The 72,089-nt window shown below is 39.2% G+C and overlaps 2 protein-coding genes across 4 annotated transcripts; one reads left to right on the top strand and one right to left on the bottom strand.

Moving 5' to 3' along the window:
- Positions 1–35,606: 35,606 nt before the first annotated feature.
- alg2 (ALG2 alpha-1,3/1,6-mannosyltransferase) lies at positions 35,607–46,869 on the bottom strand. 3 transcript variants are annotated; one of them, XM_028817408.2, is made up of 3 exons: positions 46,826–46,869; positions 37,375–37,738; positions 35,607–36,574 (listed from the first exon to the last, which is right to left on the bottom strand). In XM_028817408.2, the coding sequence occupies exons 1-3, from the start codon at positions 46,855–46,857 to the stop codon at positions 35,675–35,677; spliced, it is 1,296 nt and encodes a 431-aa protein (XP_028673241.2). In that variant the 5' UTR covers positions 46,858–46,869; the 3' UTR covers positions 35,607–35,674. The 3 variants fall into 3 exon arrangements, with proteins under 3 accessions (XP_028673241.2, XP_028673242.2, XP_028673240.2); XM_028817409.2 differs by lacking the exon at positions 46,826–46,869 and adding an exon at positions 46,620–46,817; XM_028817407.2 differs by lacking the exon at positions 46,826–46,869 and adding an exon at positions 46,694–46,817.
- Positions 46,870–47,049: 180 nt separating this feature from the next.
- Positions 47,050–54,183, top strand: sec61b (SEC61 translocon subunit beta). Its single transcript, XM_028817410.2, has 4 exons — positions 47,050–47,207; positions 48,902–48,999; positions 51,714–51,815; positions 53,689–54,183. The coding sequence occupies exons 1-4, from the start codon at positions 47,205–47,207 to the stop codon at positions 53,774–53,776; spliced, it is 291 nt and encodes a 96-aa protein (XP_028673243.1). The 5' UTR covers positions 47,050–47,204; the 3' UTR covers positions 53,777–54,183.
- The last annotated feature ends 17,906 nt before the right edge of the window (positions 54,184–72,089 follow it).

Raw genomic sequence — 72,089 nt, 5'->3', positions numbered from 1 at the left:
CTACGTATTTTAGACAAATAATTGGAACCAAAAATAAAGCCACCAAATGTAGTTATAAAAAAAGTGACAAAACATTCTTTTCATGTATGATCCTATATATATTAAAATATTCAATGACCAATAATATAACATCTGGTTATAATGTGCTTCAAAAGTATATAATATAATAATATATACTTTTGAAGTCCATTATAACCGGACCGATTTTGATAGTATATATAACAAAATTGGTAGAATTATGTTGGCACGCGCAATAACATTGTAACATAAGTTCGGCACGACACTGCTGAAATGTTGACAACCCTTGGTTTAGAATATTAGCAAAACTGCACTACAATGCAATATCCATCATACTATTGCAAAAACAGATTAAATGCCCCTATCACTGCGTGGAAGAACATGAAAACCTACCTCGTCAATACCTCGCCACCACTGCCCTGTCTCTGCCAGTGTCTCCGTGTCATTCACACACAACGTTTATCATTTCTTCCTCCCTCCAGTGAGCCTTTGCCCAACTTTCCGCACAACTCCAAACTTATCATTTCTTTCAGTAGTATATGACTGACTTTTTTATTCATTACAACTGATAATAAAAAGCAGCAGCCACTTTGGATCCTTTATAGAGCAGGCCTTTTCATGCATGGCAGTCATATGTAAATAATGGCCAGATGTGTCTAAAATACACTTTGATTATCTGGACCGTACTTGAATTGAATCATTTTATCCCCCGCCATACCCCCACCCCCTTGAAGCAGAACCTTGAGTGCAAGTGACTAGAAATTAATTTAGTAGTCACTTCTGAGCCTGTTCTGTCAAGGACAGGACTGCCAAGTGGGGTGGCACCAGGCCAAGTGCTGCTAAGGACCGGGTGCCCAACAGGCATGGTATTTTGTGGTACATCATTGTGCTAATTTTGAGGCAGATAACAGAGGAATAGCATTTCTGTTTGTTCTCCCACAGGACCACTTTTTTAATTTTCTTCATTGTTTCATTTTTTTCCATTTACATTGTGAGGTATCGTATTTTGCTGCTGTTACAATACTTTTGGAGTCTTTGTCGCAGTATTCCCCGTGGGCCTTTGGGCTTTGATTTACATTGGCAGGCATACTGTACAATGTACTGTTTTCATTTTTATTTATCTCCATTTTGTCTCTGAAATTACATTATAAAATGAAGCTCAGGGACGCAAGCTGCTGGAGCTAAGCATTTCTACTTGATAAAAAAAACAATTACTATAAGCAGAAATTACCAATATTAGGACAACAACACAAAGATGGGGAGAGCTATCAGACTCCACAGAAAATGGAGCTTGCTTAGGAAATGGAGGTACACACACCGTCCAGCAACAATCACTGCCTGCTTTTCAATTACCTCTCCTCTTTTAGCCTACGTGGTGGAATACTTTTTGACAAAATGGTTATTATTCCTATTGTACCTTCTTCTCAAAACTATGAGCTGACTTAGATATTAACAATGCCATTCAGCCCACTTGTCAGATGAATTACTGACATGGTGGTTATTACTCTTTTCATGTGTTCCTCTCACACACTGGCCGATACTACCAATGTATCTCCTTCTACAACTGCCGAGTGTCAAAGCTGTTATGGATCTTTTTATATTTCCTACAAACAGTTCATTAATACAGCAATTATTATCCTTCTAGCATGAACATCTCAAACTATAAGGGTTGTATCAAAAATAACAGAAAAGGTTGAATGCCAGACAATATTGAAATATTCAGTCTCTTAACTAGCAGCTCTATCTATCATTTCAAAATACGAATTGATGAAAAGTGATGCCATCTGCTGGTGGCTACAGTCTCAGAATGAGTAATATAAGCTCCAGGAATGGCTAGGTCTGGGGAACAAGATTTTGTGAAAGGCAGTGGAAGGTAACTACAGCAGACATGTTGATGGTGAGGACTCTTATTGAGGATCAAACGTCCAGCTTCAGAGAAATTGCATCAGACCTTCCCACAAAGCTTTCCTGACCCTGACATTACTCTATAAGTAAACCCATTCTGGAATATAAAGACACTTTTTCTTACTGGCCATTGTGCTTTGGAGTCAAAGACATGGAGAAAAAGGGATGCCAGGCATCCACAAAGCTGCACAAACAGGCACAGACATTCACAGACCTGTCCTACACCAGGCTGGCAGACCCCAACTAATACCTGTAAGCTTCAGCACACACAGGCCCAAAAGGAGGAACTGGTGTTTATAGTACAGAAAATGTCTAAAATGTATACAAAAATTCTCCACTTGGGAGAAGAACCATAAAACCACTGGCCAGATGAGATAAGTCCAAATCATGAATCTTTAAAAACTATTTTTTTTTTTGTATTTGACAAAAAGGAACAAAAATTGGAAAAATGCCAAAAGGTCTTGCCTATAAAAGCAATCCAAAGTGAAGAAATACAAATAACTTGGTAAACTGAAACAGAAGCAAATAATTAAAAAAATGGAAATCAAAGGGAAAACAATACAATAAATTCTGAACATTTTTTAATGATCATCTGCTGAGTCCCCCTTTCTGACCACCATATAAAGACTGAGGGAGGACCCTGGTAATTTGACACCAGGGTGGTCCTGCCTCCTGGGGTTCCACCCCTCAAAACGCAAGGAATATTTAAAGTCATAGTATAGCCGTGTCATAATGCAATGTAACATAGTTTAATTAGTCCCATTATATTTTATTTTGTTGTGAAGTGTGAACTTCATCAAGACTTTGTAAACTGAAAATAATAATTAAGGGACCAGAAGTGTGGTGTACAAAGTTCCTTCTAATCAGTTTCCGGTGGGGCCGTTATTAATGTGACGCATCATGCATACCTACTGAGCTCTCTCAAAGCACAGTGGATGCTCGAGATGGTAAGATGTGTTTTGTGTTCTCACTAATGTGTGTTAATTTTTTTTCATAAACTCTGCAATATGTATATTTTTATATTTTTTAATTTTTTTTTTTTTTTTTTTGTAAAGAAGAGGAAACTCGTTTGTAACGCTGTAATAGTTGTTCAGACATTAGGTCAATATATTGTTATTTTAACACGAGTCAGAGTTTTAAGAGAGAGAGAGGCTAACTTTCATTCCTGTCGCCACTGCTATGCCCTTCATAGGAACACTGAGCAGCTGGTGTATGTGTTGCACCTTAATGCTGCCCCCCATATTCTACTTTCATGTAAAGGTATGATTTGTTATGCATTACCTTTGGAGTTATTTAAGATTGTTTTAATTGATATTAAAGTGTTTTTGAAGGTTTTGTTATTCTTGGGAAGTCCTATAGTTCTATATGGAATTTAAATGTAGTGCTTATTGAATTTTTATGTTATTTATAGTAAAACCTGTATATTATGTGGTATTTTATGGATGAAAATAGTTTGCAATATTTCCTTTTTTTAATTCATATTCTTAAAACTGATATCTTGCTTTTTTGTTCTGTTTGTTTGTTTGGTTCCACTATGTTATCATTGTATACAATGGAAGCAACAGTAACTAATGTAAAAAAGGGAGTAAAAATAAGGAGTAAGTAATAAATAATAAGCTGATTTATTGTGTAATAATATAATATGTATAATATAATTGTATAATGGTATAATGAATAATATAATTATTGTAATAATATAATGTATAGTATGGAAAAAAGCATAGTGGATGCTCGAGTTGGAACAGAGAGCAGTTGGTGACGTGTTGTGCATTACTACTGCCACATTCCACTTTTGTATAAAGGAATAAACAGGTTACTGTTCATGATTCTGGATGTCCATGGCTCTTCATTCCACAGGATTTTGATAACTGCCAAATGAGGTTGGCTATAATAGTACACTGACAAAAAAACAAAATGTAAACCAAACATAAATTACATAAAGACATCTCTCTATTATAATAAAAAAATCCTGGGACGAGATGAGACTTTTTAGCCTACGATGAGACGTGACTTTTTTCAGAGAGATGCTTTCATGTCCCACGAGACGAGACTTTGTGCAAAGAGATTTAACCACGCCCGGAAATAAAAGACAAAGAGTAGATGACAAAGTAGAACGTCGTAAAGAATTCAAAACCATTGCCGCGATACACATGCAGAGCAGGTTAGAGATATTGAAAGTACTAAAATTCAAAAGTCTCAAAAAAATGATAGTAAAGATCGCATTAGCGTGGGTCCATCCCATGTTGTGCCATTTTGTGGGGCTGCTGCAATTGAAGGAGAAATACAGATCTAAATGAGACACATTGTCATTTAATAAACAGAAAATGGGCAGCAAATGATCCACACAAATAAACCAAATTCTGTGGCACTACTACAACATAAATTGCTTTTATAAGTAGCTTTTTGCTAGTATACATAATTTGTTCATATTTTATTAAATTGCATAGTGTCAGGTCAGATTTGGTAGCAGCCCTTCTAGTTAGTTTCGCTGTATATTTTCAGACTACAATTATTAAGTGTTTTTGTGGTGTCACCAGAGTTTTATCCATGTCTGTAGTTTCTTTTCTCTTTGTTTATTTAATGTGTTGTCCTTGGCATATTTTGTTTTAATTTATTTTTGCTATGATTGGTGTTTTTCATTATTTTTATGGGATTTACTGTTGTATTTTGGACAAAACATACAGTACATCTATTGAGGTTTGTTCTTTTTTTACCCAAGGAATTGAGTTCTGCCATTTGTTTTTTGGTATAAAGTGTCCTATAAGAATTGTAATATTTTTGTGTTGCACTGCAATGCCATTTTGTTTTTATTTTGAGTGCTGCCATTTTCAGAGGTTCACATTGGTAGTTACAGTAGTCATTTTACTCAGAAAATTATCCCTTGTTACGCAATGCATGACATCATTTGTGCGACTTTTTCAAGGTCAGCACATGTTCTTCTGTATCATCCAAGATTAGAATAATTCTGTGTAATAGCAAATTAATATTTATTGTTTTTTCTGGTGAAAATGATTTCTTTTTCTAACATTTTGAATTCAATTCTTGATTAGTGCATTGGATTTATAGAAAGATTTTTGATAATGAACTTCACTCACAATCTGATTACACCTCTTCTCTTGGTCCTTTCAGGTTAAAATAATTCTCTTTTGAGTAAGTGCAGTTTTATTGAATATATTTTTGTCTTCTCCTTTTCTATATTTTGTTGCTTTCTAATGAGTATTTTGGATGTCCAATTTTTATACATTATTTAAATGGTACTAGTCAGTTTATTCTTTTTACCTTGTATGTCCTCTTTAAGTGGAACCTAAGGGGGTTGGTCCCCCAGGTGCTACAGCAGGGGAAGGCTTCAACTGCCACAGTGGTAGTTTTGTTAAAAACTCCTGTTTGGCTTAATTCTTGGATCATCAACTTTATTTTAATAATGTTGTTCTCTCTTTGCCTTTCTTTTGGTCAATAATTTAGACTGGCTTTGATTGTTTTTGTAGTTTGCGTGTTAGGCATTTCTTATGATATATCATCACATGCATGTGTTTTGGGTAAGCTAAAGGGCTCTGGTGATTGTAATTCACCTCCGGACTAGGGGTTGATACAGTTGCTTCTTCTATTCCCTCTGTAGAACAGACACCCGTACAACCTGTGATGTTACTTCCGTCATATGCACTCCTGGACCTCAGTCTTGTCATGGACTCTAGTCTGAAAAGACCTACATATATCACCTGCTTTCTTTATTTTTGCACCCTAAAATATAAGGGGATCATGTGTGTGCCTCAACCTGTCTGTGTTATTCTTACTATATATATTACCTACACACATTTTTTTTTTTTTTTTTTAATGTGATAGGAACTTGAATTTATGTATCCTCTATCCAATGTTGTAAAAATTGTGCTTCTTTGTGGCCTGTATATGTTTTAAAGCCTGCTTCTTGATATTGAGGACTACAAGTAGGAGAAATTAATGAGAATGGTCAAAATTGTACAAGCAAACAGATGGGCTACCACCTGGCAAATCACTTCAGAACTCAACATTGGTTTGCAGAAAGTCTTTCAGGAATTGGCCTCAAATGGTCTACTACAGCCGAAGATGAAATCAGGCAGCAGATGTCCCTGAAAAACAAGAATGGATCGTTTAATTTAAAACCAGCTTCATATTTTCTTCTGATCGAAAGCTCCATCGTAGATAAGGGATGCTCATACGATAAAGGTGTATGAGGGTGAGAGATACAAAAAACACAAATCAGTGCAAACATTGCTTCGGAATACTTTGAGTATTACCGTGTGATGCACAAGAGAGAAAGAGAGAGAGAGAGGTTAGGAGCACGTACTGATACAGCGCATTGCCGCACCCACATAGAAAAAAAAGGCCGTGTGCTCCATGATTACACTCTCAGGTGGGCATAAGCATATCATAATCTCTTGGACCAATAGCGTGAGTTTTCCGCATTTGACTTATACGACTGACATTATAAAATACCAGAAATTATACTGTAAAATCATGTCCCAACTTATCCACGGGAGAACATATTTGCAAGTATATATGGTATTGTCTTAGTATTATTTAAAGATTCCAAAATAGTTAAACAGATTAAAAGTCTGTGGCAAGTATCTGGTACATTGAATAAGACTTTATGTAAATTATTTATAAAGAACAAAACAATAAGTATTAATCTCATTATTCCCTTTGTAACGATTACCCTAGACTCCAAAGAGGGCCATACTACATTACCAATAACGTTGTCGAGCTCTTATTGAAACATTGGACCTGGCTGTTCTGTCACTTCTCCCCTCCCAGCTTAATAATAAGCAAAGAAAAAACAAAAAGAAACATTTGTGGAACAACAAAAGAAAATTTTTTAGATATATTTAAACTAAACAATTACACACTTTTACTCCCTACCACACCAAAACAAAATAAAGTCCCCTTTAACCGTCCCTCAATCAAATGCCCATGCCATAACATAAACACTCCCCTCAAACACCCCGAATCCCCACTTTTCGTTATAAAGGATGGCAGGCCCCAACCAACCCCACATATTTATATACATAAATATACACAAACACATTCAATGTGACCTGAAGAAACAAAAAGGCACCCCTGAGCAGGAGAGGCAAATATATACACATAAATATAAACAAAACATAAAAGACATATATATACAGTATATATATATTGTGAGATATGGCCGGCCATTCATCCTGGCCAACACCCCCAGGCCGCCAGATGGAGCCCTCCTTGCAGCATGGAGATGCCCCGAATGCCAGCAGGGAATTATGGACAGTGGACTTTTAATGCACAGCCCTGCTGGATACCATGGGGGCCGCCAGGAGTCGCTGCAGGGAGGCCCAGGGACTATTTTCCTTACACCCCGGAAGTACGTCTCAGTCACATGGACAGAAGAAATGACGTGCTTCCGGGATGAAGAAAAGGAGAAGTTTTACCTGACCCGGAAGTGATGGAAAGTCACATGGACAGAGAGACAAACACTTCCGGGTCAAGGACTATAAAGGACTCTGGGAAATCCCAGACGGACGAGCTGAGTTGGGAGGCAGGGTGACTAAGCGTCTGGGAGTGGAGGATTATTGTGATTTGTTTATTGTGTATGGTTTATTGGAGATTTGTGAAGTGGTGGTGCTTTGTGCACAGTATTTTTATAATAAATATCATATTTGGACTTTTATCCGGTGTCTGGCGTATTGTCCGAGGGTTCAAGGGAGCAAGAGAGCGCCCCTATCTGTCACATTATATAAATATATACATATTTCATGAATTCAGTACAAAGGGTTATTGTCCATTGAAAGGAGAACAGGGCAACGAGGGCAGTCTGATTGTGAAGGATCAAGGAAAGATGGATGACAGCGTTATCCCGAACCTTTCCCCTGTTTTCGAGGCGAGACGTTTCTACTTTTTTTTTCCTTGACGTTGATAGCATCCATCCTATCTCCCTTGCTATGTAAAGTGACTTTTCCTTTCTCGATCACTTCCTTCTTGCCGATTTTAATTTCAGCACTTCCGCCCATGGAGGCAACGCCATCAATCACTGCCTCGCAGTTCCCGATCCTGAACTGCGAAAGGCTCCACCACCTGAATCTGAGTGGAAGCCCCTGGCAGTGACAAAAAGCACAGAAAAGACAAACAAGACACAATACAACACACACAGGTAAAACTCCTTATGTGGCAGCGCTACACCTTGGTAACTGTTCTGTGTACAAATGATACAGAATGTCTTATTTACAGGAAGTCATAGTTAGAGGCACTTTACAAATTATACAGATAGTTTTATATACAATCTTAAAAATAAAGGTGCCAGAGGCGTTCTTAAAAGACCCATCCACCTGAAGGTTCCAGAAAGTACCATTTATTTATTTAGATCAGTAACAGGGTCTACACAGTAAATACCCATGAACAGATGGTAACAGATTTGTGAAATACCAATGGGCCATAATTTTGAAAGGACTCTTGCTGCATACGTCTCGTAAGGCAGGCTTTCCTAACCTGTTAGTGTCCTGCAACTTACCATACATTAAAGATTTTATTTTTTTTCTACATAAACAGGAGACAGAACTGGAGGTGGCAGAGTTAAAGATGGATGTAACGAGGATGGGCAGGATTAGAAATGAGTACATTAGAGGGTCAACTCAGGTTGGATGGTTTGGAGACAAAATCAGAGAGGCGAGATTGCATTGGTTTGGACATGTGCAGAGGACAGATGCTGAGTATATTGGGAGAAGGATGCTAAGGATAGAGCTGCCAGGGAAGAGGAAAAGAGGAAGGCCTAAGAGGAGGTTTATGGATGTGGTGAGAGAAGACATGCAGGTGGTCGGTATTACAGAGCAAGATGATGAAGACAGGAAGGTATGGAACAAGATGATCCGCTGTGGCAACCCGCGAGCAGCCAAAAGAAGAAGAAGAATATTACTAAGTTTTTCAAAGCACAAAGAACCAACTTCATATGCAAAGAACCCACCCCAGAATGAAATGGTGCTTTATCAGAGCAATAGTTCTATGAGGAACCACACGACCCAGTAAAGGGCCACTAAAGAGCCAGTATTATTAAGAGTGCACTGGGCATACTGAAAAGACAGTTAACACTTGGACCACAGTCTGTTTTTCCACTGTTTGCTGGCCCAGCAGTGATAACTCCTGTTGTCCCTGATTTTTTACTCCGTGCCATAGTAGTATTGTTATACTCCCATCACGAATTATGACATTGCAAGCAGAGGCTCCATCCTGAGGCTTGAAAGGAGCTCAATTATTGCATTAGCACTGCTCGCTATTAGACCCTTTCACAATTACCTGGGAAGCATTGTCCCATTGCTTTGCTTTCTAAAACAAGCCAATCCAACCTAGAAACCCTAATTACAACTAATTTATCCAGCAGGACAAAACAGCTGTTCACAATTGTGTTCGTGATTTCAAGCTACCTTCGACTCCCACTATGTGCTAATGGTAACCACCCCCCCACTGTCTGTGTTTTATTATCCCCAGGGGCTTTTGTTCGTTTTTGTTTGTCATGTCTGCTTCTCATTCAACTTTTTGTATGTTCATTGTAATTTTGATATTTACTCAGTGTGTCACATTAATTTTGAAATGTAATTCTTTGACCTTTCAACTTGGAACTAATAGGGGTCAAGTTCAATATACTATGACATTGTTATTTGTGCCAGGTGGGGTGCTGATTTGAAGAGCACGAGTGATTTAGCTTTGAATGAAAGCAGGAAAAAAACTCAAAGCAGTCCAAAACTTTATAGAACAGAAGTTATTACCGCTGTCAATGCAATTCTGAAAAAATATCGAGGGAATTAGGAAATCGATGACAATACCTTGAGTAATCTCGGCCTGTTTGGGCAGGGCAGATGTTTGCTCTGTTTAAACACTTGTGGCAGCTGTCAGTAATCATTAAAAATGCACAAAGTCCACACAGCTTTGTGGTTTCACATCTGGTTGATCATTACTCACTTATAGTACAATAAAAAAAGAAAAAAAAAACTAGGAATGAATGGCATACACATAAAAAACAACTAAATCAGCCCCACAACAGAGTGCTTAGTGTTTATTGAGAACTGCACCGTGTGCATAGCAGCCATAATTACGTCAATCAAATTTCTGCCTTGGTGGAAAGTGACAAACTGCTATTTAGTTTTATCTTCTGTCAGGGGTTTTTAAAAGCAGTTAGCTTAAGCCGCCTCAGTAAAAGGTATCAGGAGATTTAATGCCATAACTGTGGTTTTGTAAGTAGTAAGTGTTATCCCCGAGGGGTGGTGTGATTCCTATTTTAATAATGAGACCTTGCAAAACGCTTTTATTTTCCCAGATGTGCAGTTCCCAGAAGACAAATTAATAAGGTGTCTTAGAGAAGTGCCACTGCCACCTGCAAGGCCAGGTCCCTGCTGCTGCTGCTAGGACATCACAAAGGTTCACTTACTCACCAGCAGCCAAAAACAAGATTTAGACTTACTGCAAATGTTTTGAAGAATATGCAGAGAAGAAAAGTCCAACCCAGATATGAATCAAGCACTTCCAACTCAACATTACAAGCGATAAGCATTTTCAGTACTGCATAATGTGACATCAGGGCTGGCATCCCAGCATCCTTGGAAGGACACTCTAATTGGGCTTGGGTACCTGGAACGTCGGGAAAGTGGGTGACTGGCTACTGTGGGCAGAACATTCCCCCATATACTGGGTGGCAGCATCCCGTTTGGCGAGTCCCAGTATGGATGCTCGCAGGGCAGCATAGGGGTTGTGGTTCCAGGGGCCTGGTCTGCAGGGTTCTGTGGGGGAGTTGTTGGATAATGATGGCACAAGGACTGTTGGGGTCTTGCCTGACCTGAAAGTGCTTTCTGGGGGCAACAGATTAAGCACCAGAAATACCAAACCCAGGAGTTAAAAGCGAGCCATTCACTCGAATCAGGAGGAGTTGGAGTTGGGTGTGGAGGAGGAAGTTAAGCTGTAGAAAAAGAAAAGAGTTGTTCTGCAGGTACTGTTTAAATTAAAATCACTTTAATTGTGCTGGGACTGTTGTGGTAAAATTGTGTTTGGGGGTTTGAGGTGCTAGCATTCCCCCTAGTGGCCACAGCTACTGGTTCCTAGGGAGTGTGGTTACAAAAGTGGCAGTGTCTGATGTCATAGACACAATGCTATAAATATCAGCATAGCAGGTCATTTATCATTTGTGATTAAGAATAAATACAAAGAGCTCTGTGAACTTTTCTTTTTGAATTCTGCTTATCGAACATATTTGCATTCCACTTTGACTATGTACTTCAGTTCTTGTTTTTGCTTCAGCGACAGATTTAGTGTCTTTTTCTTTCTGACCCATTTATGACTATTGACTAAGATTCATCTCCTGGTCCACTGTATTCATTTTTTTATCTTCTCAGCCTTCAGTCAGAACAAACACATTTTGACAGCCAATCAATACGGAGCACACCGGAATAAAAATGACACATCAGATAGACATTTGTGCTGGCTCCAAAGTTCCATGAACCTGTCCTGTGTTTAAACAGTCCAGCACTGTCATTTTTGCTTTGATTCTTTAGGCTGCCATTACCCTTCGCTGTTCTTCATTTCCTTGTAGATTTAAATTATGCTCTTTTCTGTTTGTGCTTCACAGATGTTGCATAGGAGACAGTTTAAGGGCTTTGGTGATGGTAATTCTCCACCAGCCCAGGGGTTGGTGCTGTATGTTAATATTCTCTCCTTTCCTGCCTCTGCAGATCAGAAGATTGACAGCTCTCCTTCACCAACATCACTTCCAGTGTCCGTCCACCTGGATCTGCCCCTTCCTGCCTGATTGCCATATGACCACAAGAGCCACCATCTTAGACAGTCTGCCAAATGAGACTTTTTGCGCTTTACATGTATAACATCTAATTATATGGGGTTTGCTGAAGGGTACCCCAACACTTTGATGGTTTCTGTCTTGTTTATTACAGTGGGTATTGTATGCATTGTACTTCCTGCTAAGTGCTGATTGGTTGTCAGTTCTCACATACACAGTAGCCCCGCCCCTACAACTTGTGAGCTGTTTGACAAAATTAAACCTCCTCATTGAACTAATTCTGTGACTTCGAACGCCAATGGGCTGCACCAGTGATGATTTAAGGGTGACATATTAAGTAGGTGAATACTTATACAAACAATTATTTTGTCTTTTATACAGTATTTGCAATTAATATAGATCACTTTGCAGAGCTCTGTTTTCATTTTGACATTAAAAAGTCTTCTTTTGTTGATCAGTGTTAATACTTTTTATCAGAACTGTGCACAGTATATCATGATTACATAATAAATAAAGGAAGAAGAAAGAGAACAAGGGTTGGGGTTCCAGGTGAGACCCCATGTAATGTCCAGAATGAAGAAAAAAAAAGAAGAATTACATATAACGTCTAGAAAACAGAGGGCTTGTGCCGTTCTTTGCTGGCAGAACAGCTCCAGTTCACAGATGATGTCCCCTCTCCTGAAGTTGGTCTGGAAACAAATGCTGACTTCTGGTGTGGATTGAGTTTAAATAGGAGCTTGAAGCAGATGAGGTGGGGTTAACAAGAGAAGTAGCAGACATTACGTCAGTTGTCTTCCATTGAGTTCTCCTCCATTCTAAAGGCAACAGAGACTAGGTTAGTGGCTGTATCACAGACATCTTTCCCCCTATTTTTTTCTCATATCATCACTTATCATCACATTGATTTAACAAACTGAAGCAGCACTTCATAGCTCAGGAGAAAAGAAAACAAAAAACACAGGCACGGACTGTAATGTCACCTACACTCAGAGCACTTTGAGTAGCGAGAAAATAGCTATATAAATGTAAAGAATCATTATTATTAGTAGTAGCAGAAGTATAACCATAAATTTATTGGTTGGTAGGCATATATGAAACTAGGTGGGCAAATAAAAATTTACTCGGATAAGACAGTTTATAGAACTTGACCATCAGCAGCTGAAAAATGGGGAATCCTCTAACAAAACCCTGCAAATTCAAAGACCCAGCTGTTAAAAATAAAAATATTTCCTTCTTGGCTATTATAAGAAGAAAACTAAAAATATGGCCTTATGATGATGCATAAAACAAAGCAAAAAAAGAAATACAATTGGCATTAGGTGCACCCAAACTATAGACACCAATAATAGCCTACAGTGAACAACATTGTCAAGTGAATGTTTTTCTCTCTCAAGCTCTTGCTCAGTTCAACTTTCTTAACCTGTATGACCTTAACAAACAGTAAGCCTATTACTAAAGCATGATGTATAAAAATAAAAGACTGAATCTTTGCATGGTTTATAATTATACAGGGTGGTGTTTAGTACTATAGTACACTATGAATTATGTAAACATGTACAGTTACTAAATCATCAGATCGGCTATAAATATATTAATGTCAGTATTGTGGAATACTGTAAATAATTCTCAGAGGATTTCAGAAATTCCATTTATTGTTAAAACTATGACAAGCAAAACACAATATTTTGCACATGTCTGTAACATTGCTCAAGACCATTGTTATCATTATTGTTCCTTCTTAACATTCAACCAGTTGCTAAGGCACACAAGTTTGTTCACATTTTCAGATGCCAGATCTATTTTTGTGCATATTATGAAAAGAAAGGCAGTTGTACAATGCAGCATGGAACAAGAGCATCAAAGACTGATTTTGAAATGCTTGCAAGAAAAACAAACCACCTGAATCACAAAATCCCAAGTCTATTGTCAGGTTGAGTGTAAGTAATTTTGCTTGTTTGTATTTATTAATAGTTAGTGTCTATTTTATGGAATAAAATACATTACTTAGCACAGCTTTGAATTGTTTCTATGATTACTCAACATGGTTATTTTGAATGCTTATAGTTGCAGGAGCTGTAGAATGCCTAGTAATAGAAGGCCCTTTGCTATCAAGGCAACTGTTGTTACAATACAGGTTTATGCACCACAGCATTCTCAACTTTTTTAATGCACAGTTTAGAGAAGTGATCACTTACATAAAACAACCCTAAAAGTAGCATTAAAACTCAGGAATTAAAAAATCCCAGGAACTGATCTCCTTGCAAATAATGCACACACCAAGACCTGCCCTTTCTGTAGTCATAATTTGCTTAATAACATAACACTTTATCATCATTTCAGTAATTACAAAAAACTGCAACGCTATATTCCATAAGCAGATGTTTGGACGCTCATAACTCACCTGCATGGTTCCAGTTGTTTCTCCCACCAGGTTAATCTATCAAACTCTGCAGATGTTAGCATGGCCAGCTCTTCACTGCGGTATGTGCATACCACTTTGTTTTTACACAGAGAGTTGTCTGAAATATTTGTTTTAAAATGAAAGTTTCCACTGAGAAGTGTCACAGGTGTCTCTACCATTGCTACATTACTTAATCTGGCACGATTGATGCTACACCCAGTTAGCCAACTCCATTTGTCATAACAAAAGCTGGAAAAAGTCAGTATGTAAGCTCATTGTAAATCACTTACCTGCTGATGAATTCTTAATTCACGTTGTTCCGATCCAAGGTCCTTATCTTGTTTTTTCTTCAAGTGAACAATTTATGAAGGGTTGTTCTATTAAAGAAATAACCTAATTTTCTTTGATTTCTGAAGTTTTGCTTGAAGTTGCCATCTTCTTAAAGTCGCGCTTCATCATCTGTAGTAAAGTGTGAACCATTGACATGGACATGAAATTGTGCGTCGATGATTGTCCAATCTCATTAGATTCAAAAAATCTAAAACAATACCAATTCACTGCCAATAAATGTGAATGTGTCCAGAGTGCAGAGAGCTGCGTCCCTGGAAAAATCTGGGAGCAACCAATTAAAGGACAGCCTCAGGTCACCTGCTTAACAAAAGATCAAGGACTTACATCACTCTTATTTGGCCAACATCCTTCACTCAGGAAATATAAGTATTTACACAGAATTTTTTTATTCACACAGAAATTAAACAAATACCAGTCTGAACCAATTTTTAATGGATGTTGACGTGTGCTGACACCAGGCACGTTGTGCAAATACGCTAATTTATTTAATGACTATTTCACATTATCTAATTAATTTAAGTAAAGTTTTAAAAATATCTGGGGGAAGGGTGGTGACCCAGAGCACCATATTGCAGACCGCCACCACATTGAAATGAAAAATGAGATGACAGCTATTGGGTGCAAGGACTCTCATGGTTGACTGTTACAAAGGTTGCATAATGTGAAGTGTTTCTCTGCTCTGATTTAAAACGTCGCCATGTATGTATCTATTTAGTCTGTACTGTAATGGCAATTAGACTGTTAATTTCTGTGATATCTCATCTGCCATTCCATTAACAAATAATTTGCTTTGGAGGAATCTACAATGCTCCCAAGAGTGTCACACGTACAGAAAAACTCTTCATCTAGCAATCACCACTGTACCGCCAGAGAAAAATATAATATTGTAGAATATAATAATATTGTAGAATATAGACTTTTGGTGTAGTAAAAACTGCAATCTCTAACAAACATATTCCCAGGGAGAGTGTTCCCCCTGCTGGAGACACAGATGTAGATTTGCGGCAGTTTCTCATTCTTGAATAAGATGGTGCATACTGACAGTGGCGTCACAGCAATCAAACAACAAAACTGTGACAATGAAAAAGAATGACATCATTAAAAATTTCCTGAAAACAATAAAAGACATAAACATATCAAAAGAAGACAACAAAGTTGAAGAAAATAAGAAGAAACGCAGCATGATGATCTAAAGCAAGAGTAAAATTTCACAGTATTAAATTGCCTTTTTCATATGAATGTGTAAAGTGTGAATGATTACTCATTCTGTAGTGATAGACAAGAAATGATTGTGTGAATGATTACTCATTTTGTAGGGACATACGAGAAATAGTTGTAAATGCTGAGGAAGTAGGACATGAACACAAGAAGATATGATATCCTATAGCTACTGTATGAGAAATGACCTGAGTGTACATTTTAGTGTTTTGTACACATGTGAAGTACAGAGATTACATTTTTTTTTAAGTGTGGGAAGGAAAAGTATTGTATAGTTTTCATACAGTGCATGAAATTAAGGCACACTTACCTACTTATTTCTCAGAACCATTTAATATAGTTCGGTACTGAGCACAAGGTGATATCATATTGTCTGACATCACCTCCAACCACATCTTGATGGGCCCTATGGGTGTCATCCTCTCCACCCCTTCACAGTGCGCCTTGTCACCCAATCATCTTCCAGCTTTCACTCCACCTTGGTTTCTCCTCAGTACAGCACACATCATCCCCACACCAAGTGTGTCTCTTTTAACTTAAGATGGATGTCTACCTTCTTCTTTTTCTTTTCGGCTGCTCCTGTTAGGGGTTGCCACAGCGGATCATCTTTTTCCATATCTTTCTGTCCTCTGCATCTTGCTCTGTTACACCCATCACCTGCATGTCCTCTTTCACCACATCCATAAACCTTCTCTTAGGCCTTCCTCTTTTAAACTTCCCTGGCAGCTCTATCCTTAGCATCCTTCTCCCAATATACTCAGCATCTGTCCTCTGCACATGTCCAAACCAATGCAATCTCGCCTCTCTGATTTTGTCTCCAAACCATCCAACTTGAGCTGACCCTCTAATGTACTCATTTGTAATCCTATCCATCCTCGTCACCTCCAGCTCTGTCTCCTGCTTTCTGGTCAGTGCCACCGTCTCCAACCCATATAACATAGCTGGTCTCACTACCGTCCTGTAGACCTTCCCTTTCACTCTTGCTGATACCCGTCTGTCACAAATTACTCCTGACACTCTTCTCCACCCATTCCACCTTGCCTGCACATTCTTTTTCACCTCTCTTTCACAATCCCCATTACTCTGTACTGTTGATCCCAAGTATTTAAAATCCACCTTCGCCAACTCTACTCCCTGCATCCTCACCATTCCACTGACCTCCCTCTCATTTACACACATGTATTCTGTCTTGTTCCTACTGACCTTCATTCCTCTCCTCTCTAGAGCATATCTCCACCTCTCCAGGGTCTCCTCAACCTGCTCCCTACTCTCGCTACAGATCACAATGTCATCAGCAAACATCATAGTTCACGGGGACTCCTGTCTAATCTCGTCTGTCAACCTGTCTATCACCATTGCAAATAAGAAAGGGCTCAGAGCCGATCCCTGATGTAATTCTACCTCCACGTTGAATGCATCCATCACTCCTACCGCAAACCCCACCACTGTCACACTTCCCTCGTACATGTCCTGTACAACTCTTACGTACTTCTCTGCCACTCCTGACTTCCTCATACAATACCACAACTCCTCTTGAGGCACCCTGTCATATGCTTTCTCCAGGTCCACAAAGATGAAATGCAGCTCCTTCTGGCCTTCTCTAAACTTCTCCATCAACATCCTCAGAGCAAACATTGCATCTGTGGTGCTCTTTCTTGGCATGAAACCATACTGCTGCTCACTAATCATCACCTCACTTCTTAACCTAGCTTCCACTACTCTTTCCCATAACTTCCTGTTGTGGCTCATCAATTTTATTCCCCTGTAGTTACTGCAGTCCTGCACATCCCTCTTATTCTTAAATATTGGCACCAGTACACTTCTTCTCCACTCCTCAGGCATCCTCTCACTTTCCAAGATTCCATTAAACAATCTGGTTAAAAACTCCACTGCCATCTCCCCTAAACACCTCCATGCTTCCATAGGTATGTCATCTGGACCAACGGCCTTTTCATTTTTCATCCTCTTCATAGTTGTCCTTACTTCCTCCTTGCTAATCCGTTGTACTTCCTGATTCACTATCTCCACATCATCCAACCTCTTCTCTCTCTCGTTCTCTTCATTCATCAGCCTCTCAAAGTACTCTTTCCATCTGCTCAACACACTCTCCTTGCTTGTGAGTACGTTTCCATCTTTATCGTTTATCACCTGTGATAAAAAGTCACAAAATAACTATAAAGAGTTGGGGATTGGCCCCGTATATTGCTGTGGTGGCTAGCAAATTGGTCAAAATGTAGAAAAAATTCAAACAGTTGACAAAATACAGAGGATTGAGGGTTGCTTTTCTACAAGAACATGGCTGCTGTTAATGATCAAAAGGGAAGTGGCATCATCATTGGAAGCCGGACGTGACGTCATCAATGGAGGACCGGAAGTGACGTCATCAATGGGGGACCGGGAGTGATGTCATCAAGAAAAGCCAGATGTGACGGGGAAGATGAAGTAGTGGATGGACAGCCATTTTCTGGAATGTGAACTGTTGTTGGTGAGTGATTGTTTGTCTTCTTTGGTTCTGGAAATTTAGAGAGAGAGGCATCAATACCATCAAACAACAATCTGTTATAACTTCACTCACCTCTGGGCTTGTTGACAGTCTCCTAAGTGCTCGTGTGTGACACACCCTAACCTGCTGCACATCTTTCCCAGCTCGGTCCCTCTGTTTAGCCAATCTGTACAGGTCCTTTTCTCCCTTCTTAGTGTCCAACCTCTCATACAACTCATCATACACTTTTTCTTTAGCCTTCGCCACCTCTCTCTTCACCTTGTGCCTTATCTACTTGTACTCTTGTCTACTTTCTGCATCTCTCTGACTATCCCACTTCTTCTTTGCCATCCTCTTCCTCTGTATACTCTCCTGTACTTCCTCATTCCACCACCAGGTTTCCTTTTCCTTCTTCCTCTTTCCAGATGTCACGCCAAGCACTCTTCTTGCTGTCACCCTTACTACATCTGGTGTAGTTTCCCAGCTGTCTGGTAACTCTTCACTGCCACCCAGTGCCTGTCTCTCCTCCTCCCTAAACTCAGCCTTGCAGTCTTCCTTTTTCAACTTCCACCATTTGATCCTTGGCTCTGCCCTCACTCTCTTCCTCTTCTTGATCTCCAACGTCATCCTACAGACCACCATCCTATGCTGCTTAACTACACTTTCCCCTGCCACCACTTTGCAGTCCTCAATCTCCTTCAGATCAACTCTTTTAATCTACCTGTGTGCATCTTCCTCCACTCTTATACGTAAGTATGTTCCTCCTTCTTAAAGTACGTATTCACCACAGCCATGTCCATCCTTTTGGCAAAATCCACTATCCTCTGACCTTCTTCATTCCTCTCCTTGACACCATACCTACCCATCACCTCCTCGTCTCCACTGTTTCCCTTCACCGACATTCCCATTGAAATCTGCTCCAATCACCACTTTCTGTCCCTTGGGTACACTGTTCATCACTTCATCCAACTCACTCCAAAAATCTTCTATCTCACCCATTGCACACCCAACTTGAGGTGCATATGCACTAACAACATTCATCATCACACCTCCAATTTCCAGCTTCGTAATCATTACTCTGCCTGGCACTCTTTTCACCTCCAAAATACTCTTGACATAATGTTCCTTCAGAATAACTCCTGCCCCATTTCTCCTCCCATCCACACCATGATAGAACAATTTGAATCCACCTCCGATCCACCTGGCCTTACTCCTCTTCCATTTAGCCTCTTGCACGCACAATATATCAACCTTCCTTCTCTCCATCATATCGGCTAACTCTCTCTCCTTACCAGTCATACTGCCAACATTCAAAGTTCCTACCCTCAGTTCCACTCTCTTTACCTTCCTCCTCTCCTCCTGCCTCTGGACATGTCTCACCCCTCTTCTTCTCCTTCGGCCAACAGTAGCCCAATTTCCCCCAGCACCCTGTTGGCTAACAGTACTGGTGGCGGTCGTTGTTAACCCGGGGCTCGACTGATCCGGTATGGAAGTCTACCACGTACATTAAATTGCTAGAAATAGTGGAAGCAGTCTACAGACTGACTATTCTTTATTTCCATTGAATATTAAAATAAATAAAATGTATTATGATTATTATTATTAAATAAAGGAAACTGGTTCAGCTTCCTATCTATTTGGCTTCAGAGTAGCACAGTTGTGGAATTGTCCAAAGTTTTTGTCTGGATAAATACTATATGGTGGGGTTGGGGACAGAATTATGCAGAAGAGGTTTTTGTTTTTTTTTTATTTGCATTTGCTTTCCGCTATGTGCCCACATCAGTTCAATACCCTCTTGACTGCCAGTCTGAATGTCACTGCCATTCTTGCCTTTTGGAATCTCCCCTGATTTCCTTGCTGTAGCCCCCTTCACCTTCCCCAGCTCTGATGATACCTTAGAGGTCTTTAAGCAGTACCACTTCACGAAGATCATTTTCAATGATCACCTTCTGATTTTGCAATGAACAAGGGAATCCAAGCATACACTAACAAAAAAAAAAAAAGAACAATTCTGCCTGCCCAGGGGATAATTATAAAGAGAAACAGTGATTTTTTTTTTTACATTTTCTTGTTTCTTTCTCCATCCATCTCAGGGACCTAAGATAATCCATCACCTTTGGCCCTCATTTCTACGCCACTCTTTTTAATTTCTCCCAACAATTATACTTGATATTGATAACACCCATTAGCATATTTATGATTATTGCTTTGTATTTATTGTTTGCATGGATCATTAATCTTCATCCTCTGCATACTGCTGACAGCTCAATCTATTCGACAATCTCCTAGTAGCATTCATATCAAGGGATGCCATTGTTTCCGCTGTAAATAAACAGTGTTTGCGACCAAAGGACAATAACGCATCATGGAGTGATTGGCACGAACCGTGGCCGCTAATCAAAAGTAGGCTCTATTACCAGCTGAGTCAAGTGTGCCACAGTGTTATTGTTCTAGTCCTGTCAGGGCAGAAGCCCTTAAAAACAGTCACCTTTGCAGAGATGAGCTGATTGTTCTTGAAGATTAGACCGAGTTACCTTATTATCCGGTTCAGACAACAAGCATCTCGCCTCTTCCAAACAGACGCGCGTGCCAAGGCTGCCCGTGCGCTGCGGGGATTTGAATTGCTAATGCCTAATCTGGAGGCCGCAGACGCGTGATGAATATTCGAGGAGTGCTCGGCGAGCTGTTTGATGGGCCAAGTGACAAGGCGCTGATTACAGAATGATTGAACACTGGACTATGGCCAGGAGGCTTCTTCTTCTCCTTCTTTTACTTTTTATTTAGCATTTATTTATTTGTAATGGTAGTTTCATCAGGGCTGTGTGACAATTAACTCTGAACTGAATCTTGGGACAGCAAGAATGTGGTATCAGTAAAGTAAAATGGTGAACTATCATGTGATATCCAGAATAAAGTTTCACCCAGGCCAATGGTTTTGTGATAACCCATCCAGCTTTACTTGTCTTTTTGTTATGGGGTTTTCATATTCACATGAACTAATGAAGGCATCCACTAGAAAGAAACTACATCATTCTACATAAGTGTAATCTGCCTCAGAACAAGGCCTAAATACATTCCTTAATAAAGTCACTCCCAGTCACTCTGTGAAGACAAGATATTGTCAACCAATCTCTGGATCTGTGCACTGTTTCTGCCTGCTTCAAGACCTCCGCCATCATTCCAGTAGCAAAAAAAATCAAAGGTCACAGGCCTGAATGACTACAGATCAGTAGCTTTAACCTCTGTGCTAATGAAGACCTTTGAACGCCTTATCTCAAGAATGCTACAGAAGTCTTCCTGGACCCATTTCATTCTGCATAAAGAGCCAACCGATCTGTGGACGATGCACTGAAATTAGGTCTGAGCTTTATTTACCAACACCTTGATCAGCTAGGAGCATATTTGGGGATCTTGTTTGTGGACTTTAGTTCTGTTTTTAAATACAATCATCCCTGAGTTCCTAAACAAGAAACTCCCTCAGTTCAACCTGCCATTGGATTACAGACTTTTGGACAGATAGATAACAGTATTAGTATGTGCGCCTGGACACACACGTCTAACCCTTAGTACTAGTGCACTACAGTGATGTGTCCTTCTCACTTTATACAAATGACTGGACCTCTGCTGATTCATCTGTCAAACGTCTTACATTTGCAGATGACATCTCATTAATAGGCCTCATTTCAAACAATGATGAGTCCATCGTGATGGACAATGCGGATGGGTGGGTATCCTGGCTGGGATGGGGCAAGGCTCCATACTGAAATGGGAAGGCTGGCCCCTTAATGGCACAAGAAATGGGGCAAAGTTCATCCTGCCCTCAGCTAGAAGACAGGAAGAAGATGCCAGTGCGGCAATGGGTACACTAGCATCCCTGTCAGGTTGGGCCAAGAAATAATACCGGGATGGGAGGCAAGTGTAGTTGAAGGTCAGGGGGTGACATCTTGACAGTATTACATGCTCCTCTGACACACTGGGTGGCAGCCTCCCTGGGTGATGCTACCTGCAAGGTGTGCTGGGAACTGCAGTCCCGTAGGACAGTCTTGTCAGGTTCTGGGTGTGCTGCACGGATTCATCATTCCTACTTTCCAGGATTTCCGATTGAACCAGCAGTGCTTCCATAGGGCTATGCTGTAGCAACGGAAGAACTCCCAGGGTCAACATAAAAGAAGCTGTGTGAGTTGGAAGAGAGTGGAAGAAGGACAAAACTCACCTGGAGGAGTGGAAGGAAAGAGAAAACCAGAAGAGGATGAATTTCATTGCATTGCATGAACTTTTCAAAGCCTTTTTGTAAGGTATTTTGTATAATATAACATGTATGTAAACCTGGGACTTGTGTCTGAAGTTTGGGGTGCTACAATGCCCCCTCTGGCAGTCACACCATATACAGAAAAGAGGCGGAACATCTGACATGGTGTCATGTAGCCATAATAGTTTGGACCTTAACATTCAAAGCACTGAAGCTGATAAATTTCAGGAAACAGTCATCTGCTCACCTATCACTTGCTGTAAGTGTCTCAAAGTCATTTAAGTTTTTGGGTGCTGTGCTGTCACAAAACCTTAAGTGAGACAATAACATCTCATGCAAATCACATCAAAGAATGTTCTTTTTGCATCTGAGTTAATTCAATCTCCCTCAAGCAATATTGGCCCAATTCTACAAAGCCATCATCAAGCCCATTCTGAGCTCATCTGTAACTGTTTGGTTTGGTGCTGTCTCTGTTCAGGCTAAGGCCAATCTGCAGCGCATCATCAGAGCCTGTGAAATGATCACAAACTGTTAAGTTACCTCACATTCAAGTCCTTTATGATTCCAGGATAAGGAAGTGGGCCACAAAGATCATTGCTGATCCAACTCACTCCTGTGCATCACCTGTTACAAAGACTTCACCCCGGCAAATGGCTTTGTGCAGTGAAAGTTAAAACAACATGTCACCTAAACAGTTTTTTTCCACTGCAGTTATTCTGACTGACCAGATCTGAACTTCTATTAGCAACTACTTATACCTGCACAACTAGACAGCCTGGACAATAAAATCCTACTTAATCTATTTTTTGTATTGCCCTAGTATGCTGCATTATATTTTATTATTTAATATGAATGTTTTCTATTCTGTGTTGTCCTTGAATGTTGCACCAATACTATAAAGACAAATTCCTAGTACATAATAGCATACCTGGTGAAATAAATTGATGTCTTATTCTGATTATCACCGACTGTGAACTCAAGTCAAGTATCAGAGTGATGGGAATGGAAGTACAGGGGATGAGAAAGCGAAGGAGGCCAAAGCAGAGGTGGATGGATAAAGTAAAAGAAGATCTAAAGGAAAAGAGTTTGGCTGGTGTGCGGGTGCAGGACTGAGCTGTTTGGAGAAGGCTAATAAAGAACAGCGACCTTACATAGAAGTGGGAAAAGATGAAGAGAAAGAAGAAGAACTCACAGTACCAGGGCACATTATAATAATAATAAATACTTAAAAAAAACCTTAAGATCCGGAGGAAAGAACGGCTAGGTGATATGACACACGGTGAACTGAGCTGGCGGCCTTGATTTAATTTGTCCCATCCAATACACCATGCTGCCTGCCCTATGTTACTATCTGCCTGTCCTGCAAACTCCCTTTCCCCTTCAAGTTCTCATTTCTCCTCCCATTTCCTTCCACCAGTAAATCTTTGACCCGCTATTGTGAAAAGCAATGGACTAGGAAAGTGCAGCCCCACCTTCACCTCACAATTTTCACTTTCTCCTTTGGTGTTTTGTGATGGGTGTTTACTGAGAAAGTTGCTATATTAAATAGATCTGATTGCAAAACAATTACAGAAGTGGGAGGCGCAGCGGTTAGTGTGGCTAAGTCTCAGATCCAGAGCCCTGGGTTCAAATCCCACACCCAGCCGCTGTCTGTATAGAATGTGGATTTTCTTCTGGTACTGCCCTTTTCCTCTCAGTGTGCGTTTAGAGGATTTCAAACTGGGTATGCATGCGAGTGGACTCTGCAATGGACTGGCTCTCTCTACAGGACTTCTTCCTGCTTTTCGCCCAATGTTACCAGCCCCCTGCAACTCTGACCTGGATTAAACAGGTTTGGGAATCACAGGGATGCAGAGCAGGGAAAGAGAAGCAAATTTAACTTGTGATTTAGTTTCTTTTGTGTGATCAGCTTTGAAATCAAACACATGGAAAACAGATTCTGTCAGTCTGGAGTCGATAAGGACATGCTTGCCTAACATAATTTTAATAATTGTTTGCTTTCTATTCTGACAGTTCTTCTTGATTTCTTGCAAGCTCAGGATCAGTTGACCTGTGCCACGCTGCACTTCTGGCAAATATACCAGCTAATATACTCATCAATTTGCATGTACTGTATATATTATCACTGACTAGCATTTAAAGGAGTGCTTTGTGTTTCTTTTATTTGTTGTATATTTTCACATTTACACTACAATGATATTACTTTTCATATCTCACATACTCAAGTGTCCACTGCCAAACCCTCAAAACACAGTCAAAGGAAAGAATAATCTCAAAGAAGACTGAACAATTCTGGCAGGTGAGGGAGTGACGAGTGGAGTTTGCAATGCAAGTAAAATTAGAAAAAACACTCTGGAAAATCCCAGTCGTCATCGATCCTGGTTAGCTACAAGACAACAGCGAGGGGGCAGAACACCCGGAAGAGCTCATAACGGAGTGCCTATCCTGGGGTGTACAACAATGTGCCTTCTTTAAGTCTGCTGGTGACTGCAGCTGCCTGGTACCTCTAATGACCTAAGGATATGCTTTACTCCATGTTCCCCTGAGTTTTATGCAAGTATCTCCAAAGCTTGGCAAAGCTATGACAAATACTGTAAGTTTTTTTTGTATGCAATTGGTTTGATGTCTTCTTGATTTGTTGTAGCTACACTAACCGCAGACATGCACTACCAGTCGAACGTCCGGACACACGCAGAAATTTTCATGCTTTTGATAGAAATTGACACCTTGTGTTTTTATCAAGCTATCATTAAAGTGATATTACTAGTGTTGCTAATGACTATTACTGCCTGAAATAAATTATTTTTAATGTATTATTCTCCTATGACTGCAAAGCCCTAGAATCATCTTTTCACTGTTTTAGATGACACTGGTGTTTGGCAGGGCGGCACGGTGGCGCAGTGGGTAGCGCTGCTGCCTCGCAGTTAGGAGATCTGGGGACCTGGGTTCGCTTCCCGGGTCCTCCCTGCGTGGAGTTTGCATGTTCTCCCCGTGTCTGCGTGGGTTTCCTCCGGGCGCTCCGGTTTCCTCCCACAGTCCAAAGACATGCAGGTTAGGTGGATTGGCGATTCTAAATTGGCCCTAGTGTGTGCTTGGTGTGTGGGTGTGTTTGTGTGTGTCCTGCGGTGGGTTGGCACCCTGCCCAGGATTGGTTCCCTGCCTTGTGCCCTGTGTTGGCTGGGATTGGCTCCAGCAGACCCCCGTGACCCTGTGTTCGGATTCAGCGGGTTGGACAATGGATGGATGGATGGTGTTTGGCATGTATTTAAGGAAGAAGCCAACTGAGGACCTGTAAGGTGTTTGCTTCTCAAACTACACAATGTTGTCCTTATCTTTTTATGCAGTTGTCCATCTCGGTCATCCCCTGATTAGATCCAACTTGTCCTCTTCCCTCAAGACAGCAATAGACATCCTTGCATGAAAAAGATTCTTGGCAATCTGTCACATTGAATAACTTTCTGAAAAAAATAACACAACAATAATAGATTGACATGTTTCTTGAGACAGCAGTTTTCATGTTGGCCACTTTGAACCCAGAAATGAGCTTCAGGAACGCCAGGACCTTGCAACCCAAGTGAACAGAATAACGGGTTTCAGCAATAACAAAGGTTTCCCTAATAACCAATTAGCCACAAAAATAACTAATTAAGGATAAGCTAAGGGAAATGACCATTAGGACATAAAGGAATGGCTGTGGATAGAGACTTTGCAGTCCTATGTGAATTAGTCATTTCAAGCAGTAACAGCCATTACCCACATTAGGAATGTTTTGGCTATATGTTTAAATCAACTTAACGGTATTTTTATAAAAGCAAGGTATCAATTTCTATCAGAAACATGAACATTTCTGGGTGTGTTCAGACTTTTGACTGGTAGTGTATTATAATAAGATGGTTTGGATATTACGATAACAAATGGGATAGTTTTGCTAGTGTTCAGCAATGAGATGCAATATAAAACAAAGCCCAACTCAACCCTTAACACATCATCAACAGTATTAGGAACAACAACCAATCTTTTTTTTTTTTTTTTTTTTTTGAGTAAATGAACAATTTCTGTTGTAATATTGCATTAGTTTGAAAAAAAAAATGTTATTTTTTTCTTGTTTTAAGATTACACATATACATGTATATTGTTTGATAATCCTTTAATTCAAAATTTAAATAACATTTCTTCATTAATGTAAATGTAACACACCCGCCAAACTTGTGCAAGACAGAGGATTCCCCATGGAAGTAATCATCATTTCTAAGTGACCTTTATGGCTTCTACAGTTCACAACACCCTGAGTCCAATTAGCAACACTAAGAAGAAAGCCATTTATGACACCGTACTATGAGCTAAAGCCTGGAGAGAAATGTTTTGATTGAAAAAAGTTTAACACTTTTTATTTTATTTTTGACCATTATTTGCACTAAATTCAATTGTTCTGGTCTAGGGTTCCTGCTCAGCACCATCTACTGCCATGACAGGAAGCAAGTTTAGTAAAAGGGCAGCCAAGTGCATGAAAGACAGCTTCCCCCCCCCCCCCCCCCCCCCCCCCCCCCCATGACTTAAAAGCACAATTCAGGACATAAAAGGTTAAAATCTCACTGGTGTCTTTATTAAGTTATTTACTGCGTTAGCTTTTTTTAAAGCTTAAAGATTAATGATTGGACAATGCTACAAACAACGTGTATTTCTTATGTTATAAATATATGTATAATACTTTATGAAGGGCATCAATCTGATAAGAGCCCACGTCTGCATGTTGTTTATTGATCGCCAAAGCAGAAAATCCCTAGGACATTGCTTTATGAACCAGCTGTAAATCAATGCATTTTTTGCTTCCATAAGAAGCCAAGCTTTATTAACTCTGCTGAGATACACACTAATATATCTAAATATTTTATGGAAGCTGTAAAATTTGAAATTCTTAACAGTGCTAATGTATTTTACATGAAAGTCTGGAATGGGAAGAGAAGAATGCAAATGCAGCTCCTCTTCCGACATACTGTAAAAGTTTGTTTTATCTTCGAGTTTTAAACAGATTTAGCTTTACAGCTCTATAACACAACTTCAGGGACTCTGACAGAAAGTAAAAATAATGCGGTAATGCAGGATCAGAGCCGAGTTGTGCCAGGATTTATTGTAAACAAGCATATAACACACGACAGCAATGAAGCTGTAATATAGTCAGGGTAGGGGGTCGATGTTGGATGTTTCCTAATAGGATAACAATGAAGAGGAAAAACACACACACACACACACACACACACAGCCACTCCATTTTCATTGGAGGAGCAACAGAGCATGAATTTACAGAATCTGAGTGTAAACGCACCTGCCCAGTCACATGCACTTTGCATGTATTTATGCCTGTGGCATCAAACCCAGCTACCTCAACCACTACAACACACTACGTTTGTGAGGCTGAGGCACATCTCTTTCTGTAGTCTGGGGAAACCCTACTTCACAAAGCATACTTTCTAGCATTATTTTATAATAAACCATTTGCAGTGAACAAACGTTATCACAAAGACCTGTAACGCTTAAATCTTATCTACATAGCACCTTTCATATTAAACACCGTTATCATGATATCCGATTATTTTAGGGAATGCTCTTTAAAATGAACTGTATCACGTAGTATTTCATCAAAAAACAGGGGCAGTTAATTTATATGTAATCTTCCATAAGAAAATTACTCTCTAAAGAAATCAACCTACTGATATCTGATGCAAAATCTTTCATGATAAATGCTACTACATAGTTTGTCAAAAAAAAAAATCTTAAAAATATTTGATACAGCATGGCTCACAATGAAAATGATCACACATTGCTTTAGAGAATAATTGTTCTATTTTAAGTTTACAAAGAAGCTTCCAGAAACTTACATTATAAAAGTGAATGCCAAATTTTGGACACACAAGGCTGATCACATATCAAGCAAAAATAACACATTTATATTGTGCACAAAATATTAAATAAACGTGTAAATATGAATCATACTTGTTATACAGTAAATGGCAAAAAATAAATCTAAAGCTAAAACCAAGAGTTAAATAGTTGTTTCACCTGTTCCTTCATAATAGTAGATTTATTCCACATACTATTGGACCCTAATTGTTAGACAGCCATTATCAAACTTGACTAATTTGTTGTATTATTTCAAAATTAAAAAGTTGCCTTCAGCACCTTTCCTTTGTATTCACGTCTATGTGAATGTCTCTTAACCAGCACTCTCCCTCTCGAGGGCATTCCCATAAAACCTGCTTCTCAGACTTTGTCATTATTTTCATGGTGCCTTTCTTGCCTCCTGTCCAGCTTTATACTTTGAAGGCGACTCTCTCAGCATACCTCAGATGCAGGGCTGTGGAGTCGGAGTCGGAGACAATTTTGGGTACCTGGAGTCAGGGTCGGAATCAGCCAAAATGTTATGACTCCGACTCCTAATAAATTTAAATTGTAACGGAAAAAAAAATTCAGCAAGTTCAAATGTCCCATTTCACAAACAAATAGTCATAATTAAATACTTCTCTGATGTAAGAATAAAGCCCAGTGCATAGTTGTGTTACTACTAGTGTGAAGTTCAGCTGAGCTATTATACAACCTTATTATTACAATTCACATTATTATAATCTGGATTATGGTACATTACAAAAAGTGTTTTCATTTTATTTCAGATATAATGTGTTTAACAAGTTATTATGAGTGTAAACAAGTGTAATGATATACAGTGGTGTGAAAAACTATTTGCCCCCTTCCTGATTTCTTATTCTTTTGCATGTTTGTCACACAAAATGTTTCTGATCATCAAACACATTTAACCATTAGTCAAACATAACACAAGTAAACACAAAATGCAGCTTTTAAATGATGGTTTTTATTATTTAGGGAGAAAAAAAATCCAAACCTACATGGCCCTGTGTGAAAAAGTAATTGCCCCCTTGTTAAAAAATAACCTAACTGTGGTGTATCACACCTGAGTTCAATTTCCGTAGCCACCCCCAGGCCTGATTACTGCCACACCTGTTTCAATCAAGAAATCACTTAAATAGGAGCTGCCTGACACAGAGAAGTAGACCAAAAGCACCTCAAAAGCTAGACATCATGCCAAGATCCAAAGAAATTCAGGAACAAATGAGAACAGAAGTAATTGAGATCTATCAGTCTGGTAAAGGTTATAAAGCCATTTCTAAAGCTTTGGGACTCCAGCGAACCACAGTGAGAGCCATTATCCACAAATGGCAAAAACATGGAACAGTGGGGAACCTTCCCAGGAGTGGCCGGCTGACCAAAATTACCCCAAGAGCGCAGAGACGACTCATCCGAGAGGTCACAAAAGACCCCAGGACAATGTCTAAAGAACTGCAGGCCTCACTTGCCTCAATTAAGGTCAGTGTTCACGACTCCACCATAAGAAAGAGACTGGGCAAAAACGGTCTGCATGGCAGATTTCCAAGACGCAAACCACTATTAAGCAAAAAGAACATTAGGGCTCGTCTCAATTTTGCTAAGAAACATCTCAATGATTGCCAAGACTTTTGGGAAAATACCTTGTGGACTGATGAGTCAAAAGTTGAACTTTTTGGAAGGCAAATGTCCCGTTACATCTGGCGTAAAAGGAACACAGCATTTCAGAAAAAGAACATCATACCAACAGTAAAATATGGTGGTGGTAGTGTGATGGTCTGGGGTTGTTTTGCTGCTTCAGGACCTGGAAGGCTTGCTGTGATAGATGGAACCATGAATTCTACTGTCTACCAAAAAATCCTGAAGGAGAATGTCCGGCCATCTGTTCGTCAACTCAAGCTGAAGCGATCTTGGGTGCTGCAACAGGACAATGACCCAAAACACACCAGCAAATCCACCTCTGAATGGCTGAAGAAAAACAAAATGAAGACTTTGGAGTGGCCTAGTCAAAGTCCTGACCTGAATCCAATTGAGATGCTATGGCATGACCTTAAAAAGGTGGTTCATGCTAGAAAACCCTCAAATAAAGCTGAATTACAACAATTTTGCAAAGATGAGTGGGCCAAAATTCCTCCAGAGCGCTGTGAAAGACTCATTGCAAGTTATCGCAAACGCTTGATTGCAGTTATTGCTGCTAAGGGTGGCCCAACCAGTTATTAGGTTCAGGGGGCAATTACTTTTTCACACAGGGCCATGTAGGTTTGGATTTTTTTTTCTCCCTAAATAATAAAAACCACCATTTACAAACTGCATTTTGTGTTTACTTGTGTTATATTTGACTAATGGTTAAATGTGTTTGATGATCAGAAACATTTTGTGTGACAAACATGCAAAAGAATAAGAAATCAGGAAGGGGGCAAATAGTTTTTCACACCACTGTAGGTGGAGGTGTGTGCTGTGGCCTGATGTGTGCTCAGGGGTTCTTGTCTTTTGTTTAAACTGGCCAATACGGTAGAGAGTCAGCTTCCTAGTCAGTAGTTCTGTGGTTAAATGACGTGTATGTTACCTTCCTTAAATCAACATGGAAAATACATCAGCATATTAAATACAGAGGAGTTGGAGTCAGAAGAACTGGAAACTAAGGAGTCGGGAGTCGAAGAATTTATCTACCGACTCCACAGCCCTGCTCAGATGTCTTTACTTCTCCTCGTGCATCTCACATTTGTGCTTCCTCTTTCATCATGTCAACAAAGCCAAACTCAACAATTAGATGGCTCTGTGGGACTGGACACACAGACCTTACTTAGATCGATAGTCCCTGGGGTTTTGAAGGTCCAGGAATCTATTAATATTTATTGTTTGTTCCCACGTGTTCTTACCATGTTAAATATGGTAAATGTTCTACCACAGTGCTAATTTTTTTCTTATGGGTGCTGCAACTTCTGGGAAAGTTTTGTTGACAGATGCTATGCGGTTGCTAAGCTTGACGACTGGGAGTGTGCAACGGTTAACATCATTACCATGACGGCATAAAGGTCAGTGTTTTACACTTCCTGGGGCCTCATGTATAACACTGTGCGTAGAACTCACACTATAACATGGCGTAAGCACAAAAGCAGGAATGCGCGTACGCACAGAAAAATCTAGATGCAGGAATCTGTACGTACGCATACTTCCATGTTCTTCTGCTACATAAATCCCGATCAGCGTGAAAAGTAACGCACGTGTCTTCTGTCCCGCCCCAACTCCTCCCAGAATTATGCCTCTTTGAATATGCATATCGATATAAATAGCCTTCTGTGAAAAGACAATGGGAAAATCACGGGGGAAAATAAGAATTTCAGCGAATACCAAGTGGAGGCAAAGGAAAACTACTATTTGTTGGTTTAAACAGTGGTATAATCAACAAAAGGAAGTTGATCCGAGTGACATAGCGTGTCTGTGAACTTGAGCTTTCGAGTTTCTCCAAGTCACACAGTGCCCGAAATAAAAAAGAAGTCACATACAGTGGTGTGAAAAACTATTTGCCCCCTTCCTGATTTCTTATTCTTTTGCATGTTTGTCACACAAAATGTTTCTGATCATCAAACACATATAACCATTAGTCAAATATAACACAAGTAAACACAAAATGCAGTTTTTAAATGATGGTTTTTATTATTTAGGGAGAAAAAAAATCCAAACCTACATGGCCCTGTGTGAAAAAGTAATTGCCCCCTTGTTAAAAAATAACCTAACTGTGGTGTATCACACCTGAGTTCAATTTCCGTAGCCACCCCCAGGCCTGATTACTGCCACACCTGTTTCAATCAAGAAATCACTTAAATAGGAGCTGCCTGACACAGAGAAGTAGACCAAAAGCACCTCAAAAGCTAGACATCATGCCAAGATCCAAAGAAATGCAGGAACAAATGAGAACAGAAGTAATTGAGATCTATCAGTCTGGTAAAGGTTATAAAGCCATTTCTAAAGCTTTGGGACTCCAGTGAACCACAGTGAGAGCCATTATCCACAAATGGCAAAAACATGGAACAGTGGTGAACCTTCCCAAGAGTGGCCGGCCGACCAAAATTACCCCAAGAGCGCAGAGACGACTCATCCGAGAGGTCACAAAAGACCCCAGGACAACGTCTAAAGAACTGCAGGCCTCACTTGCCTCAATTAAGGTCAGTGTTCACGACTCCACCATAAGAAAGAGACTGGGCAAAAACGGCCTGCATGGCAGATTTCCAAGACGCAAACCACTGTTAAGCAAAAAGAACATTAGGTCTCGTCTCAATTTTGCTAAGAAACATCTCAATGATTGCCAAGACTTTTGGGAAAATACCTTGTGGACTGATGAGACAAAAGTTGAACTTTTTGGAAGGCAAATGTCCCGTTACATCTGGCGTAAAAGGAACACAGCATTTCAGAAAAAGAACATCATACCAACAGTAAAATATGGTGGTGGTAGTGTGATGGTCTGGGGTTGTTTTGCTGCTTCAGGACCTGGAAGGCTTGCTGTGATAGATGGAACCATGAATTCTACTGTCTACCAAAAAATCCTGAAGGAGAATGTCCGGCCATCTGTTCGTCAACTCAAGCTGAAGCGATCTTGGGTGCTGCAACAGGACAATGACCCAAAACACACCAGCAAATCCACCTCTGAATGGCTGAAGAAAAACAAAATGAAGACTTTGGAGTGGCCTAGTCAAAGTCCTGACCTGAATCCAATTGAGATGCTATGGCATGACCTTAAAAAGGCGGTTCATGCTAGAAAACCCTCAAATAAAGCTGAATTACAACAATTTTGCAAAGATGAGTGGGCCAAAATTCCTCCAGAGCGCTGTAAAAGACTCATTGCAAGTTATCGCAAACGCTTGATTGCAGTTATTGCTGCTAAGGGTGGCCCAACCAGTTATTAGGTTCAGGGGGCAATTACTTTTTCACACAGGGCCATGTAGGTTTGGATTTTTTTTTCTCCCTAAATAATAAAAACCACCATTTACAAACTGCATTTTGTGTTTACTTGTGTTATATTTGACTAATGGTTAAATGTGTTTGATGATCAGAAACATTTTGTGTGACAAACATGCAAAAGAATAAGAAATCAGGAAGGGGGCAAATAGTTTTTCACACCACTGTATCAAAGTCGGCGTGAAAAGGCGACTCGTAGTGGACCGTCTGAGTGTCATATGAAAGCTTATTAGGGTACAGAGAAAAAAAATAGGCATACAGTGGGAAAAAAAAGCACGAAATGTCAACTTTAATCTCAAAATTTCCACTTTAATCACGTGGTTTATTTTGTCATTAAAGTAGAACATCATAAACTTCATCTTAAAATCGTTTATTTTACTAGTTTCTCAAGTAGCACGTTAAATGCTTTGTTCTGTGTTTGATCTTCTATGTGCTCTATGTGTGTGAATCACTACGTGCTTCCGTTCTTTCTCTTTCTCCGACAGGACACAGAATCCATTACATTTGTGATATTACAGCTCTCTGAATAATTAAAATACTGAGATGTATACGTGATATCTTTTTCATGATGATAGGAATGAAAGCATGTTATTAAACATGGGAACACAGTGGCGCAGTGATTGTTCATATCTCACGCAAGAGGCTTGCTGTGCTATGTTCGACCTTCGATGAAATAATTTATTACAGAAGTACTGTCTCTTTTAAACGTACTAACCTCCAATTCCTGTTCTTACTTTTCTTTCTCCAAATACCCAATCACCACACAATCAGCTCTGTAATAGACGTTAAGCCATCTGTAAGCTTAGAATGCCGATTCTTCGAAACTTTTAAGGAACATTGAAATATCTTCGTAGTACATGTTTATTTATTCTATCCGTCTATCCTTCCAGTGTCGCGTCAGCACCAGCAATAATACAGCGCAAAGCAGGAGCTATCCGTGAACTAGCTAGCGCTGCGGCACTGTGTCCTCACAGGTTTAATTATTAACAATAGAGATTATTTAAATGAAGTTAAAGTTTTATCTGTATACTATAAGCAACATATTTTGCTGCATTTCATCTTAAAAATGTAATCGTCATCATACGCACTTTATAAAGTGGCGCAGGTTGTGCAATATTATAACCGTACTGCAAGTTTACAGTGGGGTAATTGTACTTATAAGTACAAACAGTTCTACAAGGAGCACTTGATTGAGTGCGTTTATAGTTCTTGGGATGAAACTGTTTCTGAAACGCGAGGTCCATACAGGAAAAGCTTTGACGCGTTTTGCCGTGGCTGAGGTAGTGTGTGCTTGAAACTGTATACCGATAATTCTCTTTCCGATCAGCTGCTGCTGTGATTCCCTATTCATATACAGAGATATAAATACTCCGAGTGGTGCAGTGAGAGTAATATGGAAGAAGATGATCCGCTGTGGCAACCCTTAATGGGAGCAGCTGAAAGAAGAAGACGACGCAATGAGCGTAACAACGGTAAAGCAATTATGGTATTTGGAATACTACGGCTATTCCCTGGACCATTATATTGCTACAGGTTAATTACAATCAGATGCATTACACTAATAAACAATATGCAGTTAATTTCAGTGTATTTATAAAGCCGCGTCAGGAATGTGGGTCTAAGAAAGAAAGGGTGACCACACAGGAACAGTAGCACTGCTTTGACGCTGGGTGCCGCCAGTCTGCAAAACCGAGCAGAGAAATTGCGTACGCCAGGGCGTGAGGTACCGTGGAAATGTGCGTGGCTTTACGCCAAGTTTAGGTTTTATACATCGCGATTTGAGCGTGGAAACGTTTGTACGCAACATTTCTGTGCGTGCGCACCGTTTATACATGAGGCCCCTGGTCATCCAACATTTGGATTCATGAACAAAAAGCCTTTAGTGTCTTTCTTATTGTTAGATTTTGAATTTACTGGTTTTGGCGCCCTCTCCAGGTGTTCCTCCCGCCGTGTGCCCAGTCCTTGCTAGGATAGACCGCAGCCGCCCTGTGAACCTGGTCTGGCTAAGCAGGTTAGGATAATGGATGAAATGGACAACTTCTGCTCTCGGACAACTAATTACATTTTGGGCTTTATATTTTTGCCTCTGGTTTCAAGTTTCATTATTATTCTTATGAATTAATATGCTATTCTTTGACCACAATTCTGGTTACACATCCTAATCTTTGCTTATTTAAATTTCGTCTTACCCAGTTATGACCCCTGATTAATTTCTGACCTGTCCAAATCATCTCCAGATTCCATTCTGTTTCTGAAAACTGCCATCTCCCTATGCAAAGAGAACGCCTTACCTCAATACTTAATCTCTTTTTCTCCACACAACAAGTAAAATTACAGCCAAAACACCCCTAAATGCAGTTTATGAAAACATTTATTGATCAAAATTTATCACAAACAGCATCTCTACAAAAGAGGTCCGTTTTACTCTGACAGTTTACATACATAATGATAAAGTTGCGTAGCAAAAGCTTCTGGTGAAAACAGTTTTAAAACCTGCTGTCTGCCAGCCTCTCCCATCTTTTTCTTAAGGATTGGATCTTTCACAAATTTCTCCATGGCCTCCGCAAACAACTTAGGCTGTGGATCACAAAGAAACCCAGTCTCACCATCAGCAATCGATTCGAGTGGCCCTCCTGAATTAACAGCAATTACAGGACACCGTGTGTACATTGCTTCTAATGGCACAATCCCAAAATGCTCATTGCTGGGGGTGTAGAGGACACAAGAACAGTTGTGTAAAAGGGAAATCTTCTGTGTGTCTGAAAAGGACCGAAGATAAGTGACATGGTCGGCTAAACCAAGTGTGTCAGACAAGGCTTTCAGCTCCTTGTAATGCTCCACATTTTCCAGAACTCTGTCGTCATAACCACCCGCCATGACAAGGTGTACTTTCTGCCACTCATCTGCAGAAATTTTGCTGTGCAGTTGGTTTAGGGCTTCCAGGGCAAGAGGCAAGTTCTTCTTCCTTTCATATCTGTTAATTGAAAGAAACACAATCTTTTTGTGCTCTGGAATAAGACCTTCAAGATCATTAGGCCGAGTGTCAAATATAGTAAAATTTAGTGATGGATACAGAACATCTACTTGCAGAGCAGACAAAGACTTGAACGTGTGCTTGAAGACACCTGCTGTGAACTGGCTGTTGACCACAATGCAATCAGCCATACCAGTTGTTAATTCTTCTAGATAGTCTAGGGGAGCCCTGTAAAGTTGCTTGATAGCAGTCTTGCGCTCTGCAAGGAGCTGGTCAGGAAAATGGCAATAGAAGAGCACCTTCTTTCTCCTCCTTGCAAATCGGAGCACAGGGATGCATGCAGACACCTAGATGATAAACAGAGAGTTATGGACTGAGGTCTGACATGGTCATCATTACTCACACCCTATCAAGCTAATTCATTGGCTTAAACTGTACATGCTCTTAACCTAATCATATACATGTGTACAATATCATAAGCCAGGAGTTCACAGTTAAGGATCTCACTAAGCTCTAAAATGACATGAGAAGTTCAAACATTGTACCTAATTAGAAATCTACCTATACTGCCTGGGTGGTAGCCAGGGAAACTAACAAGACAAAACATTTTAAAAGCAGAGATTTAAAGATGTCCACTGGATCTGTAAACAATTATAACTTTTATGCACCATTGGACAAAAGAAAATTGCATTCGTATTACATTTTATGGTATAAAGTTAAAATAAACAATACATATGACCCCTAGTTCCTTAGCTCATCTTGAGGATCCCCAAGGTTACTCACTTTCATCTTCTAGGCAGGTTTGAGTTAAATTCTTAAAATTTGGTAATATTAGAGAAATTACCAATAAATCTTATATCTTTAAGCCACTCCATCTGAACAATGGCCAAATAATTTAAATCTGCAGCCAATGTCACCAAGTCTGGAGAGCCATTTTATTTGATAATCACTGTGCCACTGAGGAACTATAAATCCAAAGACTACCGCCACAATCCCAAAATTGGATTGGATATAACCTTGAGCATCACTATACTATCATTATACCTAGTTTTCAAGTGTTAAAAAATTACACTGATCTTTTAAGTCATAACCTTGTGTAAAGATGTCTGCCAAAAATAGAACAATAATAATCACCAGCACTACTAACCTGGTCACAAAATACCACTTCAAACTCAACACCGCTGAGAAAGATGAGGTACCAGGTGACATAAATCATGCGGATATAGGCACATACTGCATGGAAATAGCCAAGAATACTCCTAGGAAGCCAGTCACCAACACAGACAATTGGGATCCCGGAGTCTTTAGTTTCAGAGAAACAATGGTCAGGGTCATAATGTGCTGTCCATATTTGAATGTTGCAGCCTTTAGATCTCAGTGCCAAAGCAGCATCCACTACCAGCCTTTCAGCGCCACCAATGCCCAGGTCCGGGTGGAGAAACACGACGTTCACCATACCTTGGTGAGTGAGGAACTGTGTCGTGCACAGATCAAGTAAATAAAGGACTGTCCTGTACAATACAAAAAGTGAAAATATCATTTTAATCATAATGGTGTCATTATTGAATATTCAGTCTTTCATTTTGTAAATACATGGCTGTGTTGAGTCACAGCTGGAACTGTGAATAGAGCACCTCTAAGCAACAATGAGCGAAAAGCAGGAAACAAACCCAGGACTGCACCACGGAGAGGGGGCAATACCCAAGAGAATACAGGAAGAACATGCAAACTCCTTAGAGATAGTGCCCTAACTGTAAATCAAACTCCTGAGGCATAATGGCCTGACAGAGTTCCAACATATGCAAAACTGGGAAGATTGACCACTTTGCAGGAAGGATTCTCAACTTGTTTTACTGAGGGCCACAGCACTGTTAACAAACTAAGAGGGCTGCACACACAAACAAAAAAAAACAAAAAAAAAAACTGAACAGCTTTTCCTGAAAACAACACTAAATGCTAGGCTTTGACAGAATGTATATGATCACCTGGTAATACCTTCAATATTTGCTTAATATGTTTTACATCACATCTTTATAAAAAATATCAGTGAAGAAGAGCACTAAACAAAGAGAAACTACTCCACCTTTTTAATAATTAGTAGGTACACAACTCAACCAACCAAACATGTTTGTAGGATTATGAATTAAAAACATCCTCAACAAATTGTCTTCATCAGTTTTGAAAACAGCAAACTTTTCACCAATAACAAATGCTTATATTAGTGAATTTTCTCATGCTGACTAGGAGACATTAATTCTTCTAGTCAGCAGATAGATGGAGGACAGCACACCAATGTTCAAATTGCAGATTGTCATCCTTGAGACAAAAATGCAACTTCATGCAGGACATTCCAGAGAAAATGTGTGCACATATAATGAGGATTACCTGTACTACTGGTAAGAAATACAAGGGGTGTCAGCAAGTTGAATTGCCACCTTCATACTGCTAACAGTTATTTGGCATACAGCTCACTTGATCTTTTAATTTCCTGACTCTCAGATTTAGAGGACAATGTCCCTTGACTGCCGTCAGCTCTCCTCTTTTGCATGAATTGCCTCCTAATTGTCTTCCAGTTGCATTTGCACGGCGTGCAAGGGATTAAGAACAAATAATTAAAAGCACTCACAAGACACTATAAAATGTTCTAATGAACTGATTTGACAGACAAACACTTTATGAGTGGATTATGAGCCTTTACATATAATGCAATGTTAAACACGTGATTGCATGTATTTGATCGACCAATTCCGATTATTTTTCGCTTGTCCCTTTAAAAAAACTTTTTACACAAAGCTCCTGCATAACCAGATGCATAGAAGTGTTATGTCCCATAATAAAGTGTTGACTTTGGTATTTTTAGAATTACAGTAATCCCTCGCTATATCGCGCTTTGCCTTTCGCGGCTTCACTCCATCGTGGATTTTATATGTAAGCATATTTAAATATATACCGCAGATTTTTTGCTGGTTTGCGGATTTCTGCGGACAATGGGTCTTTTAATTTCTGGTACATGCTTCCTCAGTTGGTTTGCCCAGTTGATTTCATACAAGGGACGCTATTGGCAGATGGCTGAGAAGCTAACCAGCTTACTTTTCTCTCTCTCTTGCGCGGACCTTCTCTGATCCTGACGTAGGGGGATTGAGCAGGGGGGCTGTTCGTACACCTAGACGATACGGACGCTCGTCTAAAAATGCTGAAAGATTATCTTCACGTTGCTATCTTTTGTGCAGCTGCTTCCTGAAACGACATGCTGCACGGTGCTTCGCATACTTAAAAGCTCGAAGGGCACGTATTGATTTTTGATTGAAAAACAAACTCGGTCTCTCTCTCTCTCTCTCTTTGTCTGCTCCTGACGGAGGGGGTGTGAGCTGCCGCCTTCAACAGCTTTGTGCCGCGGTGCTTCGCATACTTAAAAGCCAAACAGCCCTACTGATTTGTTTGCTTTTCTCTCTGACAGTCACTGCTCCTGACACGCACTCCTTTGAAGAGGAAAATATGTTTGCATTCTTTTAATTGTGAGACGGAACTGTCATCTCTGTCTTGTCATGGAGCACAGTTTAAACTTTTGAAAAAGAGACAAATGTTTGTTTGCAGTGTTTGAATAACGTTCCTGTCTCTCTACAACCTCCTGTGTTTCTGCGCAAATATGTGACCCAAGCATGACAATATAAAAATAACCATATAAACATATGGTTTCTACTTCGCGGATTTTCTTATTTCGCGGGTGGCTCTGGAACGCAACCCCCGCGATGGAGGAGGGATTACTGTATATACAAAATTTTTTACCCATAATATATATATGGCATAAAAGAAAATAAAACACTTCTCATAATTACACGTAGCCATATTGTTTAAAATTTTCTGTAATGTGCTTATCTGAAATAAAGTTTAAGAAAAAAAAAGTGCTTTTCACCATTTCTCTAACAAAAAAATATATAGATTTATGTATATATTCTCACACAATCATTTAATTAATATTGACAATTAAATGCTTCTTAAATGTAAATATACAGTGCATCCGGAAAGTAATCACAGCGCATCACTTTTTCCACATTTTGTTATGTTACAGCCTTATTCCAAAATGGATTAAATTCATTTTTTTCCTCAGAATTCTACACACAACACCCCATAATGACAACGTGAAAAAAATTTACTTGAGATTTTTGCAAATTTATTAAAAATAAAAAAATTGAGAAAGCACATGTACATAAGTATTCACAGCCTTTGCCATGAAGCTCAAAATTGAGCTCAGATGCATCCGGTTTCCCCTGATCATCCTTGAGATGTTTCTGCCGTTTAACTGGAGTCCACCTGTGATAAATTCAGTTGATTGGACATGATTTGGAAAGGCACACACCTGTCTATATAAGGTCCCACAGTTGACAGTTCATGTCAGAGCACAAACCAAGCATGAAGTCAAAGGAATTGTCTGTAGACCTCCGAGACAGGATTGTCTCGAGGCACAAATCTGGGGAAGGTTACAGAAAAATTTCAGCTGCTTTGAAGGTCCTAATGAGCACAGTGGCCTCCATCATCCGTAAGTGGAAGAAGTTCGAAACCACCAGGACTCTTCCTAGAGCTGGCCAGCCATCTAAACTGAGTGATCGGGGGAGAAGGGCCTTAGTCAGGGAGGTGACCAAGAACTCGATGGTCACTCTGTCAGAGGTCCTCTGTGGAGAGAGGAGAACCTTCCAGAAGGACAACCATCTCTGCAGACAATCCACCAATCAGGCCTGTACGGTAGAGTGGCCAGACGGAAGCCACTCCTTAGTAAAAGGCACATGGCAGTCCGCCTGGAGTTTGCCAAAAGGCACCTGAAGGACTCTCAGACCATGAGAAAGAAAATTCTATGGTCTGATGAGACAAAGATTGAACTTTTTGGTGTGAATGCCAGGCGTCACATTTGGAGGAAACCAGGCACTGCTCATCACCAGGCCAATACCATCCCTACAGTGAAGCATGGTGGTGGCAGCATCATGCTGTGGGGATGTTTTTCAGCAGCAGGGACTAGAAGACTAGTCAGGATAAAGGGAAAGATGACTGCAGCAATGTACAGAGACATCCTGGATGAAAACCTGCTCCAGAGCGCTCTTGACCTCAGACTGGGGCGACGGTTCATCTTTCAGCAGGACAACGACCCTAAGCACACAGTCAAGATATCAAAGGAGTGGCTTCAGGACAACTCTGTGAATGTCCTTGAGTGGCCCAGCCAGAGCCCAGACTTGAATCCGATTGAACATCTCTGGAGAGATCTTAAAATGGCTGTGCACCGACGCTTCCCATCCAACCTGATGGAGCTTGAGAGGTGCTGCAAAGAGGAATGGGCGAAACTGGCCAAGGATAGGTGTGCCAAGCTTGTGGCATCATATTCAGAGACTTGAGGCTGTAATTGCTGCCAAAGGTGCAACAACAAAGTATTGAGCAAAGGCTGTGAATACTTATGTACATGTGATTTCTCAGTTTTTTTATTTTTAATAAATTTGCAAAAACCTCAAGTAAACTTTTTTCACATTGTCATTATGGGGTGTTGTGTGTAGAATTCTGAGGAAAAAAATGAATTTAATCCATTTTGGAATAAGGCTGTAACATAATAAAATGTGGAAAAAGTGATGCGCTGTGAATACTTTCCAGATACACTGTACATGCACTCATAGGTTTTAATCATTTTAAAATCATTAATTGCACTAAAGCTATTTGTGTTAAAACCTACATTTACTATATTTATACAGGTGTGTTTTTTTTTTCTTTAGTGTATTTGCCAGACATTCATAATTCTTGAGGTGTAATTAAAATATGGATTACCAATTTAATTATGTAGTACCAAAACGTATGCCCAATGACACACAGCAACGAATAATAGACATTGTACAAATCTTTAAAAAATCCTACTCTTTACAATGTAGCAATTTCAAATTCATCATTCATTCTTTTTCCAATTAAAAATAAAGGCTGCTTTACTTAAAAAACAGCTCGCTGTCCAAACTCAAATGGTATCTGTTTTAATTTAAATGACAAAATAAAAAGCCAAAAAATATCTAATTTAATGAATTCAGACCATCTCCGATTCCTTTTTCTCAGTATATTCCTCCACTTTCATTAATGTAAAGGCTAAAATTCCAATTGTCTCTTACTCTCTGATAAAAACAAGCTTACAGTAAGTAGCCCTTGCTCTGTGTGTTGGCTCAGCTACCATAATACCTGGCGTAAAGGAGCACTACAACTTTTTTTACTGTAATGCTTAGAAAAGCAGGGGCTGAAAATATTGGTCAAGCAGCTTTTAGTGAAAATTGTCTGATTTGATTGGTGGCCGATCGATCAGCGCATCCCTATTACCTTGTTGTGTTCAAGGGGGTGGGCAGCAGATTGAAAACCCCTTTGACATATTTTTTACCAGGGGAACAAATGCAAATAAGAATAACTTAGTACTGGCTTAACAATAGAAAATACGTGAACTAACAAATAAGCAGAAAGAGTTGCGAAGTAACCCATCATAATCACACAACATGAAAGAAACCTGTAATAACAGTTGTGAGGTGTGGAGGGTGCCGAGGCACATTTTTCTTGGTTTAATTGGTTAAAGTATGGCATTACCTTAAAATAATACTGTACAACTTTCCTGATTTGTGACAAGTAAAGAATTGCACAGTTTTATCAGTGTTAAAACAAACTAAACTGTAAATTGTAAAAATGTCTCACTGGCAGTGTTCTTCAGTCTTAAGCTCCTTCAACAACGCAAATCAGTTGTTTGCTGACACTCAGCCAGACTGGCTAAATGTTTTTACACTGCCGCAGAACCTGAATCTGTTCTGAAGGGGAATAGTTTATTAATTTGTGCTAATAAACCTAAATGAGGTTACACTTCTTACTAATGACATCATATGCAAATCATATAAAACAGCTAGGGATTAGAGTCCTGACCAAGTCAAAAATGTAAACCTGATTTAGTCAAGTGAGCTCAAAATATTTCCTGCCTTAGACTGAAAGGGATTAGCCTTTAATGTGGAGGACTGAATTGATAACTTGTTGATTACACACTCAGCCATGGACCAAAAACACCTGGCCCTGCCTGGGTTTGTTCTTGCCTTGTGCCCTGTGTTGGCTGGGATTGGATCCAGCAGACCCCCGTGATCCTATGTTAGGATATAGCGGGTTGGATAATGACCGACTGACTGACTGACATTAAGATTAAGATAATAATAACTAGAAATATAGTACATTAGAAAGCTACAAGCTTTAAAATAAAAGAAAAAAGCCAGTTTGGAGTTAGGAGAAACAATGTGTTAGGCCATTTTGAATAGGAAACTAGGTTGATAGACAAATCAACAAACTAGGTAGGCTTTACTTGACTTTTTACAGAGCATATAATATGGTTCTACAAAAAAGATTAATGCTTAAATAAACTACAGTTGGCATTAATGGTACCTGCCAAAAAGTATTTTTGAGACTGGCTAAGAGGGGAAAACAAAGAGACCACATAAGAGGAAAACTCTGCCCATTGAGTCAGGTCTTCACTCAAGGGTCAGTTACATTGGCTTCTATCTTTTCTCATTTAAATTAATGACACTGACTCTACTATAATAAGTAAACCTTTGAAACTTGCACATAACCCACATCCTGGAAGGATGGCAAAAAATGAATAAACATTATTTTAAAATATTACTTTAAAATTTACCCTAAAAAAGGATTCACATTTAATTTGAAGAGAATCTGAACTGAAGACAGGGTTCTTGACCAATGAATGATGGGAGGGAGGTGGGTTTTCAGTTCAAAAGCTCAAATTTGCTTTGAACACGCTTTACTTCATGCACTACTCTCATTTTCTGGAAGAATTTATTTCACAATATTGTTGTAAAAAATACATGCATTTTGGACAGTGCGAGCAAATGCCTGGATAACCGATGTGTAGATTATGTAACATGAGAAACTTGAGATTCCTCCCTTCCACCATGGATATTTTAATATTGTTGATCTCCGCTAGTTCCCATTAAAGAAATACTACACCAAAAATTATATGTTAGTTACCCATTGTACTTTGTACTGGTGCCAATAATTTTTTTCCACTTAATGTTCTCTTCCAGATTGAAGAGAAAAAGTTATCACATAAGAGAACTTAATGGTGGCCAGTGCTGTGCAATGCCAAGCACTGTGAAAAACATTCAAGGAAAAATAGAAAAAATAAAATCTCATGTTATTTGTGATGTATAATTCACATCTGTTATCCAATCACTTATCAAAATATGCAAAACAAAGTTTTTTTGATAATATAAAGTTTGATAATTCCGGTAGTTTTTATCTGTGTGTATGCAAACAGGAATCCCAAAGATCCACAGGATTGAGTTTTTGATTAAAAGATAGGACTCTTGACCAACACGCGACAAGGAGATTCAGGTCTTCAAATGAAAATTTCAATCCCGTGAGTCTTTGGGATTCCTATTTATGTATCCTCTGATATTCAAAAAGCAATTATTTAACAATAGTTTACCCAAAAAAAGCATTCCTTTTGCATGTTCTTAGAAGTAACTGGAAAACAGACATGTGGATTAATGCAAGATTGTTTTTTCCCTTTCTTTCCAGGGATGTTTTGCACGTTGTTTGCCATTGTACAGCACAGGCTGCCATTGAGTTTTATTATGTGATTATATTTCTTTCCACTATGCATGAAACAAAAAATTAAAAATTCTAGGCTTCCATTACAAAGTACTTCAGCTAAGTAACATATAAAAAATATACAATTTTATCAGAAGGTTTCTCTCCTTTCTCTATGAAAACATTAAAAATATTTTTCTACACAATCACTACAAACAATACAAAGTAAGGTTAGGATTAAAAAAAGTTATCATTTTTTTGTTGGGTCCAGCTGCCTTGGATAAACAGATTAAGGAAATGGATGGATAGAACAGGTCAACCATAAGTGAAATCCGTTAAGATTTATTTTCTCTCTCTCCTTAACCTGCAATTGTTTCATCCTGGGTATGATGTTAATCTGCATCCCACCCTACAAGCAGGTCCTCCAATTTGCAGTGAAAACGTGGAGGTTGGTGGCAGGATTGACTCTCCAACTACCGTGTTAAAAAAAAAAAGACCTTGCACTCCTCCAGTGTGGTGCTGAGGTGTCACCCGCTGTACTCGGGTCCCAATCTAGGTGGTTTGCCATGTGGTGGGTGCAGAAACGCGCTATGCGCGCATGCTTCCAACCAACCTCCTCCTCCTCATTATATGATCATCGCATATATTTAATATTTATCAAACTGGAGATTGATTTTTTTTTCCCCAATTATACTCATTAAAGACTTATAACTGCCTAAATTAATTTACAATTTTCCCTCACCTCTGCTATGATTTATATATCACACTTACATATACTTATTTACTTTTTCTTTTTGTCATTTTTATTTTACTATTTGTGAAGAACACTGAGCTACACTTTTTGAATGAAAATATGCCACATAAATAAATAATTATTATTCAAGTGAGACTGCTGTATACAACTTATTGTACCACCACTATTGAAAGTGCATTCATTACATTTGGTTATTTCACATTTTTAATTAGATATCAATTATTTGAGAAGCCTAATGCTGGTCTTCATCGAAACACCCATTTTTAAATGCTCTTAAATTTGATAATTGGGTCACAGGGTGGCCAAAACTATTCTGAAAGCACTGACCGCAGACCATAATGTAACCTAAATGGGTCATCAGTCCTCCAAAATGGCACTTTCACACAGTGCCAGTTTTGAGCCATCACTTAAACCTAACCTGCTTGTCTTGGGGATGTGCAACAAGAAAGAATACCCCAAGAAAATACTAAGTGGACAAAGGGAAAAGAGGGAAACTAAAATGAAATTATAACTAAGCCAGTCTCTTGGAGCTACGAGTTTCTGTAACTGCACCATCCTATGTACCATTTTAGTTATTCCATAAAAAAAGATAAGTGTATATTAATCACTTTCATTGGTTAACATTTAAGTTGAAAACGTGGGTTACAACTCAAGTTAAATGGTAGGTAAGTTTATATTCGTACATATGCAGCAATCATATCACCCGACACCCTATGATAACACGTAAACTGTCCTTCCGTTCACGACAGCATTTCCACAAACCACGGATGACAGAATCCTACCGTTTTTATTTGGAAAATAGAAGAGTTACATTTTATACGTAGAATCTTTGCTTGCTTCAGAACATTCTGCTCAATTTGGCATGTTTATGGACTTTGTTACAAAACAACCAGAATACAACAAATAACACATACTGTACAAAAACCAATGCTTAAAAATGCGTTTTCACTTATTAAACTTTAAACAAACTGCAGTTCTGGAACGCATATCAGCAAAATTAATATCGTTTTACACCAAAAGAATAACAAAAAAAGAATAAAACGGTAGGATACCCTTAGGATTCAAAAGGAGACCGTCAGTTGCACGCTTCCTACTTCTGTATGAACAAAAATAAAACGATGATTACCCTTGCTCCAACTGCCTTGAGGTGTGTATATACATATATGTTTTGGATTCTAAGATCCCATATTGTTCCCACATCAGATTCCTGTACTTCGCTAATAACCACTCACTCTCTATGACTAGCTCTACGGCTCACCTGATTTTGGCCCGCTGGCTGTCGGGACACATCAGCGTATCGCACATAGCTGACTTAAGCATGTCCTCAATAGCGTAATTTTAATTTAAAAAAATAATCAAACAAAATGCAAAATATCAAATGCCTAATTTTTAATTGTATATAGTATGTGCGTTCAAATTAGCTCTTGATAACTTCTTACAGTGGCATTTTTCTTTTTATTTTAATTTTATACAGGCGCACTTCTAGCCACATCCAGTTGGGCCCTTGACTGTGCTGTCGTGGCCTATTCGCCTGCTGGTGCTTAAACTTTTCTAGCTGCTGAGTATTGGTGCACTGTAGAAGCGAGGAAGCAGGGGTGTAGCTATTGAGGCGAAATAGTTTAGTCTTTAATTTCATAATGGTAAGTAATTGTTCCACTGTTATATAGTAGTATGCTAAATAATACTATGCGCTAATTATTTTCTTGCTGCTGGCTGTATAACGATGTGTCGTACTGACTTGTATAATAACGTGTTTTCATGCTGCAGTTTTATATTCTGTCTAGAGGCTAATGTTAATGTTTTATTTATTCAGCTGCTCGATTCACAGTGTACTTTTCAACACACGGTAGTGATCTGGAATGTCTGAAAAATGTTTGCATCTGGGGATTTATTTTGTGTAAAGGGAATTTGCAGAAGGTGGTGATCACTAGGAGCACCCTTTTCACTGTTGGTTAATTTGTTGCTCGTGAAGTAAGTAGATTTAAAATAGCTCAAGAAACTTTAAATATACAGCTTCACATGGCACGCTGCTGATGTGGCAAAGCTGGCACTTAGGTTTGATGACTTAAAGGGGGTGGAGTTGGTTGACTCTCTGCTGTCCTGTATTTTTAAATTAAGTTCCACATTTCTGACATATACTTCTAACAACTTTTTTATGTATAGTACGTTTTAATATAAAACGTGCAGATCAAAGTGCTTTACAAGAAGTTAAAAAATACAATTACAATAAATAAAAATGTATATAGGTAATTTCTCGAAGACACTGCCCTCTCACTCGTAATCAAGCACAACACACCTGATTGTGCATGGTAGTTGTCAGCAATCAAGATGAAGATAAATTTTTTATTATAAGAAAACAAGGCACTTTCAAAGGTGAAATTGCCTGTAAGAAACATGAATACCATTCTGCAAGAAGGGGGGAATAAAGGTTGAATTAAAAGACGTCTATTCCTAGAAAAGCATTTCAGTCAGGAATGACTTGAACACCAAGACTGTAAATCTGTTAGAACAGACTTATAACAAATACGTGGTCATGCCTTTGTTTTTCAATGTGTGATGAATGACACATTTTAAAAAAAAAAAAAAAAAATGTTTAGGTATTCAATATAGCAAATAAGTGTGGAAAGGTAGACAAATGCCTTGTGTCCAATTGACTATAAGGATTTATTATATTTAATAACCTTTATTCTACTTTATCCCTTACAGTAACAATTGCTGTTCAAGTGAAAAACTATTATTTCAGATTATACAAACCATACATTTTTTTTCAGCTGAAATGCCTGTGTATAATGTTGTTCACATTTTTAATTTAATAAATGAATGCTGTATCATAATGAAAAAGAGGTGGTCAATAATGTAATTTGGTATATTTTGTTCATTTGTGGTACAGTACTTCTAGATACAAATAGATGGAATTGTATTGTATTGTAAGCATCCTGTTTTGCTTTGTTCCTCGCTTTGCACGTCCAACAAAGAATAAATAACCCTTATGAATATGTATTCAATGTCTGTTTGCTTTGGATTTGTGTTTGCATCCTAAGAATCGTAATTGAGTAATGGCTTCCAGAAATTAAGGAATATATTATTTACAGTTATCTACGTAGTGCACTGAGAGTTCCATGGTATTCAATATATTCTATATCTAAACTTCTCCATTTTGTGGACAGACTGATTCTTCTGTTTTAATTTAATTTGCATGCTTTTTGTCCATTTGACTGACTGGTGAGAAATGAAAGATCCTTCAATATCTTTAAAGCTTTGCAAAGATAAGTGATCTTTAATGTGGTGTATCACTTCCCAGCCTCATTCTCATTTTTGGAATTTTTGTTTTAAGCCTGGTCCTGCGGCATCTGCCACTAATGTCGGTGCTTCTGGCCGTTCTCCCAGCAAGGCCGTTGCTCCACGTGCAGCTGGCTCCACTGTTCGGCAAAGGTAAGCCCACAGCTTTGAAGTTCAATGTAAAATATTTTCCATTTTTTGTTTGATCGCAAATGGTTTTCATCTTTTTATCGGAGAATGAACACGGTTTACATTTGTAAAAGCAAGCCATGATTCTACTGCAGAGTATATACTGTATAGTTTCAGCCATCTGCAGACATTTAGGAGGCTATTGTACTCTAACCTGTTTGACTGTTACTAAAGTTAGATTTGGTAAACTTTGAGAATGTCTTCAGGTCTTATTTTGGCTGATAGTGTATATTAGTACAAGGTTGTAAGTTTAGTATTCATTAAAAGCTTTATTAAATGTAACTGACATTTAAATCATTCCATCTTTTTAACATAAGTTTGAAAATGCCTTCTCTGATTGAAAAATGTGATCAAGTCTACATTGATGGAACTTTACATTGGCGACAATAACAAAACTGCCCATGTGTTGATGATGTAATGGCTGCAAGGCATTGGTAATACTATATGCACTGTCTGTGACGTAAGTAGGGTACGATGTAGAATTTCCCACTTTTCTGTAGGTAGGCTGTGTAATTGCGTGACATGGTATAAGCTTTCAATATAGAACCATCTCAAAATCTGAATCAATAGTGCATGCTAGCCCATTATCATCTGAAAATTGGACTGACCATGATAGTAAGTGGTTTCAAGTCACCAATGATGAAATCTTTGACACGTTTGAATGGTTACCTAGTCTACAGAGAATTGATTGACAATGCTTTAAATTTTTTCATGACTTCTTTTGCATATGACTGCCATTGTTGATTGTGTTTAAGTGTAGATGAATTGTTACCAGAGTACGGCCCCACTTTAGAATAGCTTACCTTCTTATATTAGATCTGCCCTGAGATTAGTTACTTCTAGGTCATCATTAAAGACTTATTTATTTTCACTGGCCTTTGACCCTCAAGAGGTTAAATACTATGTTTGTATATGTTGGTTCATGTGCATTCATGACTAGAAATATGAGTGGGGGTATTTTAAGTGTATCTTTTATGTATAGTTTGTCATGTGCTTTTTTTTTTTTTTTAAGCTTGTACTACACTTTAACTTAGTTTAAGGCTATTTTAAATGTGCATTATAAAGATTGACTTGTCATGCTATATGTAAAATATTGTGTGGTTAATAGTTCAACCTCAGTTGTTAGGCCTCACTGCCCTATTCATGAATTACATCACAGTTGTGTAAGAATTGTACTTGGCACAATGGAAAAGCAGTTTTTTGTTCAACAGAAAAATTGCAAAACTCAAATACGAGTTTAAGGTGGTGTAAATGAAAATAGTGTGCAATTTCAAAACAAACATCAGCTGCCTAGTTTTTAATTTAAAAGAAAATGTAAAGCAAAAAATGTGGTACCTAATTTAAATTAAAAAAGGCAACAGAAATGCATTGCTACAGAAGTTAAAATAGTGATGCTTAACAGGACACTCGTGTGCCAAATCCAGCATGTTAAGTTTATAACTGAGCTGATATGTAATTTCATGTCTTAAACAGGCATTTATGTTTATTTAAAATCACTGTGGGTACATGTAACCACTTGTGTAGTAAACATTAAGAGATATTGAAGTGAATGCCAGCACAAGGGTAGTCTCTCGAATATTTTTTTTTTTTTTTTTTTTTTTTTTTTTTTTTTAGAAAGTTGTCAAACTTCCATAAGCAGTTGAACAACTTCATAATTCCACCATGTGTACTTCTGTTTGTCTGAGATCTGTTCCTTTTAAACCTGAGACTTCTATCTAGGGTTGACACAATTACTTGTTGGAGATGGTGCAAATTCAGTGCTCAGAATTAACATAAATGTTTAACGTGTAGTTTAAGAAAAGATGCAGGTTTTCCCTCTTTTACTGACAATGTTCCCTTTGACCTACTTATCTGAAGCTGACTTTTCCATACTGGACTTGATCGAGAGCAGCCAGCCTAACCCTCCCATATACCTCTCATATTCCCAAATTGAGCAAGCTGGCTCTAGTTTGCAAATGCTAGTTCACTTACTAGGATCCTACTTAAGTAGGCAGAATCTCAAGAACAGAGAATCTCCTGAAAGCAGATACACAACAGTAGGCTATGATCACATTTTTAAAAATAATTGGTACAAAGCTGTGACTTACCATTAGTGTGTTGTTTTTTTTAGGTGAGTTTGTAATGCTAAGTTGGCATAAGGAAGTTTGCATGATAGAAGGATGTTTAGTTACTTTAACTGTCAATACAAGGTTAAGAGTATCGCCCTGTATATTTACAACCACTTTTGAACCACTTCATCTCATGAATACTGATTATACCCAATATGTTTTCTATATTAATAATCTATGGTTTCAAATGGGCTTTAAAATGTAAAACTTCCAATGGTGCAATTGGGAGAGTTTGAGACATGATGGCAAGGATAGACAAATTTATCATGTGTGAATCTTCAACACCCCCAAAGCCAAACCCCCCAGGTTTCTTTAACCTTGGTTCTTACTTGCTGCAGCAGAACATATGGTTGTAGGTAATGATTCTAATTGATTATTTAGAAAAAAGAACTGCATTATAAAATTTTGTCTTGTAAAGTGCTTTGTGGTGATAGTTTAATACTACTGTATATTAAAAGGATTTAATCTCCATCGAGCTGTCTGTACTGTACATGGGCTTGTCTGAATAGAATACTATAAAGAAAAGGAGTAATGTGTTTATGGCGATTTTTCTTTTTTACTATGCAATAGGAAAGCAACCAGCAGTGGGACGAGAAGTGCTGGCAGAGGTGCATCATCTGGAACAGGAGGAATGTGGCGATTCTATACGGAAGACTCTCCTGGACTTAAAGTGTAAGTATTTGTGCATTTAAAAATTGGATGGTCACAAGTGATATTTTAAATCTGCTGATTTAAAATAGACAGGGAGTTCAGGCAGGCAGAGCGGCGAAAGTTAAAAAGAAAAAAAAAAAAAAAAATTTCTCCCCAGCAGGGATTCGAACTCGTGTCTCTGAGGCACGGCAAGCTTATTACGCTCTTAAGTCAGCAAGTCTTACCGGTACGCCACGGAAGCTGTTGTTTCATTCTTGAACCTTTCGTGAAAGTGTTTATTTGATCTTTGGACTTCAGGCTTCACACATTTTATAGTTTATGCCTACATTTTGTAACATTTATTACTAAAATATGGAAAAGTTTCTGTTTTAACAATGTGTTTATACAGGTTACTGTAGAAATGGAACACACATGAAACGTGTGTGTGTTCCAAATAACGATCTATTATTTCCACTCTAAAACTCCACTTCACTCCCAGATAATCAATCAAGGCATGAGCTGGGAGAAGTACGTGCATGTTCTAAGTCGGTGGGGGGATGGAATAGCCGGCTGCTTGCAGCTTGTGTATATCGGCCCATTTAGATGACAAAAGACGCTGGCGGAGAGGTGTGAACGGATTTAAGAAGCGATTTAAGGTGGGCCGGATCTACGAGTTTTTTCGTAGGTTCTGGTAATTCTAGTGTTAAGTCATTTTGTCATCTTTACCCAGGGCACATGAAATTGTAGTAAGTTTAAGATATGAAGGAAAATTTGGTAAATTGTATGTGTCCTGTAGAAAACAGAGGTTCCTTAATTTGTTTTCCCCCCTTTTATGCTGGCTTTCTGCATTTTGTAAAAATCAAAAAAAAAAAAAAAAAAGTCAAATCCCTTAGCATTCTACCACCAGTTGTATAGCATTTATAATGGTATAAAAATACTGAAAAATGTAGCAGTTTTAAGACAGATTGAAGTTTAAAAGCTTCTGTCTAATGATATTGCCTTTTCCTTCTTCAATAAGTAGATCTCAAACAAATCCATGAATGGTGTTTTACCATCAGTAACTTACTGAAATATCTGTTTTAAAAAAAAAAAAAAAAAAAAAAAATTCTTAAAATGAGCGTGGGTCTTTAGATAATTTAAAACCTCAACTATGATGATGCATGTAGCAGCCTTGAAGGCCAAATAAGACCTCTTCAATAGATATTAAAGCCACCGTCAGTCTCCTAACTCATAAGGAGAGGTTGCTCTCTGTTAAATATGGGGCCTTGAATGAAAGCCTGGAAGAACAGGGTTAAAACCATAATGGTGATAGTGTAAGGGTTCTAAAATTAAAATGGTTTTACTAGTGTCCTGTTAAAGTGTGTAGTGGTGTGTTTGTGTTTTTTTGGCCATATTTTATTTTTTTTAGTAGTTCACTTACTGCTGAACTTTAATCATAATTGCAGTCAATAATACATTTTTAATAACTGATGTCACACCTCTATTAATCGTTAGTAACAAAGCTGTGTTAAATTATGCCTGAAAGTGAGATTCACACTGAGTCCTCCCTATTAAAATGTAGCATATCATTTCTGGTGCAGTGGGAAAAGAAAATGTTAATTGCTGTCTATAGCTTCCCTGTTACAGAAATTGTTTTCTTTTCTTAATCAAACAGACTGAACAGGTTTACATTGGGAGCACTTGTTTTAGATATATAAAAAATTAGGTTGCATACAAACATGTTTTATCAAGATACAGTAGCATCATAATTGTGATTGAATTGAAATTCTGGTTTGTCTCCTTTTTTTAAGCAGTTGAAAAAAACACTCAGGATAGATTTTCTAATTTTAAGAAGTTTTAATTTCTCATCTTCAGTCCTGTACTTGTTATATTTTAGTTGTAATTTTATTTTATATATTTTTTCCCCCCCTTTCAGTGGTCCTGTTCCAGTGCTTGTCATGAGTCTCCTGTTCATTGCTTCAGTGTTCATGTTGCACATCTGGGGAAAGTACACTCGCTCCTAGGACAAAGAGCCTGGCTTCCTTCATGTTACATCATCTCTCTCTTAATTATTTAAATTTTGAACTGGACCAAATCCCTTCCATTTCCATTTTACCAACTTTCTGGTTTTATTGCTGCAAGAATGATTTGGATGAAGAGAACTTCACTGATTTTTTTTTTTTTAAATTTTTTTCCCTCTTTATGAATTTATGAGGATACTTTTTCCCTTCAGTTGTCAACCCAAAAAGACTTTACTTTTTGGATACCAGACTTTTTTGTGCAGCTTTTGTTAAAATCCATATTGTGCTACAATAAATGCTCTCAAGTCGCAGCTGTATGTCTGTGTTGACAATTAAGTGGTCCTGAAACAATGAAAATTTTATCTGCTAGTAACATTAACATAAGTGCACATGCTTTTTATTAAAAATAACTTCTTAAGGATTCACTTTGTAACTATTCCAGTCATTCAGTTTGCAGAGAAAATAAATATTGCTCATAGACTTGAAGAGTGAATGAAGCCAACAAAATGGCTTTTGTTATGTTATACTATCCTGTTATTTTTAGTTGTTTACCTTATGCATTAAAGTTGTATGCTTTTGTAATTATGGTAAGTTATATAAAGGATAGATATTACTTACAAAATCAAAAAGTGACTGACAGAAGTGTCTTAAAGTGTTTCTTTGCCATCACTGGCAGTTTGTGCTATGGCCTGTTGGTCATAATTTAAAACATACAGGAATAACTTTGGTTTAGTTTGTTTACTGCCTTTGTAAAGTGACAACACATGTTGCGTTTGTAGTACAAGAACTGAACTCTTTAACGTTTATTCACATTAGAGTATGGATGGGGTCTTGTAGTTATTTTGTGATGCATCTCTTATGGTATAGTATGAAGTTAAAGTGAGAGTGCATTATTGTCAGTTGTCTTCCTTTAAAACAAGATAAGACGTAGGCATGCAAATACAGGGTGAGCCAAAAAGAAGTACCACATTTATTCTAAAAAAAATGCTACATGACAAAATTAATTGCAACTGTTTTAAAAATGTCATCAAGATGGTGACTTATTCGCGACAGTTTCTGCACGCTTGTATGACTTGTTCGGTGATTTTGTGGCAAATAACGTCCTTGAGGGCTTCAAGATTTTGAGGTTGGTGTGTTTGCCTTTGACTTGAGATAGCAGCACAAGAAGAAATCTTACAGAGCAAGATCAGAAGAACGTGAAGGCCACCCGACATCGCCACGCAGGGAGATCAGCTTCCCTGGTAACATCTTCCACAAAACTTGCATGGATCTCTGTGCCGTATGAGCTGTTGCTCCATCTTGTTGAAACCAGGTATCCACCTTGTCCATTTCTTCCAGTTGCATTCGCAGAAAGTTCTCTAGCATTTCAATGTAATGTTCTGAAGTGATTGTGACTGTTGCTGCTCACCCATCTCAAAAAGGGCCTACAATGCCAAAATCTGCAACAGTGCACCAAACTGTAACACACTCGCTGTGCAGGGGTCTGTGATGTTCAAGAGGGTTGGTTTTAGCTCAATAGTGAAAGCTTAGCTTATTTACGCAATTTTTCAAATGGAAATGTTCCTCGTTGCTGCTCATGATGGTGGCAACTCAGTGAACAGGTTGCAGAATGTTTGCACACAAGTCTCTCTCAGTGAGTTCCTGCATTACCATCATTTTGTATGGATGGAAATTAAGGTCCTCCTGCAAAATCCTCCTCAAAGAAGTGTTGGAAATGCCAGAAGCAGGTTTGCATGCTGAACGTCTAGGAGCCTGCAAAATTGATGCCCTTACAGCTTGGATGTTTTCAGGTGTTTGTACAGTCCGAGGGTGGCCTGAAGAGTTTCTGTTCAATGTTGTACCCATCTGTCTAAATTTAGCACCCACTGAAGAATTGTTTTCTGATTTGGGACATCACCATTGGGGTAGAATTCTGAAGTGCATTACATAGTGATGAAGGATTCACTTTTGAAGAACGCTTTGACAGTGAAAGCACTGTGCACACCGGACCAAGGCATGTTGCTAACTGAAAACTACAAAGGATTGCCAATCAAAGGACCCCCATGCCAACCCACTTGCCTGCCTCTACCTCGCACAATGACTGTGAGAAATGTGGTACTTCATTTTGGCTCTCCGTGGGTTTTTTGTTGCAGTATTGGTAGGACCAAGTGAAAGTTGATACTACATTAATGCTTGACTGCAAATAGACAAATTACTAAGGATGCCCCAATCGGGTTTTTTAAGGCCTGATCACTAATTTCATGTTACTTGATCAGCAGATTCCAATGCCAATTCTGATTTTTAATTCCTTTAAAAATGTTTTACAGTAACCTCCTGCATAACCAAAGTGTTAATCTTTGGTATTTTTAAAATTAAATTATAGACCACAGGTGTTCACTGTTTATAGAATTTCATTTTGTTAAGAGGCTTATTATTCACTGGCCATCACAATCCTAAAATAAAATTTCCGTAAAATACAACTAATATAATATGTATCCATAATACATATGGTATAAAAGAAAATAGAATTATTTTTACGAGTGCAAGTTGTCATTTTTTCTGTTATGTATCTGTCTGAAACCAGGCTTAATTAAAAACAAATGATCTATATTCTCACATAATTAATACTGCCAATTAAACACTGCTTAAATGTAAATACATATGCACTTAAGTTTTATTTTTAATTGCACTCCATCTTTTTTTTTTTTTTTTTGTGGTAAAAGTATACTTTATAAATATTGTAAAAGTTTTTTTTTTTTTCTTCATTGCATCAGCTAGACATTCACAATTCTTGGTGTAATTATGAAATATGGATTACCATTTTAATTAAGTACTAGTTTCTTACGAAAAACACACAATTCATAAAGAGTATATCCCTTTAAAAAGACCCTAATGTATCAGTTGTTTAGTAAAGTGTGACCAGATGGGTTCGGCTATAAACGACGACAAAAATTACCAAATATATTTTCCAGTTACAATTTAGTGAGCAACCTAAAAAACTGAAACTCAAATATTATCATTAGATAATAAACATAAACTAAATAATGTCTTTAGAAAAAAAAAACGTACGTTTATGCCTATGTCATGTCATACTTCTCAGATGATCCAACTTTCCGCAAGAGGTCATTGTTTCCAGCAATGCAGGTGCAGAATTCTTGACACGATGTGTTCTTGAAGTTGTGCTTTGTCAGAATTATTTCCCGTATGGACTGCATTGAGAGCCTGTTTCTCTCCTTTGTTCACCGAGAGGTGATGAGCGAGAACGCTCGTTCGACATTGCCGTTGTGCCCTGGTATAGCGAAGAAAAACGTGCACACTTTAAGCAGTTCGGATGGACAAGCAACAGTATCTTTGAAGTATGAGCTCCATTGTTGGGACAGGGGGTGCTTAAAAAACTCGGCATCTTTCTGCTGTTCCGCGAAAGACAACGTTTCGGTACTGATCAAACAATGAAGCATCGTCTAGATCAATTACTTTCTATTTCAAGTACTGTACACATGGCAGTAAAGTATCAAACGAAATATCTTTCATCCTGTCAAACATCCATTGAAAGCACTGGAATTCAGCAAAAGGTGCCTTCCATTTTTCCAAATAAGAAATGCATGCCTGGTATACTAACTGGACTGCTTGCGTGAGCTTGTTGCAATCCGCGTCTTGACACAATTTTGTCAGAAGCTGTCTAACGGTTAGTGGAATAAAAGTCTCCTCCAGCCTCCAACTCGAAGAGTTTTCATTGTTGACTGCAAGCTGTTGCAGACCTCCAACACAGACGTTTCTGCTTTTTCGATCAGCGCTATCTGGCACTAGAAAGCTGACATCAAAGAATGTATGAACCACAAGTACTGTTCCGAAAAATCGTTTTCGAAAAAAATCTTCAACACTGGTGGCTGATCCATGCTTTGGAAGTAAGTCTTAAAAGCTGGAAAAATCTGCAAAAGTCTCTCTATTGCTGGAAACAAACTCTGTGTGGTACAACAGCTGCTGGTACGTAACATCGACGAAATCAAGGAAATCTTTCAAAGCCTGTGTGCGAACGGTTTAAATGGAAAAATAATTGAACACTTTCTGTACAATTGTCTCAAAGTCAACTGGCAGCAGATCTGCTCCATGCTGAATGCAGTTGTGTAGTACATGGGCTGGACATCCTACTCCAACAAGTGGGATCTCCAGGGCTTTTTTCAGCTGCAAAAACACATTATTCCCATCCCTCCGACTGATGCATCCAAAGTTCACATTAGCATTGTTTCCAGAACATGCAATACATTTTGAAGACAGATGGCACTTCTTAAGAGTATCTACAAGATACTTGTAGAGGAATGCCAAGCAAAATGACACCTTTTATTGGCTAACTAAAAAGATTACAATATGCAAGCTTTCAAGGCAACTCAGGCCCCTTCTTCAGACGAAATAACCTGCACAATAACTGGGAACAACTTCTCTGCTCCCTGATTGCTTGTGTCGGTTGCCACTCCAAAATAGCTATCGTCATTCAGTGTCTGAACTAGTTTGGTAACACTGTGAGGGCCAGTGACGCAGTTGATAATGGCTTCTGATTTCGTCCTACCACACGAAATATTTTTGCAGTGTCAGAGTCCGCAAATAATTTGTGCATTAAGCCAGCAGTACAGTCCATCGACCTATAAGACTGATGATGAGTAACAGTATGAAACGCTAATGTAGCTTAGTGGAGCATAGACTACATACGTCTCGAGAAGAATTCATGCCTGGTTGTGAAAATGCAGTTTCATTACGACGTGCTAGCGTACACGAACAAGCAAAACTTAACGCAAGATCATGCAAGGACTGGAAATGTGGACAAACCTTAAACCGGGGACATGTTTCTGAGTGAGGACAGTTGTCCGAAAAAGGGGACAAATGGTCACCTTAATTAAAGTGTTATTTTTTTGGTTTTTTTGGCTGTTTGTCTAATGGCACAGAATGACTTCTCTTTGTGTACACTGCAAAAAAAAAAAAAAGGCCTAACTATCATAATACCTCACATTAAGGAGCATTGCAACTAAATTACTGTAAAGCTTAGAAAAGCAGGGGCTGAAAACAATCGGCTTTTGTGATCGGCCAATTTACTTTCCACCGCTGTAGTGTTTGTTTTTTTTGTGTGTGTGAAAATCGGCCGCTGATCTAAATCAATTGGAGCATCCCTACCACTTTGGAAGGCAAAGTAATACGTGAGTACATGTGAAAATGGCGGAGTGGTAATGATACAGCACTGCATCAACTCATGTTGAAAAGAAAAATGGCAAAAACCATTTACTTATTTCGAGTAAAGTTGTCTGAAACCCAAATCCTTTGCTTTTAAAGCAGGAAACTTATGCCTAATTAAAAAAAAAGTCAAGACGTGCACATACTTTTATCATTTCTACTTTTAACTCATTATTGAGTTAGTACAGAAGTAGATTTTCCTGTATTGTGAGAGCGCAATAATGTGACTGATCAGATGTGAGTTGTAATCATTTAACTTGCGTTATGAGTTTGTGAGAGGAAATGAATGTGCACATCTACAACTGTCCTTCAAAGCATCCATTTGTTTTCCAACCAGTGTATACAGTTCAGGGGAACTGGGGAAACCTTGCATGTATCCCCAAATTCGGATGATGACCACAGAATATGGGTTGAAACTGCATAATGGCAATGCTTAGAACAGTTGTAGGAGGAAAAAACTGACACAAGGTTCAAGTGAAGTGGCTGTTTGGCATTTCTGCACCAGTAATGAAATTAGCTGCTCCATTTGTTACTACCAAAATAAAATTCAACTATTGTTTGTATGCTTCAAAGTACAGCTTCCTGTTAATATGACACGTACCGTGGTAAAAGAAACACATAATTGTGGAGCCACACAGTTAGCAAGAAGGAGGGAATACCATACTTCATTGCTGAATATGATTATGCAAAAACCGAATTTGTGTCGTTTGTTTGGTTTTTAAAGGCAAACTAATGTTCCTGAGTATCAGCCCTAAAATGTGACCTACAGTAAGTGATTACATGTAATGACGGTGCAGGTAATATTCTGATTTTGGATTAGTACCGTCACTAAGCAATAGCAAATTCTTTTTAGACCATGTAGATAGATAGATAGATAGATAGATAGATAGATAGATAGATACTTTATTAATCCCAATGGGAAATTCACATAAGATACTTTGAAAACATCACAACAACAAGCATTGTTACAAGAGTCTGAAAAAATGGATTATAGTAAAGCTGAGAAGATTTTCCACAGAAAGCCTTCATGTTTAGACAAATGTAAAAAGGAAGGATTGGATTTAGACAAAATAAAGCACATGTTCATACAAATGATGTAGCTCTAAGTGCTTTACAAAATGAAGAAAGAAAAGTTTACATAAAAAACAGAAATATAAAAATAAGATTAGGGAATAGTAAATAACAAAGAATAAAGTAATGTCTGATGGCCAGGAGGATAGAAAAGACGAGCAAAAAAAAAAAAAAAAAAAAACTCCAGAGGGCTGGAGAAAAAAAAAAAATCTGCAGGGGTTTCGAGGCCACAAGACCACCCAGACACCACTAGGCATTCTACCTAACATCAATGATCTAAATCAGTCCTCATGGTTTTCAGGCTTCATGTGGAAGAATTACATGATGATGGTCATGTGGACCTCTGGCCTTCAATCCGTCAATGCAAGGACTGCATGGTGCTTTGATCAGATGGTGGAGGCGCAGATCACCACTCCAGAAAACCGGAAAGAGAACAGCAGAGAAAGTAGGGGTTAGTACGGATTGTGGAGATATGATAAAAATGATAGTCAAATGCATATACAGAATATCAGGGTTACACTAAAATTAAGCTATGAGAATGCCATATTAAAATAATGGGTTTTTAGCAGTTTTTTGTGCTCGACCGTATTAGCCTGGCAAATTTCTATTGGTAAGCTATTCCAGATTTTTGGTGCATAACAGCAGAAGGCTGCCTTACCACTTCTTTTAAGTTTAGCTCTTGGAATTATAAACAGACATTCATTTGAAGATCTAAGGTTTCTATTTGGAGTGTAAGGTGAGAGGCATTCTGAAATATAGAACGGAGCAAGATTATTTAAGGCTTTGTAAACCATAAGCAGTATTTAAAAGTCAATTCTTAATGGTACAGGTAACCAGTGTAGTGACATCAAAACTGGCGTGATGTGCTCGGATTTTCTTTTCCGAGTTAAGATTCTAGCAGCTGCATTCTGCACTAGTTGCAATTGATTGATGTCTTTTTTTGGTAGTCCTGAGAGGAGTGCATTACAGTAATCTAGCTGACTGAAAACAAAAGCCTAAACTAATTATTCAGCATCTTGCAAAGTTATAAAGGGTCTAATTTTTGCTATATTTCTTAAGTGAAAAAAATGCTGTCCTAGTAATCTGATTAATATGTGACTTAAAATTCAGGTCAGAGTCAATAATTACCCCTAAATTCTTTACCCCTGTCTTGAAATTTAAGCCAAATGGATTGTTTATTTCCAATACCCTCACAATATCCATTTTTGCCAATCACTAAGATTTCTGTTTTCTTCTTATTTAGTTTGAGAAAATTACTACTCATCCACTCAGAAACACAAGTAAGACATTGTGTCAGTGAACCAAGAGAGTCAGGGTCATCAGGCGCTATTGATAAACACAGTTGAGTGTCGTCACCATAGCTGTGGTAGTTCATGTTATGCCTTGAGATAATCTGACCTCATGGAGGCACAGAGATCGAAAAGAGCAGCGAACCCAGGATAGATCCTTGTGGAACACCATATAGAATATCATGTGTCCTTGAAGTATAATCACCACAACTAACAAAGAATTTTCTATCCATTAAGTAAGACTCAAAAGTCTGTGACATTTGAAATTCAAATCATTTGGACTCCTCTGTTAAATAAAACTCTTTAGGAAGTTTATTTTTTATTTATTTTTTTTAACCAGCCAGTGTTGCAAACATACATGTTACATTAGCAAATGTGACTGAGTACTTCTCTAGCAAACCAGATTTGAAAAGCATGTTGGTAGCAAAAACAGCTTTAAAGAGTTTGATTAAATGAAATAACCTAATTCAATAGCACAGCTATAGCAATATTTGCACTTTTATTTTTTAGTTTTGACTTTAAGCACAGAGAGAAAATGTGGAAGAATAAATTTAAAATGTGCCCAAGATAAGAACTCAGGTAAGTCCATGATGATGTCACATTTATAAACCCAGTTCTCCCCAAAATTACAATTTCCCCATTTGTTGTTACTCTAGGGTGATCACACATTAAAATTCAAGTCCTACATCGTATTTTAATATTTATAAATACCATTACTGCTCTACTTGAATAATATGTTAATGATTGGTTACTACTTGATGGGTATACCAGTGTTTTAAAACTTCAGTTATCTATATATATTGTCATGCTTGGGTCACAGATTTGCACAGAAACACAGGAGGTTGTAGAGACAGGAACTTTATTCAAACACTGCATACAAACATGTCCCTTTGTCAACAGTTTAAACGGATCGCACGATAGATCAGCCGCAAATAAGCACAGCAAGTGCCATGAAGACCAAATAGGAGTCTCGTAAATTCATAAAGTCTGTCAGGAGTCGTAGATGCTGTTTTTTCGCAACTGTCAGCCTCAAGAGGCACCTGCCAGTAACCTTTCGTGAGATCCAGTGTGGAGATATAGGATACCTGACCCAGTTTTTCCAACAGTTCGTCAACACAGGGCATTGGATAAGCATCAAATTTTGAGACTGTATTCAAGCGCCTGAAATCGATACAGAAGCGAACCGAGCCGTCTTGCTTGGGACTAATACGACCGGACTACACCAGTCACTTTTACTATCGCAAATTACACCCAATGCCAGCATCGTTTTGTCTTCTTCACGCACAATATTCCGTCGTGCTTCCGGAATCCGATACGGGCAAATTTGCACCCTAATACCGGGTTCAGTAGTGATTTTATGTTCTGCAAGATTAGTCATGCCTGGCAAGTCTGAAAAAACATCAGTGTTCCGTTCAATCAAAGATGACAACTCTGTCTTTTGAGAGTCAGTCAAATCATCACCAATGGCAATATCGGTCTGAGGGACTGCAGCCGAAGTAGTGTACCCCCCTGCGGATCATGCCATTCCTTCAATAGATTAACATGTAAAATCTGGAATGGTTTGTGCCGGCCCGGTATTCTAACCTTGTAACCTGTATAATTTACCCGCCCCATACGTTCCTCAATAATGGCAGGTCCCTGCCATTTCGCTAGGAATTTGTGCGGGTCCGTTGGAATCAGTACCAGAACACGATCACCAGGTTTAAATTCACGGAGCTTACAGTGTCTATCATAAAAGACGTTTCTGAGTTTCCTGCTCACGTCACTGATGCTCCACAGCAATAGAAAAACGTTTAGAAATTCTTTCTTGCAACGAAATTACTCGATCTGCAAAGCTCGGCCCGTGAGCTGTTGTCCCGAATCCTGTCCATTCCTCTCGTACAACATCCAAGAAGCCTCACGGACGCCTGCCAAACAACAACTCGAATGGACTAGAACTAGTGGAGGCCTGCGGCGATTCCCGTACCGCAAACATAATAAAAGGCAGGACAGAGTCCCAAGACGTCGGATCATCATGAGCAACTCGCCTAATCATCTGTTTTAAAGTTTTGTTAAATCGTTCAGTCAAACCATTCGTCTGTGGATGGTAAACAGTGGTACTCAATTTCTTAATAGCAAAGCTGTCACACAATTGTGTCATCACGCAATAAGTAAAAGGTGTGCCCTGATCAGTTAAAATTTCTCTAGGGATGCCAATACGAGTGAAAATCTCACACAAAGCTTTGGCTACAGTGGAGGAATTGGCTTTTTTCAAAGCAGTCACTTCCGGATATCGCGTTGCATAGTCAACCAACGCAAGCATATATTGATACCCAGTTTTAGTCTTGGGTAGAAGGCCTACTATATCTATTCCCACCCGTTGGAAAAGGGACTTCCAATTTAGGCATAGGAGAAAGGGGAGCCCGAGGGGGTTTATAAGCAGAGACGATTTGACAATCAGGACAAGAAGTACAGAATCGCTCCACATCTTTCCCCATATTCAGCCAATAAAATCGTTTTGATAAACGCTCTCTAGTCCCCAGGTGCCCACCCAAGATGTGAGAGTGGGCTAATTGCAAAAGAATGTCCCTATGTACTTCAGGTACAACTAACTGTTCAGTAAATTCCCCGAGTAAATGATCTGATATCACTCTAAAAAGGCAGCCGTCTTTCTCAAGAAAGTGCGGGGTTTTTAAGCCCCCGGATGCACGCTCTTGGTAATGAGAGTCACTAGCAGTGTGAGCCTGTTTAAATACATATTCTAATTAGCTATCAGCATGCTGCAAGCACACAAAATCCGTCCGCTCGCTAGTGCTCGGTTCTTGTTCGGAGGCATTTGCAAGTTGAGACGTTGTAGATGGGCCAGCGAGTCGCTCTGGGAAATTGGGGGGCTGTCACCCTCGGTCTCGCTGGAGAGATCGGGTTCAATATCTAGTCTGGGCTCGAGAACTTCCCTAACAGCCACTTTCGGTTCAATATTTAAATGGGGCTCAAGATCTTCCTCAATAGCCAGTTCATCCTCTTCCACCTCGCTAAGCTTGACACGGGGCTCACTGACTGGCGTCCAACATTCGGTCATATGTTTAGGAAAAAGGGCATTCCTCCTGCCGATCAGTAAGGGCCAGGGGCAGGAGCCCGAAACGGTAGACCAAACTTTAAAATGACGACCCTTATATGTTAAAGGAAGAAGCAATGTCTGATAGTCTTTAACATCTCCATGTACACAGCGTATGTTTACAGTTTCAGTGTTACACAGATACCTGTCGTCAAGACAGTCCCGTCTGACAATACAAAGGTCACTTCCTGAGTCCAATAATGCTGAGATCTCGTGGCCCCCCAACTTCACCGAGACAATTAAACCACCCTTTTTATCTGAAGAATAAGGAACACGGGAGCAACTAACCTCAGCGAGACCAATTTCCGACGATTGAGCAGCGGATAGGCGGCATTCCCTCACCAAGTGGCCAGGTTGAGCACACCGGAAGCATGTTCGTTCAGCTCCACTCCTGAAATACCCACGGCGACGTCCACGGCCTCCTGCTTCCCCAGATATTGGTGCCATGTTAACTGTCGGATCCCCTGGAGGTCTTCCCAAAGAAGCCCAATTTTCACGGTTAACAGCACGTTGAATCTCTAATCTCCGTTCAAAGCGACGAGCATTTCCTGGGCGATCTCTCGGAGGCTGCGGAACAGCATAAGGAGCAGCAAATCCACCGCTTTTTCTCCAAGTGGTTTGAGAACCCTCCAAACATTTGGCCATGATCGTCAAAGATTCAACATCACGACGAAGGAATTTATCTTGGAGAACTGCAGGGATCCCAGCCAGCAGTATATTCATGACAATCTTTTCCACAATGCGTTCCATCTCGTTTCCCTCAAACCAGCAGTGAACTTTATGAATCAAATCTTGAATTTGCACATGAATTCGGGACCGTACATGTTCAGTTTCCAATCACGAAGCGCAAAACCTTTAGACAAAAAGCTCGTAGTTTTTCGTAAAACAACTGGCTGCTTCAAGAAATCATAATCGCCGAGTTTATTGTGAGGCACATTCCATAAAGCAATTAAGGTATCCCTAGACAAAAAAGGGGTGACGATGACAGCCCAGTTTCGTTTGTCCCATCCCAGCAAAGTCACCACATGTTCAAAAGCTAAAAGAAACATCTCTGGGTCATCGGAAGGACTCATCTTCGTTTGCACATACTTGGAATTAGTAGGTAAAGCAGGAGCAGGAACCGGATCATCCTCCGGGTCGGGAAGAAGCGGGACATTTTGAGCTATCTGAAACAACCGCTTGGAGTTTATCTGTGCGTTCATCTGTGCAACCACTCCTGGTACCACTTGTCACGCTTGGGTCACAGATTTGCACAGAAACACAGGAGGTTGTAGAGACAGAAACTTTATTCAAACACTGCAAATAAACATGTCTCTTTTTCAAAAGTTTAAAGGTGCTCCTTGACATAATGGAGATGACAGTTCCGTCACACAATTAAAAGAATGCAAACATATCTTCCTCTTCAAAGGAGTGCGCCTCAGGAGCAGGGAAGGACAGAGAGAGAGAAAGGCAAACAACTAATCAAAAACTGATTGGTGCTGTTTGGACTTTTAAGTCTGCGAGGTACCGCGCGATAGATCGGCCGCAAGTAAGCCCAGCAAGCAAAGGAGCAATGTGAAGGTAGTCTTTCAGCGTCTTTTTTTTTTAACCTGTAGGGGTGCGATCAGCCCCCCAGCTCACAATATAAAAGGCAAAGCCCTCACTGAGTCATCACTCTCCCTCTTTCCATATAGGTGGGAAGCTGAAATTTCACATGCTCTTTCCTTGCAGTGTACTTGCAAAAGTTAGGTATGTTTCATGTCCTATTGCAACACCCAAGGGTGGGAAATGGGTGTACCCCCTAAACTGTATATATAGATAGGGGAAACCCCTCCTCACTATTTCTGTGGCCTCCAATATACATAGGAAGCCCACAGTTCCCATGCTAATCCTTTACACTGTACTTACAAACGTTAAGTATGTTTCATTTTGCGCCGTGCCCCGTAACAAACTTCGAAAATAACGTCTTCTTTTTGGCAGTGCTCACCATTATGCCATAAGGAACTTTCGGAACTGACCTCTTCTTTTGGTGATTTCATTCCTTATTTCTGTTAACAGACAATTTATTTCACGGCAGAGACGCACAAGGGACGCCCTTGGTCCCCCTTCCTTTTTCTGCATGGCCGCTGTCCCCGCACCTACCACATGGTTGGCTCCCTGCCTATATACATTAACAACATCCCATGCTCATGTGCCTCCTCACTCAGTTCCTTACTTTCCTCAGCTGTTCGTCGTTCTCACTGCTCCCTTCTTCTTTACTCCACTGCTTCAAGCCTGTTATTGTTCGCCTTCCTTCACACCTTACTGCTGGTGACTCCTGCCTTTTCATTTACTCCACCGCTTCATGCCTGTTATTGTTGGCCTTGCTTCATGTCTTCCTGCTGGTGACTCCTGCCTTTTCGTTTACTCAAGCGCTTCAAGGCTGACATTGTTGGGCTTCCTTACTTGGTCACATGCATCATCCTGGTGCTGATGTCTGCTTTTCATTCCTTGCTCCACTGCTTCTCACCTTCCTTCGTACTTTCTTTCTCAACGGGTGCAAGTTTACCCCGAATAACATGTCTATTCTGGTGATCACTGTCGATCACAGTTTCACCGATGTGTACCCAGTGGTTTTAATCCCCTGAGATTGCGCCTTCTTCATCCATTCTTTTTCTTACTTATCACATGGCCATATCAGTCTCAGCCTTGATATCCGCAGAGACATTGTGTCTTATGTACTGAATGACTGGGACAGGTTCAAGATGTGGACTGATGACGGTACAGGAGACAATTATACTACACAGGACCACTATAGCAGTGAAATGCTCTCAACCTATGGTTCTGCATGTGAACTGATAGCTGCTGCGGAATTGTTTCGTTGTCACTTTCAAGTGTATAGAAATAGGGAAATATTTTACACCTTTGGACAACCGGGAATGCCTGTTAAACATCTTAGGTTCACGGGTAGCGATTTGGGTAGTGGACACATCAATGTTTATGAATGTTTCAACTCTGACAATGTGGACACAGAGTTATCAATGACACCTGTTGTATCTTTACAACAGTTGACAAACGCAGAATGTAACTTGAACACAACATGTCCTCCAAATACGAACCTGATTGAAAGAAATAATGATAATCAAATCCTTGATGACAGCAACACTCATAACAGTGACAAAACAATTACATTGACAATCATGTTACGTTATTTTTAAAATGTTTGCTTTTTTCATAACTTCTTTAGCACACTGCTTCTCCGCTGCGAAGTGCGGGTATTTTGCTAGTATAATAATAATTTGGACCTTAACATTGTAAAATCTCAAGATGATGATTGTAGATTCCTGCTCACTTAATACTCTATAAACAGCTCGGCCTTTGGGACAGCTGAGTTATTCAAGATTCTGTGCATTGTGCTGTCACTAAAACTTAAGTAGGAGAAAAACGTCACATGTATTATCAAGAATGCCCATCAGACCAGACGATCCTAATACCGAATGAAAAGCATGGTGGTGGAAATGTTATGGTTTGGGGTTGCTTTGCTGCATTAGGGCCTGGGCAGCTGATCATCATAGAATCCACTATGAATTCTTCATTGTACTAGGGGATTCTTGACGATAATGTGTGACCATATGTCAGAAGGTTGAAGCTCAACATAAAAGTGGACTTTGCAACATGACAATGGCCCTGAACATACCAGTAATCCACTAAGGAATGACTTGAAAGAAAGAAAGAAATGGAGGGATCTGGATTGGCCAAGTCAAAGCTGGATCTGAACCCCACTGAGATTCTGTGGGGGGTTTTGAAATGGGCTGTGCGTGCAAGAAACCATTCAAAGAATTCTGCATAGAGTAGTTGATGTCAGAGACTGCTGGACCTTTATAGGAAATGCCAACTTTAGGAAATGCCTATTTGAGGGGGCAATATACCAGCTGTCAGATTCAAGTGTGGATTTACTTTTTCCACAGATGGACATGGCATATTTGTTCATTTCTAATTGAATTGCAAAGTTAAATTTTCATTGTTTTTTTCAGTTAAATCATTTTTATCTACAGGTACTGCTTAAATGAAGATTAAAGCTTGATGTACCTTCATACAGTATGTTAAAAACAGAAAAATATTTCAGGGGGTGTACTTACTTTTCACATCAGTGTATATCAGCTATAGGACAAAGAAATGGTGTTCAAATCTGACACATGTGTAGTGAAATTTTAATTTGTTAGTGTGACAGATTGCCGGGGTCATTGCCTAAAAGGACTGGAAGGTGGCAGGAATAGCTTCTGGGCCACGAGGGGGCAACCACCCTGGAGCAGGAGAGGACCACGGGAGAAGAACAAAGAGCTTCTGGCCTGTTGGGACCCGTGACCACCGCCAGAGGGCGCCTTAAGCCTCGTAGGACTCGGAAATAGTTACTTCCGCCACACCAGGAAGTGCTGCCGGATGGACGTCATCAGACACCTGGGGCACATCCGGGCAGGGATAAAAGGCGCAACCTTCCTACAGTCTGGGAGCCAGAGTCGGGAGTAGGAGTTGGACGAAGCTCCCAGGAGGAGAGTAGAGGCGAACAAGGACTGAGAAACAGATTTATTGGGGTGATTATTGCTGAGTGCATTATGTGTAGTGTTGGGACTGTGTTTATTAATGTTTAATAAACGTGTGCAATTTATAAAAATGTGGTTTCCGACTGGTGGTGTCCGGGCAAGTCTCACACCTGTCATACCAATGCACAACACATCACCACCTCCCAGCACTGTATTACTAGTCAAATGTAGATGTGACCTTGGACCCTGGTTTCTTGCTTTACCAACGTAAAGATCTCAAATCAATAGCAGTAAGATGATCTATAACAAGAGGAGGCTTTTTGCCCTCTCCTTTAAGCTTCTCGCTAATGACTTGAACATTCTTGGTAGTGAAAAAAATAGCCTGTTAATCATTTGCCCCCTTCAGAAGAGGCAGTTAACAAACAGTAATTTGTTCAGTACCCCTCCTGATAATATGGCGGTGTAGCAGTAACTATGCTGCAACATGCAATATTGTAGCTTTCACCAATCAATGGTGGCTGCTTTCAATTCACATTGCTGAATTTAATCATTTGTTGCCTTTGTAGTTAGTTGGAAAGCACACTACAAGACTTTGGTTAGAGAGTAAATCCAAGTTGTCAGATTACATGACTAGAAATCACAGTATAATGGATTACATAAGTGCCTCATGGCTTTTCTGCACAGTTTTAAATTTTCTTTCCTTTCTTTGGTTTTCTTTCTTTTTAGTTATTCTGGTTTGTACTCTATCTATCTATCTATCTATCTATCTATCTATCTATCTATCTATCTATCTATCTATCTATCTATCTATCTATCTATCTATCTATCTATCTATCTATCTATCTATCAATCACAAGCTTTCTGCATTTCTGACAGCCAGTTAAAATGATGCTCATAATGCTGGATGCTGTACAAAATGTTTTCCAGGTGTGATGAGTTTAACCACAGTCTCATCCATCTTTTCCTTTGCTCCAGACAGACCACTATTCTGTTTGCTTAATCCAAAACACATTTTCCTTTCTCATAGCAGTGGATTAGGTCAAATTTGCTTTTTTGTCCTTGCAGACTATCGGCAGGTCCCTCTTGTGTAGGTTGTACTGGTTCTGACCTGGTAGTCTCCAAGTAGAACAGGCATAGCAAAATCTTATCCATTCACTGGCATATGGAAGGTTAGAAGGCAGTGACTAAGCGTAGTGGGGGCGGCCCGCCCCGGGCGGCACTTTTAGGGGGCGGCAAAATTTCACAATAAATAATATCTTGTAAAAATTTGAACCATACCTAAATAAGGGGGTGGCAGACACCCACGCTACGCTACTGTTAGAAGGAAAGTTTTTCATAAAAGCATCCTTTATCATGGCAGATATTATTTTAATTGTCACGCATGCGCATTGAAAGATCTCCTCATAGGCTCGATCGAGACATGTGATAACCCACTGCAGTGAGAGGAGGGCGTTATTGCTAACATTCTCTTCTCCTTCTCTCCCCACAGCACCAAGAAACTGCCCAGTGAGGTTACTTAGCCCCGGCCCTTCCAGTTTGCGCACTTTATGAAGCCAGGCTTCCTGAAAGGAGGTGTCATTTGCACTAAAAGTGACCTCCTGGACAGAGCTCCACAGAATGACCCCCTACTTTTGAAAGCCTTACTGAAAGCTTGTTGTTTTGTTATTGGGGCCGAGTGGCCATTTCCCTTGCTGCATAAAGGTGCAATATTTTGTTTGGACAATTGTATCAAACAAGATGACCCAGTTGGTGTTCCAGCATTTCATTGTTGCTCAACTTGTCATTGCAGCACTTGTCCACATAATATTATATTTAATATATTAAAACAAAACACACACCAAGCAATCGTTCAAAGTTCATTCTAATATCACCTGATGATGTGCTGCACAGTTCTGTTTGACATTACCTACCAATGCATTGCACCTTATCAACAAACAAGTGCCAAAAAGCAAAATATAAGAAGGAGGTAGATAAGTAAAAGGGTGTTGAAACAAAAAATAATTGTGACCATTAGAATTATGGGTCTCATCACCACCACCAAACAATGTTTTAGATTAATTTTAGAACCCCAGGAACCATTTAAAAAATTTAAATGAGAGTGATATCATGACATTCTTGTCCTCCCACGCTGGCTATTCTCCATGAAGTGACTTATGTTTATCTAGATCAGGACTACAAGGTCTTGTCACGGTATACACACAAAGGCTGTGAGAGGCAGGGACTTGGCATTGTGATTTTAAATCTCAAAATATGTAAGTCGTTGTCATGTAAAGGTGCCTTATCATGGCTTGGTTCCTACCTTCCCACAGAGCTGCCAGAATAAGATGAAGACCCCAGGATTGAGAATGTTATGCTGTATAATGCAACTTGACCAAGGATTCAGGGCACACATTGACAGGCCAACGGTTGGTTAAGGTGAAGATAAATGGAGATGCACAGTGGACAGTAATCTGTACTGCAGTTCATAGTTGTCTCTTCCAAAGAAAAAAGAAGCACCATACCGTAACACTCAACTGTCTCAAGTGTACCCAAGCAGTTCTGATGACTATACTAAGGGTCAAATGAGTCAAGTAATCTGGAGACACATAATGACAGCAGAAAGATAAGACAGTAATGACAAGACCCTTCTAAAAACCTGAAATATATTTCTGCAATTCTGGATGAGGGTCTGAGGAGACTTGGACTAAAGATTTTACACTCGACTTAGAATACGGGACTCTTCAGCAAGCTTTATGCTACCGATCAATGACTCAAGAGCCAAGTGCGAGCTTCACTGAAGTTCATTTGATTTCCCAGGAGTTCATTAAATGCGATACAAATGGTTTTTCTGCAGAGCTCTTGAGGGTCCTTTAGTGAATGTACTCCATTTTTAATTACATGATACATTTTACCAATCAGATACTGTTGCGTCTTCACCTTAAATGTGTTTTTTATTAATGGTAAACAGATTCTCCTTCAAAACTAAGTTGTTTATTTATTTTTACTATTTGTGCACCTGAAGAATCTGATGGTTGGCTGTTGTTCTACTAGCACACCTTATTCTATTTTACCATGCATTAGCAGACATTTCATATTTTAAGCAAGTTAGAAAATGTAAACATGGCATGACATTCAGGTGCTTTCAATCCTTGGTGAACTCTTTTGAAACTTGGAATATTTTCAAC

This window comes from Erpetoichthys calabaricus, chromosome 13 (assembly GCF_900747795.2).
Source record: "Erpetoichthys calabaricus chromosome 13, fErpCal1.3, whole genome shotgun sequence".
Classification (NCBI taxonomy): Eukaryota; Metazoa; Chordata; class Cladistia; order Polypteriformes; family Polypteridae; genus Erpetoichthys; species Erpetoichthys calabaricus.
Note: the sequence above shows the minus strand (reverse complement) of the source record. Positions and strands in the feature narration are given on the sequence as shown.

What these genes read in the sequence shown, in the direction of transcription:
- alg2 (XM_028817407.2), bottom strand. Translation starts at nt 46,767, where the DNA reads ATGTGGGAACAATATGGGATCTTAGAATCCAAAACATATATGTATATA. An exon ending in TCAAGGCAGTTGGAGCAAGG is followed by an intron (nt 37,739 to 46,693) that starts GTAATCATCGTT and finishes TGTATTGTACAG; the next exon opens with GACAGTCCTTTATTTACTTG. An exon ending in AAGTGGTATTTTGTGACCAG is followed by an intron (nt 36,575 to 37,374) that starts GTTAGTAGTGCT and finishes TTTATCATCTAG; the next exon opens with GTGTCTGCATGCATCCCTGT.
- sec61b (XM_028817410.2), top strand. An exon ending in GGCTCCACTGTTCGGCAAAG is followed by an intron (nt 49,000 to 51,713) that starts GTAAGCCCACAG and finishes ACTATGCAATAG; the next exon opens with GAAAGCAACCAGCAGTGGGA. An exon ending in GACTCTCCTGGACTTAAAGT is followed by an intron (nt 51,816 to 53,688) that starts GTAAGTATTTGT and finishes CCCCCCTTTCAG; the next exon opens with TGGTCCTGTTCCAGTGCTTG.